Source organism: Cyprinus carpio, chromosome B10, assembly GCF_018340385.1.
Source record: "Cyprinus carpio isolate SPL01 chromosome B10, ASM1834038v1, whole genome shotgun sequence".
NCBI lineage: Eukaryota > Metazoa > Chordata > Actinopteri > Cypriniformes > Cyprinidae > Cyprinus > Cyprinus carpio.
Window position 1 is genome coordinate 1,150,952 of NC_056606.1, and position 72,089 is coordinate 1,223,040.

Below are 72,089 nucleotides of genomic sequence, written 5' to 3' on the forward strand. Positions count from 1 at the left end.
CTAAAGAATTCATATTATTGTAAGCTGATCTTAAAGGGTGCACTACTATGAAAATCACACAGCTTCAGTGTGACATCAGTAAGAAAAAGTAGAATTTCATAGATATTGTTAATAATAGTTGTTCATAATAAAATATGTATGAACTTAATACATTTATTTAGCAAAATCTTGTCAAATTAATAAATATTACATGAAATTTATAAAAAATCAGTGCTGCTCCCATTAAGCTCGGTGTGCTCTCTTTAAGCTCTTCCACATTGAACGTCAATGTAAATACTTCATAAACAGGCTTTAGATATTAACTGATGGTTGTGAATTTAAGTTAATTGATTTTCTATAGATTCTGTCAGCTCAAATCTGCAGACTGGCACTGACCTTTGGCAATAGTGTAAACTTAAACATACACACATTGTCCTTATAAAATCTTTACAAAAACACATTATCCTAATCAAGCCTTAAGAAACTATAGATAAGTTGACATCAATTTAATAATAGGCTTCATAATGAGGCTAGTTTCTGTGCTCATCCCCGTGAATGAAATGTTTTATTCGATTTTTGAATGTGTGTTACTTAGTGTTCTGTTTTTTGGTGATTGACTTTGTACCTTCAAAAAAATATTTTTTTCAATTATTTTTTAAAAAGGTTTTTAAAATAAAGAATTTTTAATAAAACATGAAGTGAGCTTAATGGGAACAGACATGTACCCATTAAGCACAGCCGGAAGTTTTGAATTTAATGATGTACATCTTAATTGAAATGTTTTTGTCATTTAATATAAAATAAAATATTTTTGTGCGCGAGATTAATCTTTTATTTTAACAACTTTTTGTCCTGAAACCATTATCTTGTGCACTGAAAATTTCTCAGTGTAGATTTTGGTGAGCTTAATAGGTATGTTTACTCCATACCAGAGATTGTCTTACTATCGGGAGATGAGAGGGTCTGTATTACTTGGAGAAAGCATAACAGCTAACTTGGATCATGTGTCCCTTAACCCTCTGAGGTCTAGGGCAGTGGTCCCCAACCCCAACCCCATGAACCGGTACCGGTCCTTGCATCATTTGGTACCGGGCTGCACAAGAAAGAATAAATAACTTACATTAAAGCTGCAGTCCGTAACTTTTTATTTTTTATATATATAAAAAAGTTAGCGTTAGGGTTGGGGCCAGAGAGGATGTTATTCATGTTATGTTGTTGGCGCAATGTTACGAGGACGCTGCTAATAAAGTTGCATATGAATACACAGTGGATTCATGTTTATTATTATATTTACAATATACCACAGTTTTTATGCCAGTCGTATCATTTTATTTTGTTGTATTTATCAGTCACACCTTAAAGCCCGGTCCGTGAAAATATTATCTGACATTAAACCGGTCCGTGGCGCTAAAAAGGTTGGGGACCACTGCTCTAGGGGGTTTTGGGGGCCTGGAGAAGTTTTGACATCCCCTGACTTTTGTGCTTTTTTCAGTTGCTTATAAATAGATACATGGCTAAAGTATAATAACACTGTAATCAATACAAACTGGGCTACACTAATATGTAAATAGCATGCATGTACATGATTGTGTTTTTGAGAAAACAACGTTTATGTGTGGTTAGTAAAAAACTAAAATTTTGAGTAGGCGTGATTGATCATGAATATTAGTGTGATTCACACCTGAGAAGACAAAGACCCACATAATGAGCTGCATAATGAGCCTTTCAGTCAGGTGTGTGACCGAGAGGGAAGAGTTACAAGAAAGAATGTGAGGACAAAATAAATGTATATATTTTTAGGTTTGAAGTTTTAGAATATATTTAATTATCCCACAACATAACTTGAGATTCACTTGTGAGTGCAGTTTAAAAAGAACAAATCAAAGCTGAATTTTTAGCATCATTACTCCAGTCACACGATCCTTCAGAAATTAATCTAATATTCTGATTTGCTACTCAAAAAAACATTATTATTATTATTATTATTAATTTTGATTATTTTTTTTTTATTTTTTATTTTATTTTATTTTTTTTTTGTTAAAGGGATAGGTCACCCAAAAATGAAAATTATGTCATTAATGACTCACCCTCATGTCGTTCCAAACCCGTGAGACCTCCATTGAGAATGTATGTACGGTATTCTGTCCACGTCCAGAAAGGTAATAAAAACATCTTCAAAGTAGTCCATGTGACATCAGAGGGTCCGTTAGAATTTGTTGAAGCATCGAAAATACATTTTGGTCCAAAAATATAAAAAACTACGACTTTATTTCAGCGTGTCTTCTCTTCCGTGTCTGTTATGAGCGCGTTCACAGCACTGCAGTTTAGTGATATCCGGTTCGCGAACGAATCACTCGATGTAACCGGATCTTCTTGAACCAGTTCACCAAATCGAACTGAATCGTTTGAAACTGTTTCACGTCAACAATAAGCATTAATCCACAAATGACTTAAGCTGTTAACTTTTTTTAACATGGCTGACACTCCCTCTGAGTTCAAATAAACCAATATCCCAGAGTAATTCATTTACTCAAACAGTACACTGACTGAACCGAGCCAGATAACGAACGAAACATTGACTCGTTTGCAGCAGAACACTGCTCAAATTAAACATTTTTATCGGAGTATTATGACCAGTACTTAATTTGGTCATGCTTGGTTATGTTCCTGAAAATGTCAGATTTTAAATTTTTGCGTGCCATAAGGGCTATTTGTTTCTAAAAATCCAGCATTTACAGTGCATTAGATCATGGCAGTGCGTGTGTGCGTGCATGCATACTGGGTTGAGCGAGTGCGTTTGGATGTATTTGGAGGTTATTGCTCACGTCTCATTTGTCACAAATCCTAATGTTTCCATATTCGCAATGTATCTGAATGTTAAACTAGTATTTATAATGTAAACTATGCTTGTACTTTACACGCATTCACATATAGACGGAAAAGATCATCCTCTTCACATGAGAAAAACATCCTTGGCATAACAGCAGAGTGGACCGGTATACTACGGTCTATTTAAACTGACCAGTGTAACCTTTTATATGTTTGGTTGACTGTATTTTATTTTGATAATGAATGCGATGTAAGTTGGAATTGCTAGATTATGTGCGCGCAAGGCGCCAGCGCGATTGAAACAGCTGAGACATAAAAAAAAATAATAATAATAATAATAACACTTTTTGGAGTAAGATATAATCCGCAAAAGTGTTTACTTACATTTGTGCACGCTCACAATAAAAACAGAACTTATGGAGCAATTATTTATTTACAAATTATAAGCTCTGATTATGACAAGTGTGGTATAAAAGCTTTGTTTATTAGAGGAGTAATTGGTTAGCTGAAAAATGTTACGTTGTAACAATCTTGGATGCGTTCCAGCCCATATAGCCTACATTTACACGGCTTTGTTCTGGTTTGTTGGTTAGTCACGAATTTCCACAAATTCAATAATATTTAGGCATTGTTTCTTTTCCTAAATCCTCACTGTCTAACCCTCTAATTTCGCAGGTTTATTTTATTGTCTTTCACTTTTAATCACTGTTTTTGCATCTCTTACTGATGTAAACATGCGGGAAGGGAAATTAAAGATTTCATGAATTAAGAATTCGTTCGATTTATTAATTTGTTCCCTTATTTCAGTTAAATCATGGGTTAAGGAACAAATTAATAAAACATGGACAGTTGCCACAAATTAATAAGTCGTAGGAACGAATTAAGTTGATAGCCTTTCTGTCCTGTGTCCCGCAGCCCTGCAAAGCGCACGATATGAAACGATTATCTGGGGAAATGACTTGGTTACAACATTTCTATTGCTTTCCGTGTTGAATAACTATGTGTTTTTCAATTTGAATGTACTTTCAAAGTTAAAATCTCATTAATTTGTACATTATGAATGAATGTTGATGCGTTTATATACCATCACCGTCACTCACAGCCGCTCGCACGTGTTTTGCGCATGAGTTGCACGCAGCCCAAAATCACACAGGTTAATCGACCATGATTGCTTTAATCGATTGCATCTCTTATCGACAATTAATCGATCATCGATTAATAGTTGACATCCCTATTTTCGGCAGATTATCACATTTTATGACTCGATCGGTACTCACTTCACTTGGCCGATCTCACGAACCGATCGCAATTTGATGACGTCAGCGCGTGATTACATACATGATGCATGGGGACATAAATGATTTGGCGCCTCAGTCATGTCATCGCCAGTGTGGAAATGCTATGACGTTTCGAGGAACCATGAAAAATTAATTTGTCGTGTATGTTTGGCATGATGATATGATGAATGGATGGTTCATTTTTAGCAGCATATTCAGTGACGATAGAGCTGATCTGCGCTAGGGCTGGGAAAATAAATCGATGCATCGCAAATCGAGAAATGATTCAGCATTAATTCTGAGATTTTCAGAATGCACCACAATTCTTTCTTGAATCGATTCTGAGCTTAGTTTTGAACAGCAGATGGCACTGCATGCTTTAGAAACAGTCATACTCTGTCTGTTTCCAAATCCTTACACACACTTGAACCTAAAATAATAATTCATAAAATTCGAAAAGGTTGAAGCGAATTACAAAGATGTTCACAGTGGGCTGTTTACATTAATCTCACGTCATAAAAGCATTCTAAGCTGAGGTGAAATTACATGACCCGAACACACAAGCGCTCTTTAGCACTCTTCATGAACATTTGAGTGTGTGGATAAAGATTACACTGTTTCAGTCACTCAGTCACTACTAACCAAACCTCACAAATAGAAACCTGCACAGTGGCTGTAGAAACACATTTCCAAACTGTTTCACACCATGGTATTAATGCAGCATGGGATAGTGTGTTGTCCTACATGAAAATCCTTTTATTTCCGAGAGCACATTCTTAATTTTATACCACAGCAGAAAATGGTCAGTTATGAACTCCACATGTCTTGCAGAAGTCATTTTGACACCCTAAAATGACCTTACATCTCACTTCCCAATATTCCAACCCAAATCATCACCCACCACCTCCTTGCTGATGTTTCAGTCTGATTGGAATAGGATGGCCATTCATCAACTATCAGAAATCCATTTATCTGAACCATCCATTGTACTGTAGCATTCGTAAGTGAATAAAACTATTTAAAAAACAAGTCTTCATGTGTTTCTACAGCCAGTGCAGGTTTCTCTTTGTGAGGTTTGACTGAAACGCAGCTTTACACACAACTGTCAGTCTGCATGGAGAGGATCTTGATACTCCAGGAGCTTCAAACACCTGTCTGCTGCTCAGCAGTGGCTTTTTTACTCACCTGCCATTACAATACAGTTCATTTGTTTGACAGAAACTTTCCTTAATAAATCTTTATCTCACCAAGATCTTCTGTGCTCTAAGTCACTCACAAATCTTTTGACAGGTCAATAATTTCTGTTAGCTTTTAGCAAAATATTGTTTGTTTTGATGCCTTTTGCAAGACATTGCATTGTTTCGCACTTTTCATCTTCAGAAAGATCTTTCTTCCTCACCATATTCCTCACCAATAATGTGGAACAACCTCTTTAAGAAGGGTTTCCATTTACCTAAGAAGACCTTGCAAACTATTGACCAAACCTGTTTGAGATTGATACCAGTTGAAACTGAAACTAGCAAAAAACACTTGTGGGTGTATTATAGGGCCCCATGTTTATGACAGTAAGTTTATGTGTGAAATGTCATATTTTTAATGCTGTAACAGTGTGTAATTTCTAAATTTATGTTACAGCTCTGTGCCATGTCTGTGAAGAGCCCATCAGACCTGCTCAATGAAAACACGTACATCCCTCCTTCCCTGACCCTTGACCACCTCTGCTTATCACATGAAAGAAAGTTGGGCCTGGCAGAGACTCGTGGGTCAAATCCTTTCTCTCTAAAGAGTCAACTTAATTACAGCAGCTCAAACTCTCTCCAGCTTCTCAAAGGCATTATGGGAGGACTAGATGATGATGATGTTTCCCTACGGCACGAGGAAGATGAATGGAGCAGAAATCAGGAGAATGAACACAGTCTTCCAGGCTCTGAGAGCAACGCCAAGTGGATGAAGGAAGATCAGAATCAAATATGCAAGTTAGCAGAGCAGCAGCAGCAAGACCAGAATCTCAACCTGATTGAAAACAAGAATGAATCCACTGACAGAAACCCAAACCAGAACTCACAGCGGCGCCATGAAGAGAAGAACAAGACCCTGAAAGCGCTCTGCTCTGACCTGCACAGTTGGGCAGCTGATGAACCTCTTCTGATTTACTCTTCTAACACTCTAATGGAGAAGAATCAAGAAAACCAAGAGCAGACGAGAGACGAGGAAGTAGAGAGAGAGAAAGAGGAAAATTTAAATCCCAGTGGAGACGAGAACACCGATTCTTCTGAGATTCAGAAGAAAGGAGGTGAAGGTGGCAGCAGAAATGCTTGTTTGCTGTTCAGTAAGAACGGCGTTCCCAGTGACGAGGACTCCAGCTGCATGTCGCTGTCACAGGGAAGCACTGCAAGCAGCACCCCAGATGGAGAGCCAGGTAGGTCACTCAACATGGCAGGTGATCACATAAAAAATTGCTAGACCCTGTTTACAATCAATGGGCCTCATTCATGAAACTTGTGTAAATATATAAGTAAATTCTGAGTAATCTGCGTGTAAAACAGACCTTACCGAAAACCATCCTCCGGATTCACAAACTCTTAGTAAATTAAATGGCGCTCATCCATGCTCGTTCAAAATTAGCGTAATCCCTGCCTATGAATTACAACTACACAAATTGCATGTCCAAGAACTCAGTGGAATATTCTGTATTGAACTTACAAAATTGTACAAGAGCTCACCACCAAAGAGTTTTTAGCCATCTGAAAAAATGTCAGGCTCTCTTCTTGAAATGACCATCTGGTGGCGCTTGAAAATGCTTTGATAGACACACCAAATACTATTAATCCAAATAAAAAAAGCGTCAAACTATCTACTAAAAATGACCATCTGGTGGCGCTTGAAAATGCTTTGATAGACACTTTAGTTGCTATGAAAAATATAGGCAATATTACTCAATTTTTATCTCATTCTAAATTGTACTAAATATAAAAAAGCAGTAACCAGTAATATTGACTTACAATGTATAAGTAGGATGTTTGGTCGCTATTTGTCCCACCCGTCCTCTATTTACGGCTGGTTAAATAGTTACAGTGACGAGTGCTGCATTTTACAGTTATCAATTCGGCTGCGAAAAATATAGAATAATAAAATATTCTAAAAGAGGGCAAGGGCAAATTAATTTATTATTATGGCAGTGCATCAAAATTCAGTATCATCAGTTTGCCAAAAGGAACGCAGAACGTTTTATGCACCATTGTACACGTGGTAGGGAGCAGGTGTTGATTTCTTTTGTACCAACTAACTTTTTGAAAATACGCACATTTTCATGAATTCGAAAGCTTACGTCAGAACGGCTTTACGAACGATTTACAAAAAAATTAGTTCTGCTTGTGTTTCATGAATGAGGCTGATTGTCCATCTTGAGTAATCTGTTACAAAACAGGATTTTTGCAGTTTTTATGAAGGTAAATTAAAGACTGTTTTCGAGACCAAGTAAAGAAAATTTGAGGAATAAATTGAAGTAGGGATGTGCGACATTAGATTTATGCCTGCATCCGATGTGCCGATAATTTGCAAATAATTTTGGCTGATAGCAAATACCGATATTTGCTTTTGTTTTGAAACAACATAGAGTCTCAACCTGTGTAGAAATTAGGGGTGGGAATCTATGGGTATCTCATTTTTTCCCCAATTAATTCTTCTGCTGTGCAAATTCATCTTTAAAACTTTACACCTTAAACAAAATTCCAGTTATATGCTTTTTGTTTATAGTTGGAATCTCTGTATGTCAGTACTTCCATCTTAAAAATAGGGGTGTGTATCTTCACTGGTTTCACAATTCAATTCAATTACGATTATCATTATCAAGTCAATATCACAATACATAAAATTCACATCAAACAAAATTACTTAACAATTATACAAGCACAACATAAAATTTATAAAAAAAATAACTTATTAAAAATAATATAAACACGATTATTGAAGTCCCGATTCGATTACAGTCGATTTTCGATTATTAACTATTCTCGATTAGCGATTATTGATTTTCCATTTCACAACAGTAAACGAAAATGCACTACAAAGTGATTGCAGTATTAAAAAAAAGTCAGCTACTGAATTACTTAACTCTTTTGAGTAACAACAACTCAAAGCACTTTCTGTGTCATGTAGTTATAACTTCAGAATTATTTGTATGTAGCTTATGTTCTGTAGAACACAGAAATGAATACATCACATTGTGTTGTGACTCATCAAGTTGAACTAAACAATAACAAATAAATGAAAGGCTTATTTCCTTTAGGAAGTAGATCAGAACCAACATACTGTAGAAATTGGACAATTTTCTTCTAGAAAGACAACGTGTTCAGGTGGAGAAAAAAAAGTTTTTTTTCTCCACCTGAACACCTTGTCTTTCTAGAAGAAAATTGTCCAATTTAATCATTAAGAAGACAAAATTAACATTTTTGAACAATTTACTGTAGCTTCAGCTTATATGCTGTACTGTAGAACACAGTGACAAAATGCAACACACTAACTTGTGAGCAATCAAGTTGTACATAACATTCATAGCTCTGGAATGACAAGATTCTTATGGAGGAAGACCAGCTGGTCCACATGTTGTGGCGTGAGTGTGCTCCGTTGTGCTGACACAATGTCTCCCGCAGTGGAGAACAATCTCTCTGCAGCAACGCTCGTACCTGGGATACAAAAATATTGTTTGGCCAGCTTAGCTAGGAGACATGTCAAACGGGAGCGTGTCCAACGGCGCTGTGTTTACCGACAACAATGACAGCAACAGTGGCGATTCGACGCAGCCGAGTAACAGCTCGCAGCCGGCCGCTACCGGAGCACCAGCAGCCGATCGCTTAGCGGTTTCCCCGTCGGAGTTTCCCAACAGCGACGGCTCCAAGCGAGGTAGAGGGAGACCCAAAAAAGACCCAAAAAAGACCCACAACAGAGCCGATCACTTACAATAACAGCACTGCTCAAAACGAAAACGAGGGCATTTTCTCATGCAGGGTTTGTGGTAAGATGTCTCCAGACGACGTCCAGTTGAGAAACCACGAGACGCAGCACGGGACGTTCACCGGCGGCGTGAGCACGGGAGTGGAGCTGGTCGCTGTGGACGGCCCGACGATGATCTCTCATCCCCAGTCTGCCCGCAGACAAACGTAAACGCGAGAGAACGAGACGAAACGTCGCCTGTGATCTGTGCGGGAAGGTCTTCCGAGACGTCTACCACCTCAACCGGCACAAACTGTCACATTCGGGCGAGAAACCGTACGCGTGTCCGGTGTGCGGGCTGCGCTTCAAACGCAAGGATAGGATGTCTTACCATGTGCGGTCTCACGATCGTGGTGGATCGGTTGGTTGCTCGTTCCTGGTTCTTCCATTTTACACACCTGCTCTGGCTGCCGTTACACGCGCTTGCTAACTGGAACTGGGCGCGTTCGTGACGTCGGTATAAACATTTTTTACAAAATAAAATAATGCAATTTTTTTTTTTTAATAAATATTTACATTTAGAAAAATCGATTTTTGAAAATGTAATAATCGATTCATACTCATCGATCCATAACATACTCGCGATTAATCAATAATCGATTTTTTTCACCACCCCTAGTTTACATCAATTTCATATAAAAGTATTTGAAAATGCAAGTGCATTTAACCGCAGCTGCATTTGAACTTCAGGACAACAAACACAAAGCGCACGTGAAAGTCTGTCAGTGTGCAAGTTTAGTGCATCTAATAGTACTGCATTCCAAGCGGCATAAATGAAATCATTTCTAAAGTAAAACACGGCAGGTGGAAGAACAGACTGTCAAGCAATGTGCATGTGTCTCACAGCGCAAAAAAATCTGTTCAATGAAGCCTGTCTCTAGCGCGCACACGTGCCATATGCGGGAAAAATAAACAAGCTCAGAATCAGAATCGTTGATGAGGAAAATTGTTTAACTTTGGTTAGTTTTGAGCAAAATCTTATTTGTTAGAACAAATAAACATTATTAAAGTTCTTTTTTTTTTTTAATGAGAGTGCATTGAAAGCTTTGAAAATAACTGATGATAAAATCAAGTTGAAACCTTAACATTTTATTTGTGGATTTAACATCAATAGATTATCTAAAGCAGAAGAGCTGTAAAAATTCTAAAAATCATTTAGAGCTCCTTGTATTCAAGTTTTCTAATCCATTACAAAAGTTTCATATTAATGAATAAATCTGTAGATTCAATTATTTAATTTACAAGTATCATGATTTTTTTATTCACGTAAGCTATAGCTTTTGACCTTTTAAATTAAAGCATACTCAGGATTTTTGTAACACCAACTGCACATTTAAAATCCACCTCCTGTCATTATGAATTTATTCTTTCACATTTTTTAAAGCAAATTGTAGATATTGTAGGATTTGTTTTTAATCAATATCTGTCTGAGTACTGGTATGGTCTCTGACTGTCTAAAACATGCTTCCATCTCTCCTTTTTTGAAGAAACCCAATCTTGATGTTTCTGTGCTAAATAATTTAGACCGATTTCCAATCTCCCGTTTATTTCCAAAGTTTTAGAAAAGGTCGTACTCACTCATCTACAGTCTTTTCTGAGTTCAAACTCAGTATACAAAAGTTTTCAGTCAGGTTATAGAAAATTACATAGTACTGAATCTGCGTTATTGAAAGTTACAAACAATATTATGCTGTCTACTGATAATGGGAATGCTGTTGCTTTGGTCCTTTTAGATCTCAGTTCAGCATTTGATATGGTTTGATCATAAAATTTTAATTTCTAGATTGGAACGTTATGTAGGCATTCAGGGCATCGTTCTAAAAATGGTTTTGGTCATATTTAACCAATAGGAAGTTTTCTGTATGTATTTGAAAACATACTCCTTCAGTAGTACACCTCTCCTGTGGTGTTCCACAGGGATTGATCCTTGCTCCCACACTTTTCTCTTTATACATGCTACCACTGGGACCCCTGTTTTCTAAACATGGAGTATCGTTTCATTTATATGCTGACGATACCCAGCTGTATCTCCCACTTAAACGTAATGATTCATGTTCTATTGAGGTTTTGCTAGCATGCCTACGGGATCTGAAATCATGGGTTTCACAAAACTTTTTGCCCTTAAATGAGAAAAAAAACTTGTATTGTATAGTTGTATTGTTTGGACCAAGTGACTTTTATGATCGTAGTGATCTGGATCTAGGCATTTTAAGCTCTCATGTTACTCTGTGCGCTAAAAACCATGGCATTTTAATTGACTCAGGACTTCGGTTTGATAAACAGATTAATTCTGTTGTCAAATCATGCTTTTTCCATTTACGCTGCCTTGCAAAAGTTAAAACTTTTCTATCCCTCAAGAATTTTGAAACCGTTATCCATGCATTCATTACAACACATCTTGACTATTGTAATTCACATTATTATGGAGCTATTAGTTCATCTATTGGGTGTTTACAGTTTTTTCAGAACGCTGCTGCTAGACTGTTGACCGGTAGCAAAAAATTTGATCGCATTACTCCCATCTTGATGTCTCTGCGCTGGCTACGGGTTAAATTTGAAATAGAGTTAAAAATTTTAGTCTTCGTTTACAAATGTTTACATTGCTTAGTTCCAGGCTACCTTTCTGTTTTGGTACTCCCTCATAACCCTAGGTCACTTAGGTCTGGTGATCTTGGTTTACTCTCTGTGTGCAGGACTAAGCTTAAACATAGAGGGGACAGAGCCTTTGCAAGGGTTGGACCCAAACTTATGGAACAGCTTATCAATATCAATTCGAATGGTATCATCTCTTTCTATGTTTAAATCAAAGCTTAAATCTTATTTTTTATCTATGGCGTTTAAAAAATGAATTTTACTGTGTGTATTTCACTTTGCTGTTTGAAGTTCTCTTTTTATGGATTGTTTCTAATGTACAGCACTTTGGTCAGATAAAATACACACACATAACCAATTAAAAAAACATCTATAAAAGAAAGACTAGAAATAAAAGAAAACCACTATACAAAAAGAAACACAAATAAAGACTTTCTCTACCACAAAGGCCAGACTAAAAATGTGTCTTCAACTGGGACCTAAAAACCTCTATAGACAGGGTCTGCCAAATATACAGGGTAAGACCGTTCCATAATTGTGGACCTACAATTGAAAAGGAGCTGTCACCTTTTAACTTCTTTTTGGGAGATCGAACAGTCAGCGACGACTGTTTTATTGATCTAAGTGACCTGTTGTGAGACCCTAAGAGATCGCTAATATAATTTAGGGACAGGTTGTATAAAGCTTTAAAAACCAATAATAAAATCTTAAAATCAATCCAATACACTACTAGCAACCAGAGAAAAGACAACACCACAGTGATGATTTCCCCCCTTTTTTGTCACACACAAAACCCATCAAAATATTCAAAAAAGACAGAAACATAAAGTGAGTTACAGTAATCCTGTCACGGAGTGACAAAAGCATGAATAACAATCTCCAAATCTTTAAAACTCAGAAAAGGTTAGAAATAATTATAAGCTGATAAAAACTGCTTCTTCCGAATTAATCTGTTTATCAAAACTGAGAGATTAATCAATTATGACGCCAAAGTTACTCACACTGTCTTTCACTGTCATTTCAAAGGGGCCAAGAGAGTTGGCTATATTCTCAAATATAATGATCTCAGACTTTTTTTCATTAAGCTGAAGAAAATTATTTGAGAGCCAACCTTTAACCTCATCTAAACATTGCAACAGGGACTGTAAAGACTGCTCATTTTCAACTTTAAGCTGAAGATAAATCTGTGTCATCTGCATACATGTGATAAGTGGCGACGGCAAATAGACCCCAGCGAACTATTCAAGTATATTTTCAGTCCAGGTTTTGTGCTAGGAACACCAGCTGGTTGACCTTCTCTGGGTCTAAAGCTGCCCTGGTGCATGTAACAATATTACCCCCAGTACTAAAAATTCTTTCTGAGGGGGTGCTGGTGGCTGGGATGCACAAGTACTTTTTCGCCAGCTGAGACAATCTGGGGAAGTTGTGTTCATGTAGCCTCCACCAGTCCAGAGGGTTAGACTCACTGTCTGCATCAGGGCACATCAGGTACCTTTCCAGCTCACCCTCCACTTTTTGTTTTTCAGTGAGAGGCAAAGCATCATCTTCTTGGCACTGTTTTTTGAAACAGCTCCCCAATGACCTGCGTTGCTTCTTCATGCCCATTGGCATAGGTGGTCCACTGACAGCTCCTCCTTCTGCACCTTGGTCTGCTGCTCCCTCAGAAGGCCCTGCCTGTGATTGACCCTGGTCTTCATCCATGATCTCAGACACAGCTCTCATTTGAATGGCCATACCTTCTCTGGTCTGATGTATTGTCCTTTAAACCTAGGGTCCACGAAGGTAGCCATGTCAAGGAGATCATCTGTGTCAGGGTCAGCATATTTCTCAGCTCTTTTGTGAGCTGAGTGAAAAAAGTGAAAAAAAAAGTGAAAGTCGTGACATTTGTCAAGTATGGTAACCCATACTCGAAATTGGTGCTCTGCATTTAACCCATCCATGGGCACACACACAGCAGTGAGAAGTGAACACACCGTGAACACACACCCGGAGCAGTGGGCAGCTATATCCAGCGCCCAGGGAGCAACTGGGGGTTCAGTCATGAAGTGCCCTTGAGTTTCAGCGTTTGGCTGTGGAAAAGCCCTAATGAATGGAGAATCAATTGTCAAAGATGTCCATAACAGCTCAGAGTAATCATGTCATCTCCATAAGAACTATATGATTGCCAGAACATATTTACTGGGATTTTTGAAAAGGTCCTGTTCACACATGGTCTATTAATGGCAGTAATTTACCAGTAAAGACTGTACGTGTGAAAGGGGCTAAACGCTTTCTCTGTATATGCCGTGAATTTGAATTGCATCTGGAAAAACAGTGTGCATTATCTCACTAGATTTGTAACGTAAATCATTTATAAACCTTTGCCAACAACAGAGAATAAATCAACCTATGTCTAATTAAATAAAAGTTTCTGCATGTGGCCAAATATTCAAATTAAATGGATTTAAACATCATTTAATCACACTGTAAAGTGAAACGGCACCTGGCTGTTGGCGCCCTCTGTAGATATTTGTTTTGATATATAATGTATTTAAGTTAAGTAAATTATGTGTTTTAACAGTGTTGTTCAATACAATCATGTAATTTCTTGGTTTTGATATTTTATTTGAGCCATTTATTATTGCGTTAGTTTATATCATTAGTTTATATATAAATAATCATACTGAAGCCTGGTTTTCACTTAGGTCTGTTTGTGTACTAAAAAATATCAGATTACTCAGTTGTCAAAATAATCAGTAGATTACTTGATTACCAAAATAATAATTAGTTACAGCCCTAGATTAGTTAAAATATTTCTAAATACAACTGCATTTTTAATTTCTATAATTAAAAGGCAAATATTTTGTAATTGAAAATTTCTTAAAAATAGTATCTGCATTTTGTCTCATCTCGTGAGTTAAGCACCAGCTGTTGTCAGACTGCTTGTGCATTCAAAAATCTAAATAGATTATTAAAATTAATGGCAAAATTAATTAATAAAAAAAAAATAAAAAAAAAAATTGTCAGATAAAAATGACTGAAACAACTTAGGGCCGGTACCTTTTAGGCCCATGTCTGACTCTAATCTAGATATCAAAATAGAGTGGTCCACAGTGTCAAATACTGCTGATAAATCTAAGAGAACCAGGACCACAGAATCACCAGAGTCAGAAGCTAAAAGGATATCATTTAACACTCTGAGAAGGGCCGTTTCAGTACTATGAGCAGATTTAAAACCAGATTGAAAAATTTCAGTAATATAGTTAAGATTTAGAAAGAACTGCAGTTGGTCAAACACAATTTTTTCTAAAACAAATAAATGGTAAAACAGAAACAGGACTGAAGTTATTCAGAATAGAAGGATCTAGTGAAGTGACTGTAGCCACTTTAAGAGTAGTAGGAACAGAGCCAGTTAAAAGGCACTTATTGAAAAAAGACACCAAACCTAGCACGACAGAGTCAACAATTAATTTTTAAAATTTAGAATGTATAATGTCATGAGGACAAAAAGATGGTTTAATATTAGCAATGATGTCTTTGAGTGATTTTAAGGAAATGGGTTCAAAAATATCCCAAGAAACAGGATGAGGACAAAAAGGAGGGTTCAATATGGAGAGAACAGACTTTGGGTCTCAAATTAGAGATTTTATCAGTGAAGTGTTTCAAGAAGCTTTCACAGAGAGCATCAGAGACAACAGGCACTGTGTTAACAGAAGGATTAACAACAGAATTAATAACTGAAAACAGAACTTTAGGAGTAGAATGTTTGTTTTTAAGTAACCTTAACAGACTTGGCAGCAGACTGATAAGCTGATAAACTGTCTTTAAACAACTGAAATGAAATTCTACAAGCATGTCGTAAGAATTGAGTATCACAATTTTGCCACAGAACAGATTTAGATTTGTGCTTTATAAGGCTTGAGTGGAGCAGTAACATCTAAAACATCCAGCCAGACAGAATTTAGAAGACTTAGATGTTGGTCAGCGTCCAGGTCAGGTAGCAGTAGATCCAGAGATAGATAAGAACAAGACTCCATAAAACACAGATTAAAATTTTACCCAAACTTTGAAGTACAGGACAGAGACAGCGTTACAGCTTTCTTAGTAAAATGAGAAAGATTAGGAAGAAAATAAACAGAAAATAAAATCTGCTTATGGTCAGAAAGCAGGAAATCAGATATCTCAATATCAGAAACAGCAAACCCATGAGAGAGTACAAGATCTAAAATATGGCTCTGAACATGAGTGGAGTCCTTTATCCATTGAACCAAACTAAAAGAGTCAATAAGATTGAGAAACTCCTTAACGCTGTCTCTGTCCTGTACCTTCAATACCATGACTTAGGTGCCCTTGAGCAAGGCATCGAACCCCCAACTGCTCCCCGGGCGCCGCAGCATAAAATGGCTGCCCACTGCTCCGGGTGTGTTCACAGTGTGTGTGTGTGTTCACTGCTCTGTGTGTGTGCACTTCGGATGGGTTAAATGCAGAGCACACAGCATACATACTTTATAAAGATACAAACTGTAACACACAATTAAATACGCAATTAATGCTGATTAAAAGCTAATAAAAAGCGGTCGAACTTTATGGCAATATTATTAAACATAACAGAGCAAAATTCCTCAAAAAACACTTTGAAAAAAAACCAGTCATAAAAACGAGTCTTCAAAAAGGACTTAAAAAACAACAAAAATGACACAAAACTTAAGTCAAACCCTATGTATGAACAATCTTAAGTCTAAGGGTATTTTTGGGGCCTGGAGAAGTTTTGTCATGCCCTGATTTTGTGCTTTTTTAAGTTTTTTATAAATATCTAAAAAAAAAAAGTCTAATCTCACTGTAATCAGCACAAACTGGGCTATTATAATATGTGAGCAGCATGTATGTACAATGATTGTGTTTTTGAGAAAAAAAATGTTATGCGTGGTTAGTGAAAAACTAAAAATGTTAAATTAACTTGAAACTGTAAGGCAATAAAACACATACAGAAAATTGGTTCCCAGGACTTTTGAGAACTGGAGCTTGTAGCCTAGAATTTTTTTTTTCTAAATGCCTGAAAATCATCTTGTTTGACTCACTTACAGAAAACAATATATTGATTTAAATTTTTTTAAGACACTTTTTGTTGGTAAAATCATATGCGAGTAGGCGTCAACTATCATGAATTCACACCTGAGAAGACAAAGACCTGCATAATGAGCTGCATATGAGCCATTCAGTCAGCTGTGTCACTGAGAGGGATGAGTTACAAGAAAGAATGTGAGGACAAAATAAATGTATATAATGTTGTTTGTAGTTTATTTAGAAAATATTTAATTATCCCACAACATGAGTAGGTTCACTTGTGAGTGCAGTTAAACAGTTTATAAGAACAATCAAGCTGACTTTCAAACTATTTTTTGCATCATTAAATCCAGTCACACAATCCTTTTGAAATCAATTTAAACAATCTTATTTTCTACAAAAAAAAAAAAAAAATAATTTATTGTTATTTCTATCATTATTAAATTATTATTATTATTAATGTTGAAAAGAAAGAATAATGATGCTTTTTTCAGGTTTTTTAGGGGGATAAATTGAAAGAACAGCATTGTTTATTACATTTGTTAAGTTACATTTATTGTTACATTATATTATTTACATCAAGCTTTTGAATGGTATAGTAATGTATATTGTTATTGAAACTTTGGAATATTTCACTTGATTACATTTAGTCAGGAATTGATAGTTTGGAAAAGTCTTTGCAAAAAGTCTAATAGTAAAGATTTTACACGTTATGTCAAACTAGTACAAGTATATAAATAAATAAATGAGACTTACATGCTTATGATCACAGCTGAATAAAGTGCTTCATTCTTTTTTCTGAGGAAATCCAAATTTCTAATCCTCAACCACATCAAATCTTTTTGGGTGTTTTTTATGTCTTATTCCTCTCATCGCGAAGCAAACAGTAAAATAAAAAACTTGAAGAACAGTATCGCTGCGTTGTCTTCTGTTGTGTGGGCTGCAGGAAAAAAAAAAAGCGCTTCAGTGAAACATATAATTTGAATAGCGCGCGCTCGGAGTCGGGGCGTGGTCGCATTAAAAGATAATGAAGGGAGACGTGCCAAAACGGACATCGCGTTGTTTTCATAGGATTACTTTATCACAGAATATTTATTTCCAGCAGCACTTGTGTTAGTTTCAAATTAGACATGTCAGGCTTTCTATAGCTATCTCTCTCATGTCTGTGTGTCAGTATTCAATGAGTTCATTTTAATGACGCATTTGTAACTGAAAATCAGCGCAGACAAAGGCTGCAGACAGCAAACCTTGTTTGTTCATCTTTATTTTATACGTGCACAAAGTTTTGTTGTTATTATGTCTGTATACAAAAAAAAAGTAGGACCGAAACAGATTCGATTGATGTATTGCTCCATATCACCGTCAAAACTGAAAGTGTATCGCGTTCTTATTGGGGTGAATTATTGAGAAAATACCCCAAATGACACGTATACGCGTTAATCGACTCCAGAGGGTTAAGGTCAAACTGTCACAAAGCCTCAGGGCCGATACTGCAAAAGCACAGTCGCCCCACAGTTTGTGTCTCGACCTAGGAAAAATCAAGAGTTTTTGGTCTAAAGGTGCCATAGAATGCAAAAATCACTTTTATAAGGTGTTTGAACATAGTTGTGTGGCCACAGTTTGTGAAAACAACCAGCCTATAAATGTCAAAAACCCACCCACTCATTGTTTTATAATCCTAATAAATCATAATCAGTATCTCCACACTAGCAGTTCCAGATTTCTCACTACTATGGCGTAATAGTTGGGGAAAGTCCGGCCCATTTGTGACGCTCTCTACCCTATTAGCATATACACAGCCCTGAGTGAGAAACAGCAGTCCGCCATTACTGTTTTCTTGCTGTAGCTGCTGGAGGTACAATGTCAGTGCCAAAGAGCCATTAAAAGTGTCGTGTGGTGGGATGCACCAACGAACATAGGGGTCTCCATAGACTGCTGAGGCATTTCATTTTTTAAGGAAATTTCCAAGAAAAAAAAACTGAAAAATAAAATAAAAATTCCCATACATTTTATCCAACACTTCATCACAAACTACCTCAAAAACAAAGCTTCAGTTCAGCACTGGAGTTGTGCAAAGATTGCTTCTGAAAGAGGGATCGATACCAACGCTTTGTGCACAAACGTCCAGACTCCAGACAAAGTAAGCATCACGCGTCATATTTTGTTTTCCAAAAGAGCTTCTTGGCTCTCTGTAAGGCTAATGTTGCTAAAGCTACCATTGTCTCTGCCTGTTTTCACTAATGCTGCCTTCACGTGTCACCAGAAAGTTTGTAAATAGGAATGTGGTAGTTAAAAATTGCATTTGGAAGCAATGTGAGGATCAGTAACACAGTCACCACCAGTTAAACTGCAACACCGGTGGTATTCCCATGAGCATGAGCTCTTGAAGCTTTGTACTCATCTGAAAAGGGAGGCTCATTTTCATTTAAAGGGAACAAACACAAAAAACGACGCGTTTTGGCTCATACCCTAAAAGTGGCAATTTCAAAAAGCTGTAAAAAAATTATCTGTGGGGTATTTTGAGATTAAACTTCACATACACACTCTGAGGACATCAGAGAACAATGTAAAATATAGCTGCAAGCAGTGATGACGGGCTCAAGCCATCAGTGCAAACGCCACCCCGGTGGCATCAGGAAAACTGGGCACATGCATTTACAGTAACCCTCTGGCAGTCAGGTTTTAAGGGATACAGGAATTAAAGGGTTAATCCAAACCATCAAGACTGTGAAATCACATACACAGAACAATATATATAACTTTAGTAACACTTTACAATAAGGTTTCATTTATTAACATTAACTATGTTAACATGAACAATAATTATATAGGATGTATTAATGTCAGTTAATATAAACAATAAAACATTGTTTTAATGTGATTTTTTTTCCAAGCACATTTTACCAATTCTAAACCACACCAATCATAATAACTACCATTAATTTTGTATTTAATCATTTATGAGTGATATATAATTGTTCATGAAGGCTGGAAGAGAAAAAGTCCTTATATTCAGGTGTGCAGAATTATTAGGCAGTTTTCTTTTACAGATGAAATGAGCCAAAAAAGAGGTTTAACTTGGACTGAAAAGACAAAACTGATTAAATCCCCATGAGAAATATTAAAAACTAATGTAATACAGAAATTGCAAAGTTATGACATGACCGACGGGGTAAAAAAAAAAAAAAAAAACGGTGGAAAAGAAAAGACACGTTAACTGTGTAATAATTAAGAATTAGTAAATACAACAATATAGAATAAAATCTAAAAGACAGACTTTTCAGGATAGGAGATGGAATAAAAATCTAAAACTTACTGCCAGATTCTGGAAGATAAATTCTTCAAACAGTAGTACAAGGGAAAGTCTAAATATACCGTATTTCACAATACTTCATGTTATTCTAATTAAGTCATTTTTTGGGGGGTTAAGTGGCTTAAAACTCCTACCTGTCTGATAGATCCTTCATGGTGTCTTGGAGGGGTGAAGTTTCTAAGTCACAACAACTTGCTACTGGGGTTCCTCAAGGCTCAGTACTTGGACCGCTTCTCTTCTCCATCTACATGACGTCATTAGGATCTGTCATTCAGAAGCATGGCTTTTCCTATCACTGCTACGCTGATGACACTCAACTCTACTTCTCATTCCAACCAGATGACCCGACGGTAGTTGCTCGCATTTCAGCCTGTCTGAGTGACATTTCTAGCTGGATGAATGACCATCACCTTCAGCTCAACCTTACTAAGACTGAACTGCTGGTGGTTCCAGCTAACCCATCGTTTCATCACAAATTCTCTATACAGCTGGGTTCGTCAACCATAACTCCTTCCAGGACAGCCAGAAAACCTAGGAGTTGTGATGGATCATCAGTTAAGCTTCACAGACCATATTGCTACAACGACCCGCTCCTGTAGATTTGCCTTATTCAACATTAGGAAGATTAGACCCTTCCTGTCAGAGCAATCCACCCAACTTCTTGTCCAAGCTCTTGTTCTCTCCAGACTGGACTATTGCAATGCTCTCCTGGCGGGCCTTCCTGCATGTACTATCAAGCCTCTACAACTGATCCAGAATGCAGCAGCGAGGGTTGTCTTCAATGAGCCAAAAACAGCCCATGTTACTCCTCTCCTCATCAGGTTACACTGGCTCCCAGTAGCCGCTCGCATCAAATTCAAGGTACTGATGCTTGCCTACAAAACGACCACCAACACAACGACAACTTACCTAAACACACCAAATAAATCCAAAACAACTCTCAAAAGTTTGCGCTCTGCAAGTGAACGACGCCTTGTGTTGCCATCCCAAAGAGGTTCAAAATCACTCTCACGGACTTTTTCCTGGACTGCTCCCAGCTGGTGGAATGACCTCCCGATCTCAGGTCGAACAGCTGAGTCTTTACTCATTTTCAAAAAAACATCTAAAGACTCATCTTTTTCGCCTGCACTTAACCAACTAATACTAGTACTTACCTTTTTTCTTTTCTATCATATTCCCAAAAAAAAAAAAAAAAAAAAAAAAAAAACCCTGGCTACGTGTTCTGTACTACACTAACTGAGACTTGTCATAGCACACTGTATACGTTGTTGTTCTCGTTGATCTGATTGTTTCTACTGTTCTCATTTGTAAGTCGCTTTGGATAAAAGCGTCTGCCTCAAAACCTCACACATTGTAATTCCATATAAAAAAGTCTAAATATACCGTATTTCACAATACTTCATGTTATTCTAATTAAGTCATTTTTTGGGGGGATTTTTTACCGAAGCAAAGTCTCTCAAAACCTGACACCTTGTAATTCTGGAGACTCCAGGAAAGTTGCAGTTCTGGAAAATGGTGGCGTTTTAGACTAAATGCTTCCTGATGGTTTCTCACCTAATTCTTCACTTTAAATCTTAATTCTTTTGCAGGTAACGGTTTTCTTTTTTTTTTTCTGACCCCTCTGACCAAGTAAGCATTTTGCTGTCCAGTGGTCATGTCTTCACTTTGCAATTGATTTTTCAGTCTGAGTTAACCCTCTGGAGTCTAAGGGTATTTTTGGGGCCTGGAGAAGTTTTGTCATGCCCTGACATTTGTGCTTTCTACGTTCACACTGCAGGCTGAACTGAAAACGACCCAATTCCGATTTTTTTTTGCCCCTATGCGACCTGTATCTGATCTTTTCATGACAGTCCTGAACGACACAGATCCGATCTTTTCAAATGTGACCCAGGCCACTTGGGTATGTGGTCCTGAATCCGATACGTATCCGATCTTTTTGAAATGCTACCTCCGTCTGAACGGCCAGGCCACATGTATCCGACCCGTACCGTCATTGATACGCTACAAAACGTCATAATTCTGCGTTGAAGTAGGCGGGAACGAATAGGAAAGAAGCCACTCACATCAGTATCTCACCACTCCTGGCTGCGACTCTGCACCCACACGTTTCTCTGTACCGGCGTTGCTAACACTGCTCCACAAAAACGCCATGGCCCAAAACCTTGCTCTCCTCCTTCTTTTTAATTTTCTTCTTAAAACGAGAAGATTTGTAATTGTGCTGGCTCCGTTGATCCTTGGTTGGGGAAATAACTTTAATATTGCAAAAAGAGCTCCGCTGTTGCTTCCTACACTATTGTTGACATCCATGTTTAACGTTAGCTACTTCCGCAAACAACGAGTCAAAAGGTCGCATTTAATTGAAAATGTGAACGACCTTGCAAAAAAATCGAATTTTTTCAAAAAACACAAAGGAGATCACAAAAGGTCGCATTTAATTGAAAATGTGAACGGCCTTGCAAAAAAATCGAATTTTTTCAAAAAATCGGAATTGAGCATTAACGCCCTGCAGTGTGAACGTAGCCTAAGGGTATTTTTGGGGCCTGGAGAAGTTTTGTCATGCCCTGACATTTGTGCTTTTTTCAGTTTCTATAAATATCTAAATGGCTAAAGTCTAATCTCACTGTAATCAGCACAAACTAGGCTATAATAATATGTGAGCAGCATGTATGTACGTGATTGCGTTTTTGAGAAAAAAAATGTTATGCGTGGTTAGTGAAAAAAACTAAAAATGTTAAATCACTTGAATAAGGCAATAAAAACACATACAGAAAATTGGTTCCCAGGAATTTTGAGAACTGGAGCTTGTAGCCTAGAATTTTTTTTTCTAAATGATATGAAAATCATCTTGTTTACTCACTTACAGAAAACAATATATTGATTTAAATTTTCTAAGAAACATTCTTAAACTAAAATTAATACACAACTAAGAAGACAAAGGCCTGCATAATGAGCTGCATAAGGAGGGTTATCAATAATGAGCTGCATAATGAGCCATTCAGTCAGCTGTGTCACTGAGAGGGGTGAGTTACAAGAAAGAATGTGAGGACAAAATAAATGTATATAATTTTATGTTTGTAGTTTATTTAGAATATATTTAATTATCCCACAACATAATTTAATATTCACTTGTGAGTGCAGTTAAACAGTTTATTAGGTAAAATCAAAGTGACTTTCAAACTGAATTTTTTGCATCATTACTCCAGTCACACAATCCTTCAGAAATCCTTTTAACAATCTTATTTTCTACAAAAAAAACATTTATTGTTATTATTATCATCATCATTATTATTATTATTATTATTATTATTAATGTTGAAAAGAGCTGAGAATATATTTTTTTAGGTTTTTTTTTAGGGGGGATAAATTGAAAGAACAGCAATGATTGTTACATTTGTTACAGTTACATTTATTGTTACATTTATATTATTTACATCAAGCTTTTGAATGGTATAGTAGTGTATATTGTTATTGAAACTTCATAAATATTTCACTTGATTATACATTTAGTCAGGAATTATAGTTTGGAAAAAGAGTCTTTGGAAAAAAGTCTAACTATTAAAATGTTTACACGTTATGTGAAAACTAGTACAAGTATATAAATAAATAAAAAGAGACTTACTCATGTTTATGAACTCTGCTGAATAAAGTGCTTCATTCTTTTTTCTGAGGAAATCCAAATCTCTAATCCTCAACCACATCACATCTTTTTGGGGTGAATTATGTCTTATTCCTCTCATCGCGAAGCAAAAAGTAAAATAATAAAAACTTGAAGAACAGTCTCGCTGCGTTGTCTTCTGTTGTGTGGGCGTATTCAAAAGCCGCGCGCTTCAGTGAAACATTTTGAATCTCAAAAGCGCGCTCGGCGCGGGGGCGTGGTCGCATTAGAAGATAATGAAGGGAGACGTGAAAAAACGGACATCGCGTTGTTTTTCATATGGATTACTTTATCACAGAATATTTGTTTTCAGCAGCACTTGTTTAGTTTAAAAACTTATTTGAAGACATGTCAGGCTTTATATAGATATCTCTCTCATGTCTCTTCGTTGAGTATTCACTGAGTTACAGTTCATTTTAATGACGCATTTGTAACTGAAGATCAGCGCAGACAAAGGCTGCAGACAGCACTCCTTGTTTGTTATCTTTATTTTATAAGTGCACAAAGTTTTGTTGTTATTATGTCTGTATACAAAAAAAAGTAGACCCTTTACAGATTCGATTGATGTATTGCACTTATCTGTACGATCAAAACTGAAAGTGTAATTTAAGTTCTTTTCGGGGTTATCAGGAGAGAAAATACCTTTTTTTCATCCAACCCTCAAATCCAATCCAGAGGGTTAAACCTCTTTTTTTGGCTCATTTTATCAGTAAAGGAAAACATGCCTAATAATTCTGCACACCTGAATATAAGGAGTTTTTTTCATCCAGCCTTCATGGTCAATTACGTACAAACCCGATTCCAAAAAAGTTGGGACAGAATAAAAACATAATGCAATGATGTGGAAGTTTCAAATTTCAATATTTTATTCAGAATACAACATAGATGACATATCAAATGTTTAAACTGAGAAAATGTATCATTTTAAGGGAAAAAATAAGTTTATTGTAAATTTCATGGCATAAACACATCTCAAACAAGTTGGGACAAGACCACGTTTACCACTGTGTGGCATCCCCTCTTCTTTTTATAACAGTCTGCAAACGTCTGGGGACTGAGGAGACAAGTTGCTCAAGTTTAGGAATAGGAATGTTGTCCCATTCTTGTCTAATACAGGCTTCTAGTTGCTCAACTGTCTTAGGTCTTCTTTGTCACATCTTCCTCTTTATGATGCACCAAATGTTTTCTATGGATGAAAGATCTGGACTGCAGGCTGGCCATTTCAGTACCCGGACCCTTCTTCTAAGGAGCCATGATGTTGTGATTGATGCAGTATGTGGTCTGGCATTGTCATGTTGGAAAATGCAAGGTCTTCCCTGAAAGAAACGACGTCTGGATGGGAGCTGGATATTGTTCTAGAACATGGATATACCTTTCAGCATTGATGGTGCCTTTCCAGATGTGTAAGCTGCCCATGCCACACGCACTCATGCAACCCCCATACCATCAGAGATGCAGGCTTCTGAAACTGAGCGCTGATAACAACTTGGGTTGTCCTTGTCCTCTTTAGTCCGGATGACATGGCGTCCCAGTTTTCCAAAAAGAACTTCAAATTTTGATTCGTCTGACCACAGAACAGTTTTCCACTTTGTCACAGTCCATTTTAAATGAGCCTTTGCCCAGAGAAAACGCCTGCGCTTCTGGATCATGTTTAGATATGGCTTCTTTTTTGACCTATAACGTTTTAGCCGGCAACGGCGAGTGGCACGGTGGATTGTGTTCACCGACAATGTTTTCTGGAAGTATTCCTGAGCCCATGTTGTGATTTCCATTACAGTAGCATTCCTGTATGTGATGCAGTGCTGTCTAAGGGCCCGAAGATCACATGGACTTTGTACTTTATTCTGGCCATGACCCTTACGCACAGAGATTGTTCCAGATTCTCTGAATCTTTGGATGATATTATGCACTGTAGATGATGATAACTTCAAACTCTTTGCAATTTTTCTCTGAGAAACTCCTTTCTGATATTGCTCCACTATTTTTCGCCCTCAGCAGCATTGGGGGAATTGGTGATCCTCTGCCCATCTTGACTTCTGAGAGACACTGCCACTCCGAGAGGCTCTTTTTATACCCAATCATGTTTCCAATTGACCTAATAAGTTGCAAATTTGTCCTTCAGCTGTTCCTTATATGTACATTTAACTTTCCAGGCCTCTTATTGCTACCTGTCCCAACTTTTTTAGAATGTGCAACTCTCATGAAATCCAAAATGAGCCAATATTTGGCATGACATTTCAAAATGTCTCACTTTCAACATTTGATATGTTATCTATATTTTATTGTGAGTTAATGAGACTTGTAAATTATTCCATTAATTTTTTACTCACAATTTGTGCAGTGTCCCAACTTTTTTGGAATCGGGTTTGTATATATCACACTTGGTGCCTTCTCTAGTGCAGCTCAACCAAGTCTCATCCCATTCTTCAATATTTGTGATATCAGAAATACCGGAAAATATTTGTTGTAGTCCAAACAAGTCATTCGTTGTAGTTTTTGAAAAGTGATTTCAAACCTTTTACATGCTGAAACAGCAACATTACAAACTAACTAAAGTTGAAAACATGAAAAAGCATAATAGCACCCCTTTGATAGACATTAGTAAACCGTTTATAAATACAGCTGTAAATGCTTTGTTCTTGAGCATATCTATAATGTTTAATAATTGTATTTTCATACTTTATTAACAATCAATATATAAAGTTTTACGTTATTTACAAACCAGTTATTTAGGAGTTGTCAGTGGTTCATAAGATCATTAAGAAAGTGAAAGTAAATGATTAATAAACTTTTTAAATGTAAATATATAAATCTTATTGTTTAGACACATGATAATAGTTGCTCAATGTGTTAATTACTGCTTTATTAACATATTCCTGCTGTAATTCATGATTAAGTCAGGTTGTTATAAAACATTTAGTAGTTGCCAGCCATTAATTTTTGTGAACTCATCTAAAGTGAGGACTATTTATACCTTTTAAAGCATTTACAAAGGAGATTTGTCATTTATGTTCCAAACAGAAAAGTTAAACACAACAAAGAGGGATACAGAACACAGAAATATTTTTTCAAGATGCAAAAAATTAAACTGTATTAATACATTATTAAAATGTAAAGTTGTATCTTAACATCAGTTTATGTAATGTGAATTAACATGAACATGATTTTTTTTACCATAAATACCATAAAGCAAACATTAAATAATTTTAGTAAATTAACTAAAATATATTGTTCATGTCTAGATCATGCTAGTTAATGCATTAACTAATGTTAACCCTAGAGACCTTATTGTACATTTTTGCCAACACTTTTATTTTTCAGTAACCATTTTTAAAAATTATTTTAATGATCTATGAACATTTGTGAACACATTATATAAAAGTGTATTACCAGTAAATATTTTTAAATAATTTTAAAGCTCTATAAGAATTTCTACAATAATAATGTAAAAGTATACTGACTGTGCAAGTGCATTTCAACCGATTCCATGCATTATTTTTTCATTCTGTTAACCAGAGAATTACCTAAAGAGGTAAGATCTGTAATCCTATGGCTCCATCTGGTGGCCACCCTTGGTCTTACAGTCATCATCTTTGGGTGATAAGATGTGATAGCTTTAATTTTTTGGTGGCCCCTGAGCAAGATAAAGTTATGAAACTTACTGTGTTTTTTCTTAAGAATTACTTATTGTCCATATGTAAAAAATTATGAAGAGTTAGAATAAAGAGTTGAAAAGATATAGGAAAATAACTGTTGTATTTTTTTAATGTTACTTTAATAAATCGCTATGGCCACACTGTTCAAGGTATCCTAAACCCGTTCACAATAACTTCAGTATATTGGTATCATGTTGACAAAATTTGGTGTGTACTACTTGTTTCTTCTTAGAGGAGTATGAATTACTTTACAGGCTGATTTTTCAAAAATCCACATTAAAAATCAAAATAGCCGACTTCCTGTTGGTCGTAGCTAATGACTGTAAATTGGAAAGTTGTCCGGCTTGATAAGAACAATATATGTACCAAGTTTGGTGTCTGTAGCTAAAACAAAGCACCCCACTTTTGACAAAAGGTGGTGCTATAGAGTGCCTCCTCCACGCCCTTTTATGAGCTTTTGCCAGTGTCTATCTAACCGTGTGTGGAGAACCGATTGGGTCAATTTTTTTCACGAACCGTCCCACCCCTAATACACACTCACACACACGCACACACACACAAATACATAGAAAAGCAATTAGATAGAATAGAAAAAAATAGAAAGCTAGTGTTTTTTTTTTTTTGTTTGTTTGTTTGTTTTGTTTATTTAAAAAGGTCCTATTATGATCTTTTACAAAGTCTTGATTTTGTTATGGGGGTGTACTAGAACAGGCTCTCATACTAGGTTGTTCGAAAAACACATTATTTTTCACATATTTTACATTATTACAACGCCTCTCTCCCCAGTCTGACATGAACGGCTCAGACAGTTCCTGTATCAAATGAAGGCCCGCTCTGAAATACGAAATGTGCTGTGATTGGTTAGTTGGGCCAGTGTGTGTTGTGATTGGCAGCACTCGACGGCTGGTCAGAAAATGTCATCTTCCTTACCATAGCCACCTGCTGCGAGCTTCAGTTTAAATATTGCTTCAATATCAAATTAATTTTGAGCGTGATTTAAACCCGGATGATTGTAACCACTCTAAGTTCTCTAACTCTAAGTTCGTCTGCTTTGTGTTCTAGTCCAAACGATTTGTTTGTAGTAGTTTTTGGAAAGTGATTTCTGTTAAATAAAATATCTCCTTTTGAAGTGGACTTTGAACTTTGTAACTTTGCAGATCTTTTTTATGCTCAAACAGCAACATTACAGACTAACTCAAGTTGAAAAAGTGAAAAAGCATAATAGGACCCCTTTAATAAAAAAGATAAATAGATAAAGTAGAATTAAAATAGAATAGAAAGTGCTAGAGTTAGAGGGTCAAATTAAGATGGAACAGATGTGTTTTTAGTCGTTTCTTGAAGATGGCTAAGGACTCAGCTGCTGGGATTGAGCTGGGCAGGTCATTCCACCAGGAGGGAACAGTTAATGAAAAAGTCAGTGAAAATGATTTGAAATCACAAAAGGATAAAAACAGCTTCATCTTTGCCAGTGTTCTTTGTTGAAAAAAGCCAGATCGAACCACAGCATTGATCTGTTTATGAAATTTCAAGGCATCATCAAAAATTACACCTACATTTTTTACCATGGATATACCATAGATAGATAAAGGGCCTAAAAACAGGGATCCTCAAATCTGGCTCACGAGATCCACTTTCCTGCAGAATTTAGCTCTAAGCCTAATCAAATACACCTGAGCATGCTAATCAAAGTCTTCAGGATCATAAGAAAATCACAGGATAGTCAATGATCAAGGTTGCCAGATTTGAGGATCCCTGCTGTAAAATAAAGGCTAACGTTTTCTGATGTGCACATGCTATGCTGCCTGTGACTTAAAGTGATTTTGATATGTTGATAAAGAATATCTCGTTTCATTTTTGGTTGTAGAGTCCTACTGGGATGGCAGTGCATTTGAAACAGACACAGACCTGCCTGCTGGTTGGATGCGAGTGCAGGACACATCAGGCACCTACTATTGGCACATTCCCACAGGTACCACGCAGTGGGAGCCACCGGGGCCGCTAGAGGAGAGACCAGCCAGCGTGTCGCCTGCGGTCACACCTGCTGACGAGCCACAGGTGCACACACCTATTATACATCATAATAAACATTTCAACTTATCGAAAATTGTGTGCTGTTTATAATATTCCATCAATATAACATAATAGCTCTCAAGATTCCCAAGATTAGAGTCATTGTAGCCATGTGAATTCTGATGTCTTTAAACATGAACACATTTGTATTTAGATTACATGGAGCGGTGTTTCTCATCCAAACACTTTAACTGAGGAAGAGCACTGGCAGGTAGGTTCATAATGTAATCACAGACAATCTCATTCTGTTTTTGTAAGACCATATAATGTTTATTTATTGTTGTGAGAGGACGTGGCTTCTGATGAAAGTCTGAAGGAGTTTGAGGGAGCAACTCTACGCTATGCCTCTATCAATCTCAGGTATAAGATCAATTTAACAACACAGACTCCTGAAGCTGAGCGTTATACAGTGTTATGGCATAAGAACATGCACATTTTATTGCATTTATGAGTTATCTAAAGTCACTTACGTTGCATTCAATTTAAGTTCTTAGTAATTGAGGCTATGATCTTGGCCTTGTTAGTGCCAGGCTCTATTGTTTGAGCAAAAGGAGCATTGATCCTTCTCTCTGTGTCATCTTCCTGTTGTGTGCAGTTTTTCTCAGTCTGAGGAGGAAGAGGAACAGACTTATTTCAGCAGTAATGAGGGGGCGAAGGTAAGCACACAGGAGACTGACCACATACACTACATCAAGATGCTTGTTTTCTCAATGTTTGCTTATGTGTGTTTTGCAGTGTTTTGCAGTGCGCTCTCTGGGCTGGGTGGAGATATCAGAAGAGGAAATGGCTCCTGGCAGGAGTAGTGTTGCCGTTAATAACTGTATCCGACAGCTGTCCTACCAGAAACACAATCTAGATGACACAGCTGGCATCTGGGGCGAGGTTTGTGCTATGTGTGTAAATCACATTTGAAAGAATGAATGTACTTCCAAAAAAATTTATCAGTTTTTTTTTTTTTTTCACAAAACAGTATGTATTTCACCATTTTTATCCTTTTTTTGTTTGTTTGTTTTGTTTTCAATTTAAGAAAATAATTAAGAACAGAATTAACATTGCTTAAATTTCTAAAACAAGATAAATGAAACGCTGTTTCACACCGAGGCGCAAAACATTCACTGATGCTCAAGAAGGCAAACTGATGCATTAAGAGCTGGGGATGTAAGAACAGTTATCATTCACGTTTAAATTTGGGGATGGAAAAAGTCTCCAGTTACTTGCTTAAACCATGTTATGCAGGGAATGAGAAGCAGTGTAGCGATGATGCAGTGGGAATGCCCCTTGGGTGTGCCAGTTGTCTGAATCACACTAATTCATTGGCTGATGGTGCGGGTGCCGCCTTGGTGACACTACGTCACTTACTCTAATACTAGTGAATGCGCCATCCGCTCCTCAGTTTTCCTACCATAGAAGTTCAGTCTGATGCACAAGGAGTTTTGTAATGAATGCAGCGTCTTTTTCCCTATTCAGAGAACATGGGTTACTCAAGTAACCCAAGACGTTCTCTTTCGTAGGTTCAATCAATGCTGCATAGCGATGATGCAGTGAGAATGATATACCACACACACCAAGCTAAGCACTGCCACATCTAGTCAGAAAGAATGTGCCAGGCTAAATTTGGCCAGGCTAAAACCAAATGGCTAATTCAAGCAGAGAGAACCCGGGAAACAGGAGCCACATCTAAAACCCGGTTGTAAAACCTGATAAATGTGTGAGGGAAGGAGCATCCTGCTGCCACACAGATCCTCCAGGGGAACTCCTCTGAAAAGAGCTTGAGAGTCAAGTCACCTTTATTTATATGGTGCTTTTAACAATACAGATTGTGTCAAAGCACTTTACAGTATTAAATAGGAAATGAATGTGTAAATAATGCAAAATGACAATAGTAAACACTCAATTTTCAGTTAAAGGCAGTTCATCATTGAATTCAGTGATGTCATCATCCAGCTCAGTTCAGTTTAAATAGTATCGGTGTAATCATGTCGACAATATGGCTGGATATTAAGTGTCCCCAACTAAGCAAACCAGCGGCGACAGCGGCAAGGAACCAAAACTCCATCGGTGACAGAACGAAAAAAAAAAAAAAAAAAACCTTGGGAGAAACCAGGCTCAGTCGGGGGGGGCAGTTCTCCTCTGGCCAGATGAAACCAGCAGTTCAATTCCAGGCTGCAGCAAAGTCACATTGTGCAGAGGACTCATCTGGTTCCTGTGGTTTTGTCCCGGTGGCCGTCTAGGAGACAAGGTCTTTACAGGAGATCTATCCCTGGGGCGCATCTAGTTGTCCTGATCTCCGCTGTCTTTCAGGGCTTTAGAGATCGTCTCTAGGTGCCGATCCACCATCTGGGCTGGATACGTACTGGATCAAGGGAGGCCGCTGGGCCACGAAGTTATGTAGAGCTGAAGTTCATCAGCATAACAGTGAAAGCTAACACCGTGTTTTCTGATGATATCTCCCAGGGGTAACATGTAAAGCGTGAAAAGTAATGGTCCTAGTACTGAGCCTTGAGGTACACCTTGTGTAATAAGAAATTTCAAAATCTTGTGATCTAATTAAATAAATGTGAGCACTGCACACACAACCATTGTGAGGGCAGTGGGCAGCCTTCAAACTCCCCGCACCCGGGAAACTGAACAGAACGAACGTTTTTTGTGACGGCTCTGGCTAGATGTGTAAAGTCACCATGAAAGTTGAGTTTTTTTTTTTTTATGGAATATTTTTTGCATATGTTTATTATAAATGATTTATCCTTGTGATAATCACAAGAATGGTCACAACAATTTCCATTTCATGGCAACTTTAAAAGTAAAAATGCTGTACTGTTGTACTTTCTCACGTATTTCAGCTCTGTAAAGTCCTGCATTATGATTAAAATCTGCCGTTCTGGGTATTCTTGGCATGTAGGTTACACAACTATCTAATATACAAGAGGAACAAAGCAAAATCAAGAATGTTAGCACTTTCAGTATATACATTTTACTAGTATTGGAATAGTCTTTTTATTATCCTTCTCTAAAGGGATACTCCACCCCAAAATGAAAATTTTGTCATTAATCACTTACCCCCATGTCATTCCAAACCCTGTAACGCTCAGCCCAGCGGGCTGGGTTACTAAAATTTAAATGGGGTCTGACTTTTCTGTGTGAGAGATAAAACGTGTTAAAAGAATGACATAAAACAGAAATATGGTTACTAAGATTGGTGTATTTACAGGTTCACAATAAAAGACTTTAAAACAACACAGTAAAACCAGGTAAACTCAGTCTGTTAAAAGAACAAAGTTATTTTGTCCATACCCAAAAAACATTCCAAGAATCCCCGTGTGTTGTTGAGTCCCAATGTGAGTGTCCAGCAGTGTATATACAATCCAATCTGAGTAAAATCCAAGTGGCTGTAAGTGTCCGGAAAGGTAAGTCCAATAAAAGTAACTCCACAGTCCAGTTTGAGTGGAAGCTGGTAATGGCCTCCCTGTTTGTTTGCCATGCTGCTCTTCTTATAGTGCTCCTGCTTCCTGTCAGGGGACTGATCACCTGACAGGCCAACCATACAGTTCTTAAAGACATACACACACTAAAATGGTTAAGAGGCATAAAATGGACATAAGAAACAAGAAAAACAATTAAAACTCTATAATACATAAAATCACTGTAATAAATTGAGCGGTTAAAACATGTCCCTTATGTGACAGTGTCACAACCTGTAAAAGCTTTGTTCGTCTTCGGAACACAATTTAAGATATTTTGGATGAAAACCGGGAGGCTTGTGACTGTCCCATAGACTGCCAAATAAATAACAGTGTCAAGGTCCAGGAAAGTATGAAAAGCATCGTCAGAATAGTGACGTCAGTGGTTCAACCATAACAAAATTACGACTTTATTACTCACAACAGGCGAAAAAAAAAAAAAAAAGACTATTCAATAATTCGTCTTCTCTGTGTCTCTCCGCATCACCGTAGGACCATTTTAGAGAATATCCGCTAAACAGAGACAACGTACGCTCTTCTGTGTCAGCTGCACCACAAGGATAGGTTTTCTGTGTGAATTTACACTTTGATTTGAATGAAAACAGTGTATCTGTGCAGTGAGGCTGACACAGAATAGTGTACGCTGCCTGCGTTCAGCAGATATTCTCCAAAATGGCGCTATGGTGATGCGGAGAGACACAGAGGAGACTAATTATATTGAATGAAGTCATTATTTTAGTTTTCTTGTGTACAAAAAGTATTCTCATCTTTTCATAATGTTACGGTTGAACCACTGATGGCAGATGGACTATTCTGACCATGCTTTTCTTGACCTTGACAGTGTAAGTTATTTGGCAGACAAGCCTCCCGGTTTTCATCCAAAATATCTCAAATTGTGATCCGAAGACAAATGAAGCTTTTACGGGTTTGGAACGACATGGAGGTAAGTGATTAATGAACATTTTCATTTTGGGGTGGAGTATCCCTTTAAATGCATTATCATATCAGCAAAATCTAGTATCTGCCTATAATAGTATATATTTTGATACGTTTCGATACATATTTTATAGAATGAATAAAATGTTTTAAGTATTTAGTATTTTTGCAGCTTTTAAAAGCGCAGCAATAAGGGCAGTCTAATTTGGGCAGTCGTGGCCTAATGGATAGAGAGTCGGACTTGTAACCCGAAGATTGCAGGTTCGAGTCTCAGGTCCGGCAGGAATTGTAGGTGGGGGTAGTGAATAACCAGCGCTCTCTCCACCCTCAATACCACGACTGAGGTGAGACCCTTAAGCTAGGCACCAAATCCCCAACTGCTCTCCGGGCACCGCAGCATTGGCTGCCCACTGCTTTGGGTGTGTGTTCACTACTGTGTGTGTGCACTTGGATGGGTTAAATGCAGAGCACAAATTCCGAGTATGGGACACCATACTTGGCCACAATTCACTTCACTTTCACTTTCACAAAGAGGGTCTTAAAAAAATACCTTGGATGGGGTATTACTGTTATTATAGTTTTTCTTTTGCTGGAAATACAAATGATTTACAGTATGCATTACATAGCCATGTGTAATGTCTGCTTGGATAATCCCGTGAATCAAACCCTTTACAAATGAAGTGTTTCATCTTGTCTAATCAGGGTTCCCACGGGTCCTTGAAATACTTGAAAGTTTGTGAATCTGTAAAAAAAAATTAAATGCCCTGGAAAGTTTTTGAAAATAAACATACATAGATACAGGTCCTTGAAAGTGCTTAAATTTATTTTGTGCAAGACTTTTTCTGGAAAACATTCCATATTATTCCGTCTGGTCCGCTAATGTGTTATTTTGCCAACACTTCGTGGCATATGCATACTAGCTTGCTTAATTTATGTTAGTTACATGCATTTATGCATTAGGTTAAGTGTTACTTTGTGTTGAATGTTGCCATGACGTACACACGCGCATGGAACTACTATGATGCTACCCCAAAGATTTACAAACACAACGTGAAATTAAAGAAATTTAAAAAAATCATCTTCGGAACACAGTATAAGATATTTTAGATTTAGTCCGAGAGCTTTCTGTCCCTCCATTGAGAATGTTATGTAGTCCGGAGCTTTCTGTCCCTCCATTGAGAATGTATGTACAGTAACTGTCCACGTCATCAAAAACATCTTCAAAGTAGTCCATGTGACATCAGAGGGTCTGTTAGAATTTGTTGAAGCATCGAAAATACATTTTGGTCCAAAAATAACAAAAATTACGACTTTATTACTCACAACAGACCCGGAAGAGAAGAAAATGATGAATAAAGTCGTATTTTTTGTTATTTTTGAACCAAAATGTATTTTCAATGCTTCAAAAAATTCTAACGGACCCTCTGATGTCACATGGACTACTTTGAAGATGTTTTTATGACCTTTCTGGACGTGGACAGTATACCGTACATACATTTTCAATGGAGGGACAGAAAGCTCTCGGACTAAATCTAAAATATCTTAAACTGTGTTCTGAAGATGAACGGAGGTCTTACGGGTTTGGAACGACATGAGGGTGAGTCATTAATGACATAATTTTAATATTTTGGTGAACTAACCCTTTAATGTTGAATTGCTTTGCTTGTTAAGATAATGTAAACCCATGAGGCAAGAAAAACTTAAAAGCATATTCATATATCTTAAAACTTCTGGTTACATGAACCTATGCTCTTTTCAATAAAATCCATGCAAAATAGGGTTGCCAACCATTCCGTATAGCCTAATATGGAATTGTGCCGTATTTAATGCATCATAGAAGCATTCCGTATGAAAGCTAGACGGAATGCAGTTTGTCCCGTATTCGCGGGCATACGCTGTATGGCCTTCTAGACCATACAAATATCAAATTAATCATTCTTTTTGCACAAATCTTTGTTTGAATTGCGAACGTAGCCACTCAAGGAAGGCTTTAAGATCTTGCAGAATCCTCTGCCGCCTGGTCGCTCCCACTTCACAGCTAGCGGCAATCCCCTTCACTGTCCACGTTTTGATTTCGCCAAATCAGTCTGGGTGAATGCAAAGAACGTGATTATTGATCATAAGCACAACATCCAGCTAGGCAAGAAAACGTGCAATTTACCTGAGGAAAGACGTCTTTCAGTATTGTAAGTTAATGTGGTTAAATAGAGAAACAAAGTTACACATTTTTAAAATTGTAACTTCTAGCATATTCCTTAATCTGAACCTCATTAATAATGAAGAACAAATTCAAGCACCAAAAGCAGCCCACACACTCCAAGTTCTCTTTAATTGAAAATAATAATAATATTGATAATAATAATCATCAGTTCATAGGCTATATGGTTGCAATAACATTTTAGTTCAAAATTTTAAATGTCATTGTTTAAAAAGAAAATGCCAGGAGCAGTGAACACTGTGTAGGGACCATGTCAATGGGAACACAGTTCATGCATGGAGCTCACTTCTAACGAGCTAATTATCTGAATCAGGTGTGTTAATAAAGAGAGACATGAAAAATGTGCAGAGCTGGGGGCGATGACAGGAATTCAGAACCACTGCTCTATAGTGTTCAGAAACGATGACCAGGAGACTCTTGGGTAATCTTCAGCAGAATTCTTTATTGTGAACGCTCTGCTTGGTGCTGCAGTCATCAAAAGTCTAACCAAAGCAATGATACTTTGGAGTTTTTATACATTCAAGTGAGAGGGATACATACAGTAGAGGTGGAGACATTCTAACCCATAGCATACAATTGAAGTAAAGGGATCAGCCTTGATCTCATCAGCATAACAGTGTCATTCAAATGCAGAGGTGCCTGACAGTATCGCCCATACCTTCACATTATCATCGAAACAAAGGCACAGCTGTGCCTTGAGCTTAGCAGTCACCTTTATCTTGGGACCCTGCCCTATAGTCAGGATGTGCATGAAGACAAAATGTTAATGTCTCCTGGGCTGCTTGACTTGATCATCTCAGAATGTCATCATCTTAATCTCACAATGTAAAACACAATGTACATACTACTACATTGGAACCTAGATTTAACATTTTATAAATTTGTAATCCCACAATAGGATGTACCGAATATTCTTCAGTTTTATGCAAACAGAAATACGACCAATAGAATATATGATCTCTGTCATATGGCCAAAAATAAATGTAAAAAAAAAAACTGTAACAATGTATCTTACAAGGTAACACGATGTAACCTTGCTCTCACTTGAAATGTGTCTCCACATTGAGTCCTTGAATATGAGGGTATTGGACCTGGAAAGTCCTTGAAAGGTCCATGAATTTGAAGTTGACCAAGATGTGGGAACCCTGCTCATTTTACTTCAAATTTGATTGATGGAGAAAAACCAAAAGATCAATTTATTCAGTCATACAAGATGGCAATGTATAGAGTTATATGTTTTGACTGATTTTGACGTTATAAGTTTAGGATTTCAAGGAGAGACAAAAGCACACCACTTAATATGCCTTTGTTTGTGTTGCTGTGTAGGGGAAGGAAATGCTTCTGGTGCTGGAGAATGAGACTCTGAACCTGATCGAGCCTCACGGTCGAACGCTGCTTTACTCTCAGCCGATCATCAGCATTCGTGTGTGGGGAGTTGGACGTGATGATGGCAGGTATGTCTGCGAGCAGCTCAGTGAGTTGCCAGCATGAGTGATCTTTAAAGGTTAAAGAGACACTGAATCTGAAATAATTTTTGCTTTGGAGTGAGAGATTAACAGCATGTGTATGACCACAGACTGACAAATGCACAATGTTACAAGAAATAAATTGGCTTTTATGTTGTTTCATCACTTTTTTAGCAATTGCAACACTCTGTCTGAAGCTGCTTATATTTAAATAATTTAGATTTTGCTGAATTATTATGTTGTGTTTTTGTTCTGTCTGTCCTGCTGCATCCTGGATCCCAGGGAGAGGTAGTGTGTTACTGTATTGCATTGTTTGTTAGCTTTTGTGTACTTATTACAATACCAAGCATAATGCACCCAAAAATGAAATTTCATTTGAGAGCCTCAGAAAAAAAAACAGATTTGGATAATATAACATAGAGTCTTTTGGACTAGATTGTTACTTAATTTTGTTATTTATTTATTTATTTATTTATTGGAACATGAAAATTGTGGTGACTGAACTACTTTTGTCTGGAAAAGATCTGTAGAAACACTAAAAGACACACCACATTAAATAGCACATTCATTACAATATATATTACATCATTCAATCTTATTATCATCATGACTATACACATCACTTCACATCTCCCACCCTCTTCATAATATATTTCAAAAAATAACAGTTAGTATAATATAGTCACTCAACTGTGGTCCATTAAGTCTAAATGTTAACCAGCAGTCACTTCCAGGTCATTTACAATTTGCTGCTCTGTACTGCTAAAATACAGATTTGTGTTTTCTGACAAAATTACCATACACATGACATGTTGAATACAGTGGTAGTGTTGTGATATACTTACATGGCTAGATGTAAAATTGTCAGCAGTGCAGAGCACATCAGACTATATATTTAATTAAATCACTTTCTTTTGTCATTTGGTAATCGCACATATTGTAAAACATAAAAGCCATATTGTAATTTCTATTGTATGTGTATTAATTGTCCAACCCTAGTTGACAAACTAATAATTTTTTTAATATATTCACTTATAGAAGTATTTCACTATTTTTATGTAACAATATATTTACAGTGAAAAATATGATTGTCAAATTCACTTGGAGGTATTTGTCTTACTCCACATTTTTGGAATAATTTACCAAAATTCTACAAACAAGAATTAGTGCAAACATAAGATGTTGCCTTTCATAGGTTTACTTCAACACTGCATCCAACCGCTGACGCTTACAATCCCTTGGATTTGACGATAGTCTGAAGCAGGGCCATGCACAGACATTTTGAGGGGCAATGGCCCAAATCAAAAAAAGGGGCACTAAGGGGGTGGGTGCTTGCTAATACAAATTATCCAGTTGTTACAAATATACAGTTAAAAGAGAAGACAGCGCACACTGTAATAATTTCAGACTTTATTGTAGATGTTTTGATAAAAGTGGGCTCTCCCTCACTCTCTGAGCCTGCTTCTGCCTCATCTTCAGTGGAAGTAGGGGAGAGTGGGGTAGGTTGACACAACCCCTGTATCTTGGCAACTGTACATTTTACTGTCATGTGACCATGTATTTTGGAACCAACCATCATTTCTGCCAGACTGTGAAAAGGAGAAACACACGGGAGGAGTGGAAGGCACCCATTTACTTTAAAAACAGTTTTTGGCTTGCCGAAGTAAAATTTTAGCATAACAGATGTAATGGTTATTATGTCAAAGCAAATTTATCCAGGTCTAAAAATATTTATGATACATATAGGTAATTAAGCAACATATAAAACCATGCAAATCATTTAGCTAAATATTTGCCTGAATTAATAATTTTTTTTCTTTAAAATAAGACTATGGGGCAAAATGAGCTAAATGCTGTGGGGTAGATTAAGTCTGCATTTAACTTTTCATTACCATAAGGCACTGTAGTTAAGTTAAATCTCTGAATTGTAAACTGGTATTTTAAAGTGATATTACTGGGTTTGTATATCATATAGCCTATACATATTATTTATAGTTTATTTGATAGGGAGAGTGTGTACAAGTGCACCAAATCCTTCTCTGATAAGAACCAGAAAATGCTTTTTATCACAATATAATCAGATACCGTTCCACCTGTAGTCACTAATGGCCAACAAACTCTCTGTTTAGTCTGTTTTAGGAAAGTTACAACTTTGGTGTTCAACATATTCTTTCAGAAATGCAAACAATTTTGTTGGTTTTATGTTGTTTAAGTTAACTTTATGAAAAGAAATATGACTGTTTGTAAAAGAAAATTATTAAATTAGTGTTTAAATTATTTTATTTTTTTTACATGGGTTTGAATCAGATTCAGTCAGATGGTCATTTTACACCCAGATGGTGCATCTTACCCACTGAATCGACTCGTGTCAACTTACCCCTAACTTGGGGCAAACTGGGCCATGGGAACACTTTTATATAAGAAACCGTATTTTTAGAACCCTTTGTCATACATTCTGATCATTTAAAATGATAGGAATACTTTTATTAGGATAGGATAGATACGTTTCATTGTACTTCTGCGTCATTTTCCCTTATCATGAGGACATGGCTAATGGCTAAGTTTACCCCACTCTCCCCTATAAGAATTAGACATTTAATTTAATGTTTTACAGCATAAATCTATATTATATTAAACAACTCATTTAGAACATTTATATTATTTTTTAAACTATTTATAGGTCTAATATGGTTTTCAGAAAATATAATAAATATGATGTTATAGATTACTAGTACCAAGACAAGTAATTATAATGGGAAATACACTTAATTACAAGAATTAAAATGTGAAAAACTGCTAAATATTCTATGATTTACCTGCTGGATTCCTGTAGCTTTGAATTCATATTTGCAATGTTGAACTGCCTTTAGCAGCCTCTCTTCGCTCTTTCTCTGTCTTCTTTTTTGTGAAGGCATTGTTGACACAGTGTGAAATTTTTTTTTTTACACAGTGTGAAAACAACTGCAAATTTTGTGTTATTTATATTAGATCTGATCGGGTACAATAATTTGATCAGATATTCTATATCTAAGAATGTGGATATTTTTCTTGTTAGCATTTTTAGAAGACAGAGAGCAAATCATTACCGACAGAAATAGTAAAAACAAACTATCAAATTACTAATTTAGCGAATCATCCACTGACTGTAATGTTGATTGTAATGCATCTACCTGTTAATGAACGAGCTTTGGGAACTGTGGTGTCCATTCTCCAGAGAGCGGCACACAGATTGAGGGAAAACATGGCGCGGATTAGCGGAATCAGTGGATCTTTAGCGAAGCGGGAACAGAACGTTTGTATGATGGGGGAGGGTTGGTGAGAGGGGCACCTCAGCTGATTAGGGCAAAGGGGCAGTGGCTGTAGCCACTGGGCCACCCCCCTGCGCATGGCCCTGGTCTGAAGCCTGTATAGAATAATGCCTATTTATTGGCAGATAACACTAGCACCACCCACTGAGGCATTGCTTCACTGGCACCTTATAAGGACGAGCTTGTGCTGATTTCTCTTCAGGTAGACGATTCATCTGTCAGTGGATGCAGCATTATATTTCTGAGTATGGAGTTTGGAAGTTTTCTTTTTTATTTAGTGGATCACACTGAGTGGTCCTAGCTCCATAGAGTGGATATGTTGACATTTGTGCCCAAGTTCAGAAGCTCTTAAAGCATTAATCTTTTGTATGCAATGATGTCCGTCCGGCCAGAGACTCAGTTCAAGTTGTATGATTCTTACTACTGCAGTGCACATTCGCTCCGCAGGCCACTGTCGTTCTTCCAAGATCACAAAAAGTGCTTCATAAAGTTCATAAATCCATTATAAAAAGTGCTCCATACTGCTCTGGGGTTAATAAAGGCGTCCTGAATCGATGCATTTTTGTAAGGATTGAACTCCTCTGGTACTGCTTGGTGACTTCAACATCCACCTAGAAAAACCTCAGGCTGCTGACTTCAACACTCTGCTCGCCTCATTTGATCTCAAGCGAGCATCTAGTACAGCTATGCACAAATCAGGCAACCAGCTAGACCTCATCTACACATGCTGTTATTCCCCAGACAACACTTTAGTTACTCAACTGCACACCTCAGACCACTTCCTCATCACTTCTAACCTCATACTTACTCCTGACACGGCACACATTCCTCCGCAGGTCACTTTTCGACGCAACCTACGCTCACTCTCTCCCTCTCGCCTATCCTCTATGGTTTCTTCCTCACTTCCTTCACTCTCTCAGTTTTCAACACTGGACACAAACAGTGCTACTGACACTCTTTGCTCCACTCTAACCTCTTGCTTGGACAACTTTTGCCCACTGTCATCCAGACCAGCATGCACCACCCCATCTGCCCCCTGGCTGTCCGATGTTCTCCGTGAACATCGCTCTAAACTCAGGGCTGCAGAGAGGAAATGAAATCAAGAAACTCTACCGACCTCAGTGTGTATCAGTCTCTCCTCTCTTCCTTCTCTGCAAATGTCTTCACTGCTTAAACAGCATACTACCACAACAAAATTAACAACTGTTCTGACTCTCGCAACCTTTTCAAAACATTCTCTTCTCTTCTTTGTCCTCCTCCTCCTCCTCCTCCTCAACTCGCAGACTGATGTTGCAGTTTCATAACGACTAATACACAAGAACCATCTCCTCCTCCTTTCTCCACTCTCATAGACGGATGATAAACTTATCCTTTCCATCATCGACTTGTCCACACGATCCAATCTCCACTCACCTCCTTCAGGCCATTTCACTCTTCAGTCATACCTTCACTTACTCACATTATCAACACCTTCACTCTGGCACATTTCCCTCAGCATTTAAGCAGGCTCGGGTAAGCCTGCTTAAGAAACCATCTCTAAATCCAGCACTTCTAGAAAACTACCGACCGGTAACCCTTCTTCCATTCATTGCAAAGACACTTGAGCGAGTTGTGTTCAACCAGCTCTCTATGTTTCTTGTACAGAACAACCTACTGGACAGCAACCAATTGGCTTCAAAAGTGGCCAGCGTTTGAGACTGCCCTGCTCTCGGTTACTGAGCCCTGCGACTGGCTGAGAGCAGCTTCCAAATCCTCAGCTCTCTTGCTGGACCTGTCTGCTGCTTTTGACCGGTTAATCACCAGATTCCCTGTCCACCCTCAAAAGATGGGCATTCCGAGCCGCACTCCAGTGGTTCAAGTCCTACCTCTCTGATAGATCTTGTCAGAACAACTTGGAGGGGTGAAGTTTCTACATGGCTTTTCTTATCACAGCTATTCCAAAAAGCTCAGTGCTTGGACCACTTCTCTTCTCCATCTACATGACGTCATTAGGATCTGTCATTCAGAAGCATGGCTTTTCTTATCACTTCTACGCTAATGACACTCAACTCCAGATGATCCAACAGTAGCTGCTCGCATTCCAGCCTGTCTGAGTGACATTTCTAGCTGGATGAAGGACCATCCCTTCAGCTCAATCTTACTAAGACAGAACTGCTTGTGGTTCCAGCTAACCCATTGTTTCATCACAACTTCTCTATACAGCTGGGTTCATCAACCATAACTCCTTCCAGGACAGCCAGAAACCTAGGAGTTGTGATGGATCATCAGTTAAGCTTCACAGATCATATTGCTACAACGACCCGGTCCTGCAGATTTGCCTTATACAACATTAGGAAGATCAGACCCTTCCTGTCAGAGCAAGTCACCCAACTTCTTGTCCAAGCTCTGGTTCTCTCCAGACTGGACTATTGTAATGCTCTCCTGGCGGGCCTTCCTGCATGTACTATCAAGCCTCTGCAACTGATCCAGAATGCAGCAGCGAGAGTTGTCTTCAATGAGCCAAAAAAACTCATGTTTACTCCTCTCCTCATCAGGTTACACTGGCTACCAGTAGCCACTCATTCAAGGTACTGACTCACTAGTTCAAACTTATGTGCCCTCCAGATGCTTGCGTTCTGCAAGTGAACGGCGCCTTGTGGCACCATCCCAAAGAGGTTCAAAATCACTCGCCCAGCTGGTGGAATGACCTCCCGATCTCAATTCGAACAGTCTTTACTCATCTTCAAAAAACATCTAAAGACATCTTTTTCGCCAGTACTTGACCAACTAATACTAGCACTTACCTTTTCTTTTCTATTCTATTCTATTCTTGAAAAAAAAAAACATAGCTACGTGTTCTTTGCTGGACTTACTGAGACTTGTATACTTGCACTTGTATACTGTTGTTGTTCTCTCGCTGGTCTGATTGCTTCTATTGTTTTCATTTGTAAGTAGCTTTGGATAAAAGCGTCTGCTAAATGATTAAATGTAAATGTAAATAATATCCATATGTACAACTTTATAAACCGTAATCTCCAGCTTCCAATGTCTTAGACATGTTCATGAGAGTGACATTCCAGCGGATGATGCAGGAGGTAGGCGTATTTTATAATAATCCTGACCACTGTTCACTGTCATAATAAAACTTGAAAGAGCAAGATTTTTTTTATAGTGTTCTACGCAGTGTTTCCCACAGACTTCCGCTCTATTTGTGGCAACATATGCAAATTCATTCTCTGCCAGCAGGAAGCGCATAGAGTGGGAGAGATTCCCCGGTAACAGCTGTACACAAAGCAGGGCTCCACTCACAAACGCTGCTTTATCAGACATTACATGCAAAATGAATTGAAAATGACATCCAAAATTTTTTGAAGACAGTCGGTTTCCTTCAGAAATACAGTGATATAAAAACACCCGCAATGGATTTCAATTTTGAAATGTGCAGTGCTCATGTTTATTTAACGAAGTCAAAACCTTTTTGAAAAATCTATTTGTGTCAGTCAGATTTGATATTGTGGTGGCCGTCACAAATCAATTAATGTTTGGGAAACACTGGCATAGCATTATAAATAAACTTTATTATAATGAAAATACCCAAGAAGGCTTGAAGAACTAAAAAAAATCATATACTGCCGTAGTAGTGTGTTTTGTTTGTCACGTTGAATCAGTGGAAGCAGTTCAATCTTCTGTGTATTCAGATACAGTGATAGAAATTTCCTGGAGCAACTTGCATTATCTTTCTCCTGCGGGGCATATTTGGAGTTTCAGCACGAGCCCCCTCTGGCCTTTGAATGGAGTAGTATTTACTACTGATCACAGAACAGTGCTTCGCTGACAAGCTGTGCTTGAAAAAATGCAGCCTTTGCCAAATCACGATTCCAGTTTAATTTTGATTAATCGTGCAGCCCTACTTTGGCCTGAGGAGTATTGTTGGAAGATATCTGTGTGGCGGTGTGATGGTATAGTGTCGGCTACTGATGCAGTGTCAAAGTATACCTTTGAAAGGGAATGTCTTGGATACATATGTAACTTTGGTTCCCTGAATCAATGCCTCAGTGAGCGGAGTTAGCACTGTCTGCCAATAAAATGGCGTGACTCTTTATGGGCTCAGTAGTCACACCAGAGTGTGTTCCCATAGCATCAGCCATAATGTTGCATCTCGTTTCCTATTCAGGGAACAAAGGTTTCACACACATACAAGACGTTTGTTACTGTGCATGCATAAGCTTATGGGTGTGTGGATAAATTGAAGTGATATGACAACATGCATATTTTTATGTTTGTCTCTTGTCTCTTACAATAGGGACTTTGCATATGTGGCACGAGACAAGTTGACTCACATGCTCAAGTGTCATGTATTTCGGTGTGACACCCCTGCAAAGAACATCGCCACAAGCCTGCATGACATCTGCTCAAAGGTGAGGACATCATAGCTGCTGGCTAAAAATAGTCATATTCTTGATTAAATATCAAAGACATTGTGCACTCTGCTGCAGTGTCCGTAATATGCTACATTTATTGAAACAGCAATGTGTCGAGTGTTTAAAGGGATAGTTCAAAAATGAAAGTTCTGTCATCATTTACTCACCCTCCACTTAATCCAAACCTGTTTCTTTTTTGTTTTTGTTTTTTTGTTTTTTTAATACTTTGAGAAATTTTGATTTCAAACAGTTGACCATAGCCATTGAATTTCCTTGTATTTTTTCTATTTTATTGAAATCATTGGCTACTGTCAACTGTTTGGTTACCAGCATTCTTCAAAATATCTTGTTTTGTGCTCAACAGAAGAAACTTAGGTTACACTTTATTTTGATAGTCCACTTTAGAAATTCTACTAACTATAAGTAACTTTGCAACTACATGTCAACTAATTCTTATTCATTTGCAACTACATGTCTACTAACTCTCAGAGTAGACTGTTAGGTTAGGTTTAGGATTAGTAGAATACGTTGACATACTTGCAAAGTTTCTCATAGTCAGTATGTTGTGGACCCATCAAAAACGCATCAAAAAAAGTGAAGATATTAAACAGACAGTCTACTAATATTCGAATGACTGCTAGTTGACTTGTTATTCCAAAGTTACTTACTGTTAGTAGAATGTTTGAAGTGGACTATCAAAACAAACAAAATGTTACTGAAACTTACACAGGTTTAGAACATCTTGAGGGTAACTTGAGAGTAGGCCTAATTGACAGAATTTTCATTTTTGGGAGAAAGGAGGGTTGATAACTGTAGGCTAATCAGAAAACATATTCAAAATGAGGCGAATAATAGTATGTGATGTAGCTGACAAACCAACATATAAAAAAATGAGATGTGAAATAAATATGGGTACTAGTGTCTAGTAGTCGGTACTGCAGTTTTAATAATGTCCATTTCCCACTAACATTTGAGTGCTGTTGAGCAGATTCTTAAAAACCGCAGATTGGCCGTAATGATCACATGCTCAACAGATATGACTGTGATTGGCTACAATGATCATCGCTTCACGCTCTTCACCAAGTGCTCACACAGAAGCACACGGGAGCATATGAAAACCGCGTCTAACGGCGGATCCCTAATATATCTGCACATAGACTTTCAATCGCTCCTATGTGCTTCTGTGTGAGCGCTCGGATTGTTGTCTTCAAAACATCTTTGTCGTTTGGTTTCTGCGTCGACCTGCCTTAAACAGGCAGTGACTCAACAGGCATTGATGTTGAATCTGTGGGCGGGGCTAAACAGGCAGTGATGTTGAATCGGTGGACTGGTCTAAACAGGTGGTGATGTTGAATCGGTGGACTGGTCTAAACAGGTGGTGATTTTGAATCAGTGGACTGGTCTAAACAGGCATTGATGTTGAATCTGTGGGCGGGGCTAAACAGGCAGTGATGTTGAATCAGTGGTCTGGTCTAAACAGGCAGTGATGTTGAATCGGTGGACTGGTCTAAACAGGTGGTGATTTTGAATCGTGAATCGGTGGACGGGTCTAAACAGGTGGTGATTTTGAATCAGTGGGCGGGGCTAAACAGGAAGTGATGCTGAATCGGTGGACTGGTCTAAACAGGTGGTGATTTTGAATCAGTGGGCGGGACTAAACAGGCAGTGATGTTGAATCGGTGGACTGGTCTAAACAGGTGGTGATTTTGAATCAGTGGGCGGGGCTAAACAGGAAGTGATGCTGAATCGGTGGACTGGTCTAAACAGGTGGTGATTTTGAATCAGGGCGCGGGCTAAACAGGAAGTGATGCTGAATCGGTGGACTGGTCTAAACAGGTGGTTGATTTTTGAATCAGTGGGGGGACAACAGGAAGTGATGTTGAATCGGTGGACTGGTCTAAACAGGTGGTGATTTTGAATCAGTGGGCGGGACTAAACAGGAAGTGATGCTGAATCAGCGGGCGGGGCTAAACAGGCAGTGATGTTGAATCAGTGGGCGGGGCTAAACATACAGTGATGTTGAATCAGTGGGCGGGGCTAAACAGACAGCGATGTAGACACAGGCGTTGATCTTCTGTGGAGACGGTGCTTATCCACACTATTACATCAGAGAGTAGAACATTCCTCAAGCTGTCGTTTCGGCAGACTGGCTTCAATATAAGCTGTTTTTAGACTAATGAGAAAGTTTTGAGTTCTGAAACTTACAGGGTGTTTTTTTAGGATAAAGCACTACTTAACGGACAATGAACAGATAAGCTCTTTTCTTTTGTAATTCTTTACCGATTCTGAAAGCAAAGGAGAACATTTATGCAACAGACTTTTGCTTACTTGTCTTTATGAGGGTTTTTTGTATGCCATTTCTTATATAAACACTTTTTGAGGATATTTTTGTGGTCATAAACTCTGATGAAGAAAGTGAGAGAAGCGAAGATAATGCTCCGGATGAAGATCTTAATTTTCCTCCACCACCGCCCCCAGAGGAGAGGGAGGATGAGACAGACTGTTACCCATCTTCTGCAGTCTCCACCCTGAAAGCATGCGTCACCTCCTTGGAAGCTCAGCTGACAGATCTGCTACAGAGGGTGAATGAGAAAGTTTCGTCTGTTGAGTTGGAAAAACAATGCAAGAAGTTGGAGGATAAAGTGCAACTAGTAGTCTAGTGCAACGTGAATGCGAGAGGGTGAAACTACAGCTAGAAATGTTAGTGAAGGACCTGGGCATGGTCAGATTTTCCTTATTTTTTGTCTCTAGCTGATCACATGCCTGAATATTAGCGTAGATGCCATTCTTCTAATGATGTAGCAAGTACAGTGTGTTATAGGAAGTATTCCCAGTTAAACCATTTAAGTACATTTTAGAAAGTAGTGCAGCTGGTTTATTTATGGGGTTTCCAGGGTAACGGCTTCATTTCTGCTGTTCAGCACCATCTGCTGTCAGAGAGTGAATGTGCATCTCCTTCACATGTTCCGCCATGTGCTTGTTTACATGGAAAAATATTCTTAAAATGCATTCAAAAAATCATAATAATTTGTAATAAATATTTATTCACTGTATTTTGAAGTGCCCACAATAACAATATCGTGCATATTTATTACCGTGATATATCGCATTACCGAACACCGTCACATGTCTGTCTGGGTATAGGGTAATTGCAGTGGTTGTCACAATGCACCTTACACCCAACAGTTTGGGATGGGTCATGGAAAAAAGTCTTTGTCAACAGGAGGTGCTACTTCCGCATGCTCATTTTCAAATAATGCTTGTACACTTACTAAGTTTTGGAGTATAGCACCTTCCAAAACCTGGCTAAATCAGAATTGTGTTTGGCGGAAATACACTTTTCAGTGGTTTATCGTTGAATGATGTTCTCCTTTGCGGTCCAGACATCAATAATAGCTTGTGGTTCTCATGTGCTTCAGACCTGAGCCAAATGCAATAATGACATCCGTCAGATGTTTCACAGTTTCCTTGTGTTTATAGATAGAAACTTATGTTGGCGATGGTCTCAGGAGGGAGGAGCAGAAAATGGCAGAATTTAGGGCTGAAGTTACTGCAATAGAAAATGCAAAATCACTAGCTTGTCTTCAGGTACAGAGCAACCTCTAATTCTCACTCTTGCCATGCTCCTTGCATAAGGTTGGTGCACATACTGTACCTCCAGGGCAGTCTGAACACAGTGGGTGCTACACATACCAGTGCCAAGTCTAGCATCTAGCCAACGAAATGTATTACCTCTGTGAAGTTGGCACCCCATAAAAAGAAATAATCACCAAAACTATGCCATTCGTTTGTGCTACGTTTGTGGGGATTTGTGCTGCAAAAACGTACATTGGTGCTAGTTTGGTGTTTGAGATATTAAACATTGTTTTTTTTTGACCGTGTGACCGTGATTCGTCACTCTTCACCCGATGTTGCCCAAATCTCTCCAAACCAGCGCAGGTCGTTTGTGCTCGATTTGTGCCCGTTTGTGCCGTTAAAACAAACACTGTATCTATTTTCCTTCCGTAGATATAACCAAAATATTTTCGGAGGCTGTGACGTCACTCTCCACCCCATGCAATCTAAATAGTTCCAAACCGGTCCCATTCATTTGTGCTCGATTTATGCTGGTTTGTGCCGTTAAAAGAAACAACCATGACCTCTTCTTAAATATGACAGAAACATTACTCTCCACCCTGTTTAGCACGGCAGCAGAGTTAATAAAAAAAAAAGTTAATTTATTATTGGTGCATCCCCTCATTTATTATGCTAAATAATTGAAACCAATACTATATGTTTTTCTAGTCCTTTATTTTTACTCTCTGTATACACAAGGATCAGTATTTCTATTTCTATCAGTATACACCTGTGTGTCTTACTCTTTTAGATCAGTGAGGATCAGCCATGTAGTCAGATAGAGAATGCAACTGCCGATGCAATTCTGTCCATGTGTTTAGTTTTATATTGTTTTGTCTGTGTATGTCCCTAGATAATGGCCCAGAGGAAGTCATCCAGCAGACTGAACACTGACCCCTCAAGACTTAGGGACATCCCCTTCCAGGGTAACTTCTGACATGAATTTAGCTTTTGTTTGTGGATGGTCTGCAGTACAGTATGTAACTGTTGACAGTGTTGGGTTTGACTACGCATTTTTTTTAATGTGTGCATCAGATATTTCTCTCTCACCTTCTCAAGTGAGTACTGTAATAGATAAAAATGAAATTATATTATTATGACTGAATCAGATCTTTCTTCCTTCAGAGTTCCCGGCTCCCAAGAACGAGCTGGTCCAGCACTTCCAGGTGCGGTACTTGGGTCGTGTGCCAGTGACAAAGCCAGCTGGTAGGAAGTCCTCATTAACACTATAATACTACACTGCATTATACTATTATACAGTTTTACCTGCATTTTCCCCATTTTTGTGTAGCTATGTCATACCCTGTAAGCACTTAATATAGATGTATGCATTTCATGTTTAAATCAAAGTTAGCTTCCTGAAACTGAAGTTGAGTCGTGTCGGTATCTGTCTCTTGGGCATGGATGTGATCAATGTAGCACTGGAGACTGCTCTTAACAGCAAAGACCAGGAGGACTGGACACCTGTGACTGTGAACGTGGCGTCCGCTACACTCACTATTCTGACTTCTGAGGTCAGGTTTCTGTTTGTTGACATTATGCAGTACTTGAGTATTTTATGTAATGCTGTATCATAAAATTTGATTAGATAACCACTTACATTTCTTGTCTCATTGTCACAGACAGAGGAAGTTCTTTCTGAATGTCGTGTGCGTTTCCTGGCATTTATGGGAGTCGGGAAGGATGTGCACACGTTTGCATTCATAATGGCAGAGGGACCTGGAGACTTTATCTGCCACATGTTCTGGTGTGATCCAAACGCAGCCAGTCTAAGTGAAGCCGTACAGGCCGCCTGTATGGTGAGTAAGGACGTGTTTGTCTATATGATCAAATCAAATCAAATTTTAGTCATATAGCACAAATAAAACAATAGTAGTTGACCATTGTGCTGTACAAAAAGATAAAGGATAAAAATCTGTTTACATTGAGAATGCGATCAGAAAATTCAACTTTAAAAATCAAAAGCAGTTGTTAGTCTAGGGGCATCATTTATAAAATGTTGCACAGAAAACCATCCTAAATTTGATCTTGCGATCATCTCTCAAATATGCGTACGTGTGATTCATAGAATGAACGTATGCACAGAAAACGCATGGACACCTCTCAGATCTGAAATCCATGAATCATAAATGATCTTGACCTTGCGTGCAATTGAATGGTTTCAGCTCTCTGCCTTGTAAACAACTCCGAATTAATTTCATTATCATATAAAAGATCAGCAGTCATCGTCCAAATCTTTTTATTCAGAAAAGCGAGCTGCAAGAACAGCTTACATTTCCAGAAACCTGCAGTTCTCCGACAAGATAAAGTGAGTACGTCTGCTCAGACCCTGACCCTTAAGCGCATGCACACTTTAAGATCAAATCTGAGCGACGCACGCTTTATAAACAAGGCCCTAAATCCCGGAAGCATCAGTAGTCTTTGTTGAGATGACCTTAATAACACAGATTTAAAAACAAAATGCAATATATTGAAATCAGTTCTGTAACAAATCAGCAGCCAGTGCAAAGAGTGTAATGCTGGGGAATTGTTTTACATTACTTCCTGAAGAGCATGAACACTGTGATTTATAAGTCATTAAATATGATGTAATATAAATATATTAAATATAAAAAAAGTGTGCAACACTAGCCATGAACTCCCCAATCTCTTCCACACGTGCAGTGAAGAATTAATTTAACTTACAGTAAATACAGGAAGTCCCTCTCCCAAATGTACAACAGTTCTGTTGGTCTGCCTCAAGCAGTGGTGCATGTTTTGCTGGTGTTTGGGGACTGTTAGACTGACCGGGGTGTTTGGGGAGGGTTGTTTGATGTTTTTTGGGTGCAGAAGTTACAGTTCAAGTTTAAATTAGATTGGCGTATAATCTAGTTCAAGCTGAAATATGTTGCTATAATGTTTTGAGTTTTAAATTATGTATTCCATCATTCCCAGCTGAGGTATCAGAAGTGTTTGGATGCTCGGCCCCCCAGCAGTGGCAGCTCTTGTCTCCCCGGCCCCCCTGCCGACTCTGTCGCCCGCAGGGTCGGATCCAGTGTGAAGAAGGGTGTTCAGAGTCTGCTGGGTAGCTTCAAGAGATCTGGATCTCAGACACCCTAAAAAGGACAACACCTCCTCCGCAGTGCTCACTGCAAATATGTTTTGTTCTGTGTGTGCTTGTGTGATTGATGGGTCGTTCACACCACTGCGACTGTCCTTCTGCGGTTAGCGTGCAATAGGAACCAGAGGACACACAAGTTACGTTGCCAGATATTCCATCGTTACAGTCACATTTTCATTTGCTTTTTCTGTTTGTTTGCATTAGCAGATGTACTGTAGAAGTGGTTTAGCACTGCTGGGTATGAATGTGATTTACCAAGATTGGATTTTCAGTGTAATCGATATTATGTGGACTACACTCCCTAATGACACTAAACATTACGCATGCTATCAAAAAACACTAAAATGAGCTTATATACTATGCAATGTGCTTTTTTATTTGTTGTTCTTCCTCTGGTTTTGCATTGGGACACATACTGTGCTAGCTTTGACTGCTTTTCTTTTCTTCTGAAAGAGCAGGTTGTATGTTTTTTTTTTTTTAAGTGTCCTAATATTGTGTTGGAGTCCCCTACAACAGGTTTAAATGCATCTTAGGTCAGAAAACACTGTAATTTTCCCAGAATATACATTTATACATAGTCATTTGTCCAAGATTTCGAAACGTTTCGTTTGATTCAGTTCTGAGCAAAATGTCTGTAAACCCCTCCCTTCCAAAAACCTACGGAGCACTAGATCGAGTTAGTGAGCGCTACCATCTGTAAAACCAATTATGCCATTATTTCAAAAACTACACGATTAGGCTAGTTTTGTGTAGCAATTGGGCGGGTTTTGTTGTGACAACCTGGCAACCCTAGCATGCACCTTTTCATAAAAAAAAAAGTTTTTATGTCATTATTTCAAGAACTATTATTATATTATTATTATTATTATTATTGTTTTAACACGAATCCAAGCGAATCCTAAAGTTTAGCTGCTAAACTGTAAACACTTAAAACAATACTGTGGATACATTAGCTGAGTGCTAACATGACTAACTGATAAAACAATACAGTTTGAAAACCAAAATATGTCTACTGTAATGTCTGAAGAACGACAGACCTTTAATTATAATGCAGAACAGCTGTATCACATGCACCCGCCTAACTAACTCATCTCTCTCTACCGGGTATTTTACACACCACTTTAACAAGGATTATAAAGTCTGCGCTACACTACATTCTTTATTATTAAACAGAGTAATTAGAACAAGCACAGTCTACATTAATTGACATATTCGATTAATGTGATTCTAAGGTGTACATTCCTAGGAAATAGTGGGTTCACAGCGAATTATCAGAACTATTTCAGTATAACAGTAATATCATGCTTTACCTTGAAACCTAAAAGCTGCACTAGGTATCATAAGTTAGCACAAAAAAAAAATAGATATTTTGAGCACTCAATTGAAAATGTATCACATAACGTATCAATCGTGCTTACAGGACAGGTTGTGGTTCGGAGACACTTGAAGATTAAATGAAGATTAGAAGCCAACAAAGATAAAAGGCAAGATTAGAGAAGCAGTCCTCGGTAAAACGACGAGCACAACAAAAGGTTGGAGCACAGCATCTTCTCCACACAGAGAGTGTTTGTATTTCGTGGGCAGGCCAGGATGATGCTAATGTGTTACCCAGTGACGTACACCGGTAACGTTGACTCTTTCTTTTGAGAGTCTATCTTTATTAAGGTGATTCTGAGTTGACTCTTTCTTTTGAGAGACTATCTTTATTTATCATGCACTTTTTTGATTAACAACTTTGCAGAATGTTTACATTGAAGGATAGATATCTTACAAACTGCAAAAGAGAGATTTTTCGAAAACCCATATGACCTGCTCTTGAAGAATTGATTACTCTTTCCCAATCTCAGCATAGATGCCGAACCGTGACTGAAATCTGTAGCAAACCCAGAGTTTGTAACATCTGTATGCTGTTTACCCTAAAAACACACTGTCACTCTCATGTTCCAAACCTGCATGCATTCCAAAAGTCTGTTTTTGACTCCACTGTCTTTGACTTTATGAAAAAAATGTGCAGTTCCACATATATTTGACTTGCCTTGTTTATCGCAAGTCACAAAGCCTTTTAATTTCTTCCATTATAGTTGATGTCGATGTTTGTTAAAAATGAACTTAACTTATATTATACATGACTGTACATTTACCCGCTCTGTTAGTTTGTGAACTTAGATTATTTTATTCATTTGTAAAATAGCATTAACATATCCTAGTCTTCCCAAGTGTATTTGCTCATTAAGAAAGCCCCGCTTTAAATGAGCACAATTTTACAATTATTTTTATTTCTTTTATATTTTTGTGCGTTTGATATGTTGGATGGCTTTGTCTTGATGAAAACATTTTTTTTTTTTTTGAATATGATTAAAAACACAAACTTAACATCAGCATAGTGTGTTTAACAAAGAATGTGACACACAGATTCTCTAGAGGGTGCTCTGCGTTTGTTCCTGTCCAGTTTGTACATACTGCTTTGTCACAATTTTTTATTTTTTTTTATCCCTCTTTTAAAGGGGTCATATGATGTTGCTAAAAAGAACATTTATTTTGTGTATTTGGTGTAATGAAATGTGTTTATGCGGATTAAGGTTCAAAAAACACATTATTTTCCACATACTGTACATTATTGTTTCTCCTCTATGTCCCGCCTTCTGAAACGTGTTGATTTTTACAATGCTCATCCATCTGAAAAGTGAGGTGTGCTGTGATTGGCCAACTATCCAGTGCATTGTGATCGGCCGAATATCTCAAACATGTTACGGAAATGTTACGCCCCTCACATACTGTGATGCAAAACAATAAAACCTATTATAAATGAGGCATTTGTTGCATCCAGCGGGGACATAATTACTGATTAGAATGACTTATACTGTGTTTTTACGGGTTGCGTATCGTGCTGCGTAAACATAAAACCATGTCTGCATTTGTGATCAGAGAAACGACAAACAACAAGCGCTACTCTACACTGCTCAAAACCCACGTTTGAATCATCAGTGACAAATTCTTTAAATATAAACCATGTACTTACAGGCTGTGAGTCAGAAGCGCCAGACTGTCCTTGCAAAGTTGGAACTGCCCCACTTTATTGAACAGCCTTTGAGCACAGACCCATTGTAGGCTAGTCTGCAGGTTCAGGAAACAGTCCTCCATAAAATGCGTCACACACTGCGAGCTTGTTTGAGGAACGGCGCGGCTGGCGGATTTGACGAAGGAGGAGCCAGAGGGCAACCACATGACGACCCCGGGCTGGACGCCGCTTCGTCCACCGTGACGAATCAGATATCGTCCTCTTTTAAAAGGCCAAACAAAGTAGTTTCGCTTTCACAATGAAACACACAGCATCTCTACGACGGCGGCAGCAACAACACTACAGCGAGAATAAAAATTACGCCTTCTTTCTTTGCGTGAACATTTGGGCGGTGTTATTCAAATCTTCCCACATACTAACGTAGAGATGTGGGGGCGTGTTAGAACGAGCCGTTTCAGGAGGGTGTGGACGAGTCTTAGCTTTAGAATATCTCTTTGGATTTGAGACTTTAGTCTTTGCAACTTCACAGATCTTCTTTATTCACCAAGATATCAAAAAAATCCAAAGAAAAAATAAAACCTCAAACCCCATCACACTGTTTATGGCTATTGTATATTGAAGTCAACATTCTTTGGAAATGTATCTTAAATGCTTTGCAATGATGTCCTGCTGTATATAGATTTCTTTTTTCAAATACAACATTGTAACATATTGCCATGTCTTAAACTTTTAAGAATGTTGAATTCATAAATATCATGTTCTTTGATTTCTCCAGTTAATGTATGTACTGAATTTAATACACTAATAGGGTAAGACAGCTCAATTTTTCATTAATTTTTCTGAACCATTTTCATGTCTAATTACACCTGTCGTTAAAGGGAATTTTTGAATGCGCTTGTTTGTTTGTTTTTCCTTTTTTTTAAATCTGGTGTATCTGAATGCTTCATCTTGGTCCCGTTTACTCATACTTTGTGTGTAGTTCTAGATAATGTAATGTGATGCTTAAAATGCAGTGCTGTTTGTAACACTCTAGAAAATCTTTATTGAAGAATAAGCATTCATGTACATGTAAATATTCTGCATTACATCAAGAAATGGTAGCAAAGAAAACGTCATTTTTAAAATGAAATGCCATGAGGGTACTTTGTGTGCCAAAAAACACAGCTATAGAAACACAAGCTTAAAATGTTACTTGCTTATGCAGAAATATTCACAGATTGGTAAAATGGTAGTTAAAAGTAAATTTGCTTTTTGAAATGAGGCTAAACTTTAGCTGTGATATTCTGAAAATTTAAGGCTCACTCCTATAAACATCACTGATGTAGGATGTTTTTGTCATCACATTTTTAAGGAGAGTTGAGAAGTGATTTCTTAAAATGTAAATTGGATGTTCTATAGATGCATATAATGTGACTGGATGGAATAAAAAGTAGAAAATGCATTTGATGCTTTTTTTTTTCATGACTTAAAAAAGGAGCTTCAACAACTGTCAGTATTTTGTGTTGGTCTGAATTATATACAGTATACAGTGTGTATATATATACACACACACACACACACACACATACATATACAGGTGCATCTCAAATTAGAATGTCGTGGAAAAGTTCATTTATGAAAATGTCATTTCACAAAATTAACTCAAATCTTTAAACCCGTGTATTAAATTCAGTGCACACAGACTGAAGTAGTTTAAGTCTTTGGTTCTTTTAATTATGGTGACTTTGGCTCACATTTAACAAAAACCCACCAATTCAACACAAACCCAACAATTCAATCTCAACAAATTAGAATACTTAAGACCAATTAAAAAAAAAAAAAAAAAACTTTTTAGTGAACTGTTGGCCTTCTGGAAAGTATGTTCATTTACTCTACATGTACTCAATACTTGGTAGGGGCTCCTTTCGCTTTAATTACTGCCTCAATTCGGCGTGGCATGGAGGTGATCAGTTTGTGGCACTGCTGAGGTGGTATGGAAGCCCAGGTTTCTTTGAAAGTGGCCTTCAGCTCATCTGCATTTTTTGGTCTCTTGTTTCTCATTTTCCTCTTGACAATACTCCATAGATTCTCTCTGGGGTTCAGATCTGGTGAGTTTGCTGGCCAGTCAAGCACATCAACACCATGGTCATTTCACCAACTTTTGGTGCTTTTGGCAGTGTGGGCAGGTGCCAAATCCTGCTGGATATGACATTGCACCCCAAATCATCACAGACTGTGGAAACTACACGTTTATCATCATTTCCTGTAAAACTTGCCTTGGAACAATGTGTATTGTAAAGAGCACTATACAAATAAAACTGAATTGAACCCATTCTTTTAAAGTAAAACATTTGGGTTGCTGTCTTTAAAGAATTGGTAAACCAATCTATTTAGCGTAATTTCCTGCCTAGGATCAGAAAAATTGCTTTCATACACAAGTATATTTCCCCAGATCTTTTGATACTACATATTTAATCTCAAGACACATTATGCCAGTTAACAAGTACTCTTGTCATGATGTCTTGGGCATTCTTGTCCAGGGATATTTTCAAACATTGTTTCTCTCACTTCTTTGTATTGTAAGCTTAATTAATTGTAAGTTTTGTATTGTAAAACCTAATTAACACGAGAGGAGCACGTTCAGTAATCAACTCAATTAACAAGATAAGAGGTATATTTACAGAGCAGACTTTCCTTCTGTTCCTTGACAATTTTTCAGCTCCCCCCCACTACCCCATCTCCTCATGTCTAAATATATATCTCAACCTGGGTGCATACTCTGGGTACAGGACAATATTCGGCGCTCGGAGCCCTCCCCTCGGACAGCACCGCAAATACACATAACCTTTATTTCACGAGTTTGCACTAACATATAATATGATTGCGCAATTAGTAGCATATGTGACGTGCTGTCCAGAGGGAGGGTCTCCGAGCGCAGGATAGAGCCCGAACATCATTATTATATGTGAGTGTGACCTTGTGACATTATTTAGTAATATGCTTGGATGTAACTATGTTCAGATAGTGGACAGAAACTGGTGTAGTCATTCATGGTTTATTGGTAAGAAACGGCATCAAGACTTGAAGCTATGGGTAAGTGCTATCATATAAATGCATTACGTGATTACTTATGTGGCAATACAAACAGATCAACATGAAACCAACATGGAAACAGTGTTTTGTCCATCAATGCTATTTCACACTGTTAACTAGGCAACGCTGCAGTTCATTCAAACTCCCCCCCCCCAACCAAAGACATATCCTTTATTTAATCGATCTTCAAGAAAAAAAAGTATCACTCATTAATTATTTAATTCATTCTTATCTCAACCCCACCCCTAACCAAACTACACTACAGAGTTTTAAATTATCCGATTTGAAGAAGTTCCACTCAAAAAGACTGCAACAAATGATTTCAAATCATAAGATTGTGCTACAAATAATCATTATCTGTCATTTTAGCTGAATGGGCTGTAAAATTTCATGAATTTTCTATTTTCAGAAGTGAATAACGTAACGTTTGGTATTTGAATGTGACATGATAGAATAGCACTTTTCAGCCCGCTGCATTATTTTCATGTTTTCTTTGTTGACCTTTTTCATTTGCTTACTGCGGAGTACATAGACTGTGCATTTGTGCTCTGTTTCTCCCGATTGAATTTCGATACAAACCATGAATAATTCCCTGGACTGCACTAAGAATCTTTCATTTTTCCCTCCAAATCCTCACATCTCTTTTGCTGCGGACAGGAGGAGGATCTGTAGGAGTCATTCATGGTATGTTGAAAGTAATATGTTAATGATGATGGCTGAAGGTCACCTCATAGTACCCAGTTTTTGAACATGCTTAAAAGGTGAATGATAAACTCAACTTTTTACTTAAAGCACAAATCATGGGAGTAACTTCCGTTTACAAAGCGTCATGGCGTAGGAAAAAGGTGAATGATAAACTCCATGTTTTATTTCAAGCATGCTTCCTGAGGATCTGATGTAGACCGACACTCACCATGTGGATCTTCTCATGTACTGCTTCCATGAGTCACTGCCGGACTCGCGGCCGCCTCCTGTGTGTTTCTCACCTCCTGTGCAAACACAACGTTACACCGTGGACAGCACATACCACAGTTCAACTGGAAAATGAGCTGAGGCTGACAGACAAAGCTTTCAGACAGAGATACATTCCTGACATTCCTTTTCCACTGAAATTATGCTGGACCTACGAACTGCTCTCAGAAAGTCTGTTTCTCCACGGACTTGAGACCCGAGTGAAGCAGAACCAGGTGCTTTTTAGGGAATTGGAGATTATTTTGACATAACATTTAAAGAATCAGTTTAGAATCCACGATAATTCAGATTTATTAACTGATAAAAGTGTCAGGGAATTGTGCAAGTCAATTTGCACAAGCATTGCAAAGCACTTCCTGTTAGACATCCTCACTATGCAGTTCAACACATGACCAGTAGGGCTGGGTACCGAGTTCAATACTTTTTAGGTACCGACCACACTGCCTCGATACTATTGAGTATCGAAAAACGACATGTTGTTCGGTTCCAGATTTCGATACCTAAGGAGTTAACTCGTCAACGTCAGTGCTCAAACAAGTACATATCAAATGCACAAACAACACACATAAAGAACTCTCTGCGCACATACCATAGACACACACACGAGACGCGCAGAACTCTCTGCGCACATACCATAGACTGTATGAGGCGCGCGCGCACACAAACTCTCAACGCGCATATTTATATGAGACGCGAGCACACACACATAATACCTTAAAGATGTGGAAAGTCGATCAAAAGTGTGGGTACATTTCTCCAGGCTCGATGCCAACAGCACGCGATGCAGTATTTGCAGTAAAATAATTGCTGCAAAGACCGGTACCACGACAAATATGATGAAGACCTTGACAGTGCACGGAGTAAACATAAGAGCAGAAAGTTGCCCGTCTTCGACTGGTAAATGAAGAGATACCTTGTTGATCACTCTGACAGTGTTTATATTGCAATAAATAATAACTACGGAATGTACACTGCCGTTCAAAAATGTGTTGGTTAGTCAGAATTTTTTTCCAGTAAGGATGCATTAAAGTTATCAAAGGTGACATTAAAACATGTTACGTTACAAAATATTTCATTTTTAAATAAATGCTGTTCTTTTGAATTTTTTTTCTTCATAAAAGAATCATGAAAAATGTATCAGTTTTCCACAAAAATATTAAGCAGCGAACTGTTTTCATATTTCTGAAGGGTCATGTGACACTGAAGTAATGATTCTGAAAATTCAGCTTTGAAGTCACAGGAATAAATTACATTTTGAAATATATTCAAATAAGATTTTAAATTGTAATACTATTTCACAATATTACAAGTTTTACTGTATTTTTTATTAAAATAAATTCAGCTTTGGTGAGCATGAGCTCTTTATAAAACATTTTTTGTTCATTTGTGCACTGGCTAAGGAGCATGAGTCAAACTGAAAAAATAAAACCAAAGTTTTTCTGAGGTAATGTGTTCTGTAATCTTGTTAAAATGGATTTCATAAAATTGGTATCGAAAAAAGTATCGTTAGGAACTGGTATCGAAACTGAGGTATCGAAATTGGCACCGGATCGAAAGATTTTGAACAGTACCCAGCCCTAGTGCTACCCATGAACAGCCTGGAAAATCAAAAGCGTTTATTTCACTACGGCTGTGCGAGGTTATATTTATACTGATGGTTTTCTGTGCTCACACACAGACACCGTGTCTAAAGGAACCCAGGAACACCGTGTGATGAATGATGTGTAGATACGCACCAAACGCTCCTCCGATCTCTGCGCCGCTGGTTGGAATGTTGACGTTCACAATGCCACAGTCAGAGCCTTTGGGGCTATACACAAACAACTGTTACACTCTATTCAACCCACTAAACGAACTCACCAAGACCAGGACAAGTCCCTGACATGTAAACCGACAGCGCTCCCGCACACTTACCCTAACCAGCGGAACACTCGACCCATGTCTTTAGTGAAGATGCTGCTGGAGAGCCCTTGTTTCACTTCATTATTCCAGGCAAATGCTTCATCCTCTGTCTGAAACCAGTGGGGAAATTATTAATTATGTAATATAACAAAGTATGCAAAACCAGAAGGCAATAAAGCAGCCCACCTTGAATTTAAGCACGTAAAGGATAGGCACGAAGGTCTCTGTGTGAACTATGGGAGCGTCGTGTGGCAGTCCAGTGATAATGGTAGGTTCCACATAGTTACCCGGGCGATCCATAACCTGAATCAGAATTCAGTGCTCAAATTCAATACATCATCTCGGTAATGAAGGTAAAAAATGCAAAAGCTTACATTTCACAAACAGGCAATAAATACAAGAGACAAAACTGATCTTTTTCAAAGCAGCAAAATGAAACAAGGGAGTTTCCAGTGGGTGAGCTCTAGATCGTGCTAGAGCAGTGCACATGGATGCTGTCTGATTTTCCGCCTGTTGAATTAACATCTTTGAAATAAAAAAGTGAACCCAAAAAGTAACCTTTCAAACATTAAAAAGTTCAGCAATGAAACAAAATGCTTCAAGTTAAGTCATCTGACTTTGTGAGAATTAAGCAGGTGAAGCTTGAGAGAGGAACGGATCAAAAATGTAACAATCTCTGCTCTGAGGCTCTGTTTCAGTATTCCCAGCTGAGTAGATACTGTAATGTAGAAAGCAGAGCTGGTCTACATGGTGTCCAGTCATTCAGCTCTTTCTGGAGTAAATAGCATGTCCACTTGAATGAACTCAGGCCCCATTTTCTCTTGGTTTAAGATGTTTTTTCATCCAATGGATGGACATTTTACAAATGCTACAAAAAAAAGTAACACAATCTGCAGAGGGAAATGACAAAACTGGAATATAACGAACCATTTGTGAATAAAGCACCGTTTCCATCCATGTTTCCGGCCAAAGATTTGAACTAAACTTATGCACAAAACTGGAATATAACGAACCATTTGTGAATAAAGCACCGTTTCCATCCAGCGAGTCAAAGAGAACAAAATCGTCACTTCCTGGTAAACTGGCACTAAATATCACTAAGAAAACTAGGAGAAGCCACTGAATATAATAATTTTCATATATGATATAAAAGACTTGCGCCTCAGACGTAGCAGATAAAAAAATGCAGTCATTGCTTTCAGAGGTGGATGCCTGCTGTTTGGGAATGCAGTCGTGACAGTAATTATATAGAAATACTTTGACGACAGACTTGGCTCAGGCATTTCAGAACGACTAGAACAACATACAGATGCTGTGAACGAGATCGGTGCGCTGCTAGTCAAGTTATCCCATCTCACAGCACAAAGTCACATGACTTTTTCAATGTGCATGGAGGCGTTTATATGGTAAATTTGTTTCCATTATAATTTATGCACATTTTTTCTTATTGGATAAAAAGTTTATCCTACTCAAATGTGTCCATAACTTTTTAATGCACATTTTTAGAATTTACGCACATCTCGGTGTTTCCATCCAGCGTTTTTTTAATGCAATATTCCAAAATGCACATAAAAATAGGCACAAACATTAGCTGTTTCCAACCACCTGTTTTAGTTATATTGCCTCTCTTGTGTCTTTTTGGACCATGCATTACATCCTGCATACAACAGCAGAAAAACAAAGTCTGAGATCTCTGCATGGTTTAAAAACTTGGTCCCACTTTATATTAAGTGGCCTTAACTAATTTGTACTTACATCAAAAAATAAGTACAATGTACTTGTGTTCATATTGTATTGCAAATCACTTTTGCTGCTATTGAGGTGGGAAACGGGTAAAGTTAGGAATAGGTTTGGTGGTATGGGTAGGTTTAAGGTTGGGTTAAGGTGTAAGGGATGGGTTAACAGTTTAATTATAAATGTAGTTACAGAAATCAATTACATATGTAATTACATGCAGATATTTTTCAAATATAAGTACAATGTAAAAACATGTATGTACACAATAAGTGTATTGTACCAAATTATTAATTCAAATGTAAATTTATATTAGTTAAGGCCACTTAGTATAAAGTGGGACCAAAAACTGCACATGAAAATATATATCTGAGACTTTTTTATTAGAAGCATTTTTTAAAATAATTTATAGTGTGTTTCGGGCATTATTCCAATAGAAATAACTGTTGTTCTGTTGTTTCCCATCTGACAGATTACATCCCACAAATAGAATCCATCAAATACCAGTAGACACCATAATAGTTTACAATAAAGCCAATATAACTACCAGTATAAATAACCCTTAAATCCAATACATTTTCTATTGTGTTTTGGGAGGGGTTCTATTGTTTTTTTTTTTTTTTGTTTGTTTCGTTTTGTTTTTTAGCAGGGAATATTATAATGATATTACTACTTTTACAGAATTTACTTAATTACTAAATTTCACAGAAAAGATTAGTTTATTTTGTGTAAATAAAGAACTGTATTACTTCAGTCAATTTTTTAAGTATTACATAGGTTACATAGGCTGATTTATTATTTTTTAAGAATTTGGGTTTTTAAGAACAAGTGTTCTAAATGTTTTAAACACTGAGCCAGGCGCGAGTTGCCACGTTCGTGGAGACGTGCGTTGTGGAGCCACGCGCGAGTATAACCGAACATTATGAAACAGGCTGTGTGTGTGCGGCACGTGTAACGGATCCTCCGTGAGACGCGGCAGAGAGGAGCGAGTATGAGAAGCATTCAGAGAGACAGGCTGTGTGCACTCTTCTGAATTGGGAATAGTGAACATGCATTATAAACTTCTTTCAAATTAGAATCTGTTGGGGAGATAAAAGGTGGAAGATAACGTATATGTACTAATAAAAACATCTAAGAATGTATCTTATATTCTCCAGCACTGAAAGCAGAACTGATCAGGGAGCTCTTGATATGTTTTGTGACACAGCTCTTGCAAATTAACGTTACCTTTTTTGTTTGGCGTCTGTCATTTCGAAGCCAAAGTAATCTCATATTACATAAGTTTTTCTTTAGTATAAATATACAACTAACAATCACACACTCCACACACCCCGCTTGCGCTTTTTTTTTTTTTTTTTTTTTTTTTTTTTAAATGGTGGGCGTTTACGCAGTCGGCTAGAGAGTTAGCGGAAGCGGAGAACGGAGGTGGACACGATTCCTGGTCATTGAGGAATGACTGAACACATGTAACCATGTTTCACAGAGAAGTAATAGCATACAATTTTCCATCTGCTCAGAACCGCTTGCATGTATGACAGTTAGCGGAAGTTAGATAAAAGAGTTTATAATGTTTTACATTTTTAGAATGTTTTTTTTTTTTTACAAAAACGCATGGATTCACTACGGGAGGCCTTTATTCACCCCCCTGAACCATGTAAGGCCCTTATTGTTACGGATGGATGTGCTTTATTGCATGTCTTTTGGACTGCTGGAACAGAAACACCCACCCACTGCCATTACAAAGCCTGGAAGAGCCAGGACAATTTTTAATATAACTCTAGTTTGATTCGTCTGAAAGAAGAAAGTCGTATACACCTAGAATGGCTTGAGAGTGAGTAAATCATGGTCTAATTTTCATTTTGGGGTGAACTATCCCTTTAATGAGAAGCACTGATTTAGAGAAACATCATGGTCACAAATGTAGGGCAGTAACAGTCAGAAGATGCCCTGTTTCTAATGTAATAATGACAACATACTGCAACTATTTACAGTGAATGAAAAGTGTTACCTTTCCCCCACACACAAGAGTGCCGCCCTGCTGCTTTGCTTGGTCTATGGCTGCCAGATACTGCTGAACAGCCTGTTTGGTGTGCAGAGGTCCATAAAGAGTGTTTGCTGTTAACAAATGCATAAGAATTAATGCAACAGACATATAACACATTAGGTCTCATTTACTAACTGTGCATACTAGAGATGGCATTTTTCAATAAAATTGTATTTCACCAGAAAAAAAAAAAAAAAAAAAAAAAAAAGATTATTTAAATTATTTTTAATCATTTACACGGTCACCATTTAAGAGCAAGCCCATAAATATTGCACAAGCTTACATTATATACTGTTTTTTAACAAACATTCATAAACAATCAACCTTACACAATAAACACAACAAGAACATATTTTGTTAAAAATCTTATAAAAACACACTCACACACTTTTTTTTTATTTTTATTCATGAATGTGTTCGTATTTTCAAAATGTTAGCTGATACAAAAAAAAATAATAAATACACCTGCTCCCAACTAGATGTTAAGCTAGTTACGGCTGGGCATTACAGCAAGAAAATGTATCAACGTATATGAAAATGATGTGTTTCATGTTGGTATCGATAATCACTGACATTTTTATAACCTTTTTTAATTAATTTTTTTTAATTCTTTTTTTCAAGCTTTTGACATTGACAGGGTTTAAACACAGTTGGCACATCTGAGCTAATACAAAATGCCCAAGCAGCTATACATTTGCATTCTCTACAAAGTACATATTAAAGTACATAATAATAATAATAATAATAATAATAATAAAATAAAATATGCAACGTAAAATGAGCATACCAATATATTACATCACCACTGGGTAGTTATTCAGTCTTTCTATGCCAGGTTCTGTATTCCCAGCTCTAGCAGATGTGTCTCTCCCGCCCCAAGATAACTGAAGAAGGGGTCCCATATTTTATTAAATTTAAAAGGTTTATCTTTCAATGATGTTGAAAAAACTTCATATGGAACAAGGCCTTTGGCCGTGTTAATCCACTGTGCTATTGATGGGGCTTGGTCTGTTATCCAACTAACAAGTATGCATTTGTGGGCACAGTGGAGTAGGATTTGAAGAAGGTGAGCCCCTTGGAATTTGGATGGGAGGTCCTTGTCTTTGGTCCTAATTGTAATGGGCAGCGAAATATACTTTCAAGTTCCCTTAGGACGCCCATCCAGAATTGTTGTATTGTCGAATAGCTCCAGAAACAGTGGAAGAGGGTTCCTTCTAGTCTTTTACATTTATTGCAGAGGTTGGAGAATTTTGGGTTTACTTCATGTCTTTGGGCTGGAGTCACATGCAAGCGATGAACAATTTTTAATTGCATTTCCCATGCTGAGTTGTTGGCAAGATAGGAGGGCATCTCACATACGGCTTCCCAATCAGCTGTCCGAATTTCTTTCCCGAAGTCCTTTTCCCATAACACCCTGGTTTTATCTGAGTTGTCTGTGTTTGCCCTTATCAAAATAGAATAGAAAATTTTGGATCCAGATCGAGATGATGTAAGTTTATTTAATTGTTCCTCAATTGAGTATACGCAGAAACCATTTGAATAGACTTTGAGATTTTTTGTTATGAAACCTTTTGGTAAACCAAAAAGAGGTTCTTATTCAGAACATATTTTGCAGTGAATTGTTCAAAGGTCATAAGCTGTTTATTCTCCATCAGATCTCCTATGACATGTATTCCTTTGTCTTTCACATGTATTAGGGCATAATTCATCCCCGGGTGGAAATCTGGGTTGTTATGCAAGGGTGTGAGTAGTGAAAGGTGGGAATCGAACCCTTCTGTTTTGCGTACTAATCTCCATATTTTACTCATATTTTAAAGTTCTGTTTTTTGAGCGACAAATATAGTAAATTCCGTAAAGAGGGATTGGCCCGAGGGTTGTGGATTCTGCACTGACCCAAGTTGAGTTTGGATCATTCAAGTGCCATTCAAGGGATGCTGCTTCTGTGGATTGTTTTAAGAGACTTCTTAAGACACATCTTTTTACTCAAGCTTTAAAACATTGTTTGAATTTTGTATGTATGGTAGAAGATTTGCATGTGAAAGCTGTGAAAGCATTATAAATAAAATGTATTATTATTATTATTATTCCAGTGTAAAACGAAGTTGGGCAGCAAGCTGATATAGCTTAATGTCCGGGGCCGCTAGACCTCCACATCTGCTCAAAAGTGTTAAGAAGCTGTATCTCAGTCTAGGTCTTTTTTCCGCCAAATAAAGGAAATAATGGAGCCACGCAACTGTTTAAGTGCTTTGTTAGGAATGAGAACTGGTAGCATTTGAAATGGGTATAGAAGGCGGGGAAAAATATTCATTTTGACCAGGTGGACACGACCTAAGGATAAAGGAAGAGATCACCAGATCTGATCTGATTTTAGTTAAAATAGGGACAAAATTGCTTTTATATAGACTTTCCAGCCTCGGTGTAATCTTTATGCCCAAATACACAAAGCCTGCAGGAGACCATTTAAATGGGTGTGAGACTGTAAGGTTGTGGGAGTGTGATTTACTTAACGGCATTGCTTCTGACTTTGAAAGATTTATTTTATACCCAGAGAAGCAAAAAAAAAAATAAAATCAATAAAAAATGGAATTGATTTTGATTGTTTTGGAGAGACAAGGTAAATTAATGTTGTCATCCGTGTACAGCGAGATATTATACGTTTTCTCTTCCAATCTAAGTCCTTCAATGGATGGGTTGTCACTAATGGCCGCAGCCAGCGGTTCAATAGTCAGTACGAACAGCAGTGGCGACATTGGGTATCCTAGTCTGGTACCACGTGCTAAAGTAAACTTAGGGGATTTAAGACCATTAGTAATGACTCTCGCAGTGGGGGAATCCTAACCCATTTCATAAATGCATCACCCAAGTTAAATTTAGAGAGTACAGAGAATAAATATGGCCATTCGACCCTATCGAATGCCTTCTCAGCATCTAATGAGATGACTAATCCAGAACTTGCATACTGATTTGAATACTGAATTATGTTAAAAAGCCTTCTGATATAATGAGCTGAGGATCTGCCTTCGACAAAGCCTGTCTGGTCAGGATTAATTAATTTGGGAAGAATTGATTCATGCCGAGTGGCTAATATCTTCGCCACAATTTTTGTGTCCACATTAAGCAGAGAAACAGGGCGATAAGAACCACACTCCTCAGGGCATTTGCCTTTTTTTTTAGAAAAACACATATGTTGGCTTCTGTCATGGAGTCAGGAAGCCTATCAGAATCAAATGAATACTGTATCATTTCATGCATTAGGCTCCCTAGCTCCATTTTAAATTTCTGAAAAAATTTCACTGTAAACCCATCGGGCCCTGGTGCTTTTCCTTTGGGAAGGCTATTAATACAATTCAAAATTTCACTAAGTTCAATTGGTTTGTTTAGCATCTGTCTTTGCTCCTCAGTTGATTCATGTAAATTTAGGTTTGCAAGAAATTTATTTATATTATCACCAGAAAAAAAGGCCTGACTGGGATGAATAAAGCCTCTTATAAAATGCCATAAAGATTTTGTTAATTACTTTGTTATCGAAGGGGTCATGAAACCTACTGTTTCAGCACGGGTTAGTACACACCACAGTTTTAAAAAAGGCTAAAAAAGTGGGCGTGGTGCGCAGCGGTCCGAGGAGGGAAGGAGGCAAGAGGAGGAAGAAGAGGGGAGACAGACAGTTTCATTTCACTCCTATCGAGTTAAAAACACAAATAAATGCACAGACATTTGCACTCTGCATCGAAAACATATATGTGAACGCACTGTTGCAGCACCTCTGAGAACTTTTAAGGCTTATTTTCTGTGGCGTTTATATAAGCCTTTTTGTGGAAAAACGGTTATGGTCACCAGTAAATGAATCGTGTTGGTGCTCGAACTCTTATTACAGAACAAAAACAAACACTCTTCTTCAATCCATGAACGTTTTCTCTCAGTCAGTGTGTGCGATGTCATGTCACAGTATGAAACGTCTGTCATAGCGAATCAACACATGGCGGTTGTGAATAATTAAGCGAAGCGTCTTCTCATAGGATAAGAACATGCAGTCTCGTGAATAATTTAATAGACACCGACGCGGTCATCGATGTACTATAGTCCACTGCCACGTCACAAATTGTGACGTCATCACACGATGTAGATTTAAACCCGGAAGATGAAAAATTAGGCGCAAAAAAGCTTAAAATTAACCACGTTTTCCCAACCAGTTAAAATTATCGGATGGCTAACATTGTCTTCTATGAGGTGGCAAACATAAACACCTCTGCTAAAATCTCATAAAAACAAAGTAGTCTTGGGGTTTCATGAACCCTTTAACTTACTTTCGTTATCGTGATGGCACTTGCCTTCTTTATCTTTGATACTGGATATGACCTGGGCTTGATGGATCGGTCTCCGCAATAAATTGGCTAGATATATGTTAGGTTTATTGGCAAATTCATACAATCCGCTGTCTAGCAAAGAACACAGATTGTTCAGGTCTTTATTTGTAAGAATTGCTTCTCTGGGATGCAGAGCTCACCAAACATCTACCAGACCAAATTTCTTTCACACATCTCATTCAGAGCTTGTTGCTCTGTTTTGAAGTGCTTTTGGCATCATTAATGGTAAACATTTTGTCAGGTTTTTGGTAGTAGTGTGCAATTAAAATTCACCAGCAATTACCTATTTTTCACATTGCCATTCAGCAAACTTGAAAAAAACCCTGCGTAATTTGTTGGACTGCATAGGGGGGATATAGACATTCATAAGGGTAATGGGTTGTCCAGCTAGTGTAGCTTTAAGCAGTGATAACCATCCTGATTTTTATCGGAATAACTAGGTATTAAATTGATCTGATAGTACCGGTTATACATTTATTTACAAGATGACTCACTGTCTGTTAAGTGTGTCTCCTGCAGATAACCACACACCTCTCCAACCCAACATACTCACTCAATCTGACAAAGCGTCACTCTCTGCAGAAAAGCGTAACACCTAAATAGTTCTCTTGTTGAAATTTTTGTTCTGATTCTTTTTTAAAACATAATTTAGTATGTAAAAAAAAATTATTTTTTTTACTGGATTTTTAACACCCAAAGAGCAACCAAAAACATAAAAAATTTTAAAACAAAGAGCAATAGAATTTTTTAAAATGTTTTAAATGTAACCACTGTATTTTTAATTTACCAAATTTATTAAGACAGACAACAAATTATTTTTTGTTTTAAGTCAAACACAAAATAAAATTTAAACAATTTCCTTTCTTATGCTTTATGTGCAGATTTAGGACATTTTAAGGAAACTTTTGTCATGTCACCTGTAACTTATGCACCCACTTATATTAATCTAACTTCGTAAATAAAACAAAATCAAGCTCATTAAATTGTTTATTCAATGCAATGAAGTAACAACCGTCTATAACAAAAATGTGCATAATGTCTAAATTTACATATATTAATCTAACTTCGTATATCGCATAAATAATTATGAATAAAACGGCATCATGTATTTATGCATAGCTTAAGTCAAGTCAAGTCACCTTTATTTATATAGCGCTTTAAACAAAAAAGTTTGCGTCAAAGCAACTGAACAACATTAAATTAGGAAAACAGTGTGTCAATAATGCAAAATGACAGTTAAAGGGCAGTTCATCCATTGACAGATTCAGAGTGATGTCATTATTGCAGCTCAGTTCAGTTTTACCCTTATGATTCAGGGTTGGGGGACGTTCCATCCACTAGGGGGTAAAGTTGAGTCTTAGTTTTGTGGCACACACCACTTATCCCTTGTGTTTAAGCAAAATGGAATGATGTTTTTGGTGACAAATCTTATTTTTACATATATTTGGGGAAAATGCTTTGAAAATTTTCTAAAACTCAAAAATACACTGTGGGGCAAATTCACTACCTTTCGTTATGTTCGTGGATGAAAAACATCCACTAAATTAAACTGCTGTAAAAATTTATCAGATAAATAGCATAAATCTAATTGATTTTTGCATATACATCTAATAAAATCAACCTCATTGTCCTGATCAAAAACTACCAAATGTTTAAAAAAAATCCAAGAAGTTTTAGACTCTTTAAATTACCAAACAGTCATAAATGATGTCACTGATTTTAGGAAAAAAACAAAAAAAAAAAAAAATGACTTATTTTCAATACAAAAAAGTGATTGTGGACTGGATTCTTTTTTTACCTTTTATGCACGGTCTTGGGCAGCGTCAAAGATTAGTAACAACATTGGCTTTGATGCATGTTAGTTTTTTGTGCAGCATTACTGATTTAAATTTTTTGCATCCATTTATTGTTCGTGGCTATTTTTGCACCATTGAATTCCATATAACGACATTTTTTGATTGCAAAGCCATGACAGAGTATATGGACATAATCAGGCCTTCTTGATGGTTGGTGGTTTTCCCCAGTGTTGGTAAAGGGGTAAAATTTGTTATTTTTACAGTTGATCACTAAGTGGGACCATTTACCCTTTAGGGCGAGGTCGAGGTCCTGTTGGGGGTACAGGAATGTTTGTTTTGGTGCTTCCTTCATTCTCAAACATCAACATCATTTGGCAAAATTCCCGAAATAATTAGTGTACCTTTAAATCTATGGCCAAAATAAGGCCAATTTATCTCTTTTTGCATTTATACTGCAGCCAAGCCTGAGAAGGAATCCAAAGATCCCATGGCATTCCTGTACATGTAAATCACAGTCGTAATTCATGTTTTAATTGTGAATGAGCGTAAACGTGCCCTATTTATGAATGACTGGAATTCATTAACATACACGTTAAACTATCAAATCTGAGGTTTATAATGCCTTTGTAAGGTAAGGTTACTCCCAATTTACTGATATACAAGTGAGAGTGTGTGCAAGGCTAGTGAGTGGTGTGTATGTATTCAGAATTAAGTGAAAAAAAAGTGAAGTGACAAACCAGCCAAAGTATGGTGACCCAGGACTCAGAATTGGTGCTCTGCATTTAACCCATCCAAAGTGCAACACAGTGACAGCACCGCAGTGGGGCTTAGGAGTCAAACTCTCTAACATGGCTAGGCCACGACTTCCCTTATAATTATATATATATATATTATAGATATATATTATTTGATATATATATATATATATATATATATATATATATATACACTTACACACAAAATATACAGTGGTGTGAAAAAGTGATGGCCCCCCTTTCTTTTTTTTGTATGTTTGTCACACTTTAATGTTTCCGATCATCAAACAAATGTAAATATTAGTCAAATATAACACAAGTTAACACAACATGCAGTTTTTAAATGAAGGTTTTTTTATTATTAAGGGAAAACAAAATCCAAAACTACATGGGACTCTGTGCCAAAGTGTTTGCCCCCTAAACCTAATAACTGGTTGGGCCTCCCTTAGCAGCAAACAACTGCAATCAAGCGTTTGTGGTAACTTGCCAATGAGTCTGTTACAGCGCTGTGGAGGAATGTTGGT

The 72,089-nt window shown here is 37.6% G+C and overlaps 2 protein-coding genes and 1 long non-coding RNA gene across 4 annotated transcripts in view; 2 read left to right on the top strand and 1 right to left on the bottom strand.

Moving 5' to 3' along the window:
• Positions 1-5,707: 5,707 nt before the first annotated feature.
• apbb1 (amyloid beta (A4) precursor protein-binding, family B, member 1 (Fe65)) lies at positions 5,708-52,005 on the top strand. Of its 2 annotated transcripts, XM_019110943.2 has the most exons (14): positions 5,708-6,504; positions 29,201-29,391; positions 29,561-29,617; positions 29,693-29,766; positions 30,002-30,062; positions 30,142-30,288; positions 37,345-37,472; positions 37,767-37,772; positions 45,075-45,189; positions 49,661-49,733; positions 49,933-50,013; positions 50,206-50,321; positions 50,430-50,606; positions 51,742-52,005. In XM_019110943.2, exons 1-14 carry the CDS (start codon positions 5,712-5,714, stop codon positions 51,904-51,906), a joined length of 2,184 nt encoding a protein of 727 aa, XP_018966488.2. In that variant the 5' UTR covers positions 5,708-5,711; the 3' UTR covers positions 51,907-52,005. The 2 variants fall into 2 exon arrangements, with proteins under 2 accessions (XP_018966488.2, XP_042588004.1); XM_042732070.1 differs by lacking the exon at positions 37,767-37,772.
• A 1,012-nt stretch (positions 52,006-53,017) lies between these two features.
• On the top strand, positions 53,018-53,701 carry LOC122138638. The gene is made up of 2 exons (XR_006155706.1): positions 53,018-53,139; positions 53,573-53,701. It is a non-coding gene; the product is annotated as an uncharacterized LOC122138638 (long non-coding RNA).
• A 5,178-nt stretch (positions 53,702-58,879) lies between these two features.
• The window catches only part of aldh7a1 (aldehyde dehydrogenase 7 family, member A1), a 29,537-nt gene continuing 16,327 nt past the window's right edge, over positions 58,880-72,089 (bottom strand). Inside the window, exons 13-17 of the mRNA XM_042731955.1 lie at positions 64,615-64,721; positions 61,059-61,175; positions 60,885-60,982; positions 60,707-60,780; positions 58,880-58,987 (exon numbers count right to left, since the gene is read on the bottom strand). Coding sequence (XP_042587889.1) covers positions 58,908-58,987; positions 60,707-60,780; positions 60,885-60,982; positions 61,059-61,175; positions 64,615-64,721 — 476 coding nt within the window. The 3' untranslated portion in view covers positions 58,880-58,907. The remainder of the gene's footprint in view (positions 58,988-60,706; positions 60,781-60,884; positions 60,983-61,058; positions 61,176-64,614; positions 64,722-72,089) is intronic.

What these genes read in the sequence shown, in the direction of transcription:
- apbb1 (XM_019110943.2), top strand. Translation starts at nt 5,712, where the DNA reads ATGTTACAGCTCTGTGCCATGTCTGTGAAGAGCCCATCAGACCTGCTC. An exon ending in GCAGTAATGAGGGGGCGAAG is followed by an intron (nt 30,063 to 30,141) that starts GTAAGCACACAG and finishes TGTGTTTTGCAG; the next exon opens with TGTTTTGCAGTGCGCTCTCT. An exon ending in TGCATGACATCTGCTCAAAG is followed by an intron (nt 45,190 to 49,660) that starts GTGAGGACATCA and finishes GTATGTCCCTAG; the next exon opens with ATAATGGCCCAGAGGAAGTC.